General features: G+C 36.9%; 2 protein-coding genes and 1 pseudogene across 2 annotated transcripts; 2 read left to right on the top strand and 1 right to left on the bottom strand.

The window, feature by feature from the left end:
• The first annotated feature begins 232 nt into the window (after positions 1-232).
• On the top strand, positions 233-2,305 carry LOC110659546 (uncharacterized; annotated as a pseudogene).
• An 18,354-nt stretch (positions 2,306-20,659) lies between these two features.
• On the top strand, positions 20,660-26,255 carry LOC110639832 (mechanosensitive ion channel protein 6). Its single transcript, XM_021790930.2, has 5 exons — positions 20,660-22,771; positions 23,375-23,498; positions 24,562-24,855; positions 24,965-25,167; positions 25,681-26,255. Exons 1-5 carry the CDS (start codon positions 21,006-21,008, stop codon positions 25,958-25,960), a joined length of 2,667 nt encoding a protein of 888 aa, XP_021646622.2. The 5' UTR covers positions 20,660-21,005; the 3' UTR covers positions 25,961-26,255.
• Positions 26,256-27,007: 752 nt separating this feature from the next.
• Positions 27,008-31,268, bottom strand: LOC110639842 (B-box zinc finger protein 22-like). The gene is made up of 5 exons (XM_058145549.1): positions 31,252-31,268; positions 30,688-30,885; positions 28,358-28,783; positions 27,354-27,609; positions 27,008-27,266 (listed from the first exon to the last, which is right to left on the bottom strand). Exons 2-5 carry the CDS (start codon positions 30,868-30,870, stop codon positions 27,154-27,156), a joined length of 978 nt encoding a protein of 325 aa, XP_058001532.1. The 5' UTR covers positions 30,871-30,885; positions 31,252-31,268; the 3' UTR covers positions 27,008-27,153.
• Between the last annotated feature and the right edge of the window lie 40,821 nt (positions 31,269-72,089).

The raw sequence follows: 72,089 nt of genomic DNA on the forward strand, positions 1-72,089 counted from the left end.
TCAAACGCTGCAGAATCATCATCATCATCAATCAATCAACATGTTCAACCAAGAGCACCTAAGCAGGTGATTATTGAGGAAGTTGAGGTCGATATAGAAAACACTCCTTCTAATCCAGGACTGCAACCTAATATAATGAGCTATCCACCTAATATTAGGAAGTAGGTACATAGAGCTTACTTACTTAAAGGTCCATGTCAACCACGCTATTATAAATTTCCTCAAAAGGTAGATGGAACTTGAAAAACGGAGATTTATTGCATCTTGGTTTGATGAATTTGGTAGTTGGTTGGAATATAGTATTGAAAAAGATGCTGCATATTGTTTATATTGTTATCTTTTTGCAACTGGGCGTAGTGAAAGAGGTCATGATGCTTTTGTATCTGAAGATTTTACTAATTGGCGAAAGAAAAAAAGATTGAGAGAACATGTAACAGACCATAGTAGTGATCATAATAAATGTCAGTTAGCTTGTGAAGATTTGATGAACCAAACTCAATACATTGAGGTTTCTTTTTTAAAACAATCAAAACAGTAAAAAATTGAGTATCGTTGTAGGTTAAATACATCAATTATATGTCTTCGTTATCTCTTGATGTAAGGATTGGCTTTTCGAGGGAATGATGAGTCTGAAAATTCATTAAATCAAGGAAATTTTCTTGAACTGTTAAAAGTTTTGGATTCATGTAATGAAGAAATTAATAAGGTTGTGTTGAAGAATGCTCCTGACAATCTCAAACTCACATCTCCTGATATTCAAAGAGATATCATTAATGAAGCTGTAACTGAGACAACAAACGCTATCATTACAGATTTGGGAGATGATTTGTTCTCTATTTTAGTTGATGAATGTCAAGATGTATCAGTTAAAAAGCAAATGGGAGTTGTCATATGATATGTCAATGGATTTCGATGTGTCATTGAAAAACTTATTGGTCTTGTGCATGTCCAAATACAAGTACAATATCTCTTAAAAAAGGTGTTGAGTCTTTGCTCTCTACTTATGGCTTGAGTATATCTAGTTTGAGAGGTCAAGGCTATATGGAACTAGTAATATGCGAGGTGAATTTAATGGCTTTAAAAGTTTGATTTTGAAGGAGAATTCTAGTGCTTATTATATCCATTGTTTTGCTCATAAACTCCAACTCACACTTGTTGTTGTTGCTAAAAAGCATTCAAGTATAAGTTCTTTTTTCAATAATGTTACTTGTTTGGTCAATGTTATTGGAGGTTCTTATAAACGTAGGGATATATTTCAAGAAAAGCAAAAAGAGAAAGTGTTTGAAGGTATTGCAAAAGGTGAAACAAAATGAGACAAGGTCTAAATCAAGAAATGGCATTGAAGAGATCAGGAGATACTCGTTGGAGTTTTCATTATGGTACGCTTATTAACTTGATGCATTTATTTTCTTCTATCATTGATGTTCTTAAGTATATTGGAGAAAATGGTAGTGATGATCCACAAAGGGTTGAAGCAATTGATTTGCTAGATATTATGAATCGATTTGAATTTGTCTTTGTGTTGAATCTTATGAAAAAGATTTTAGGAATCACATATGAGTTATCACAAGTTTTACAGAGGAGGGATCAAGATATTGTAAATGCTATGATTTGGTTAAAGTCTCAAAATGTCGATGGTTGGGATTCTTTGTTACCTGAGTTATTGGAATTTTGTGGTAAATATGATATAGTTGTATTAGATATGGAGGATGTTTATGTGGCTAGAGGAAGATCAAGGCATAGAAGTGAAGAAATGATAAATCTTTATCACTATAATGTTGAGTTATTTTATTCTGTGATTGATATGCAGTTTCAAGAACTTAATAATCGATTTGATGAAGTGAATATAAATTTGCTTTTATATATGGCATGTCTTGATCCTAAGGACTCATTTTCTGCATTCGATGCAGGCAAATTTATTCAACTCGCAAAATTTTATCCATGTAAATTTTCTCCAGTTGCTCTAATTGAACTTAAATCTCAACTTGAGAACTTTGTCTTTAATATGTGTATTGATAAGAAATTTTCTAAAGTGAGTGGAATTGGAGATCTTGCTGAGAAAATGGTTGCTACAAGAAAGCATATTGTTTTTCCTTTGGTGTATTTGTTAGTCAAATTATTATTAATCTTGCCCGTTGCTACAGCCACAGTGGAAAGAGTTTTTTCTGCAATGAATATCATTAAAAGTTTACTTCGTAATAGAATGAGAGACGAGCTACTAAATGATTGTTTGGTGACTTACATTGAAAGAGATGTATTTGCAAGTATTGATCAGTTAATGAAAAATAGGCGGAGATTATTGTAATTTAATTATAACAATTTATTAATATTTTCTAAGTAATCTTCTTATCAATTTATATTTGTTTATGTACATTATTTTTACAAATTATATATTTTAATTTGGAGCCCCTTCAGTTGATTTCCTGGCTCCGTCACTGATTAGACAATTAGATCATAAGTCAATTAAATATGATCAATTACATTATAATCAATTAGATCAATTAATCAAGTAGCTATTAACTATTAGATCAATTAGTCAAGTAATTATTAATCAATTAGATTAATTAATCAAGTAACTGTTAATCAATTAGATCAATTAATCAAATAACATCATAATCAATTAGATCAATTAATCAAATAATTATTGATCAATTAAATTATAAATCAAGTAAATATGATTAATTAGATAATAAATTAAGTAACTATAATCAATTGGATCAAATAGTCAAGTAACTATTAATAATTAGATTAATTGATCAAGTAACTATTAATAATTAGATCAATTAATCAAGTAACTATTAATAAATTAGATTTTAAATCAAGTAATTATGATTAATTAGATCATAATCAAGTATTATCGGGTATTTTATCAATTAATCAGGTAGATCATAATTAATTAGATTATAAATCAAATAACAATGATCAATTAAATAATAATCAAATACTATTGAGTATTTTATCAATTAATCAATTAGATTATCAATCATGTAAATATGATCAATTACATCATAATCAAATATTATCAAGTATGTTATCAATTAATCAAGTAAATCATAAATCAAGTAATTATGATCAATTACCCCATAATCAAGTACTATCAGGTATTTTATCAACTAATCAAGTGCAACATAATCAATTAGATCATAAATTAAGTAATTATGATCAATTACATCATAATCAATTTTATCAATTAATAAATTAGATAGAGTAAGCATTATTTGGTTTAGACCAAAATAACTAACCAAAACGAATTAATTTAGAAATTCAGTTTGGTTTTTGTAGAATTTCAGTTTGGTTCAGTTTTGGTTTTTAAATTTTTTTGTTTATTTGGTTCATTTTGGAGACAATGTAATATTTTCTTCTTTTTTTTTTCCCTCTTGTGAAAATCAGATCGCCTACCATAGTTATAAAGTTTGAAGGGCGTATGAGATAAAAATATAAATTTGGATCGAAAAGAACAAAATGAAAAAAAATTAAGAAACTGGAAATGTGTAACACCCTCCCTGTAGCAACTCCGTACATTCTACTGTTCCGGTGACCAGTGTCGAACCGGACAGCTAGAATGTTCGGAAAAATATTTAAACTAAAATGAGGAACCATAATTAACTTAAATATTAATAAGAAAAATTTAGTAAAAATTTTAGAAATAAAATACAACCAAGTTAAATGAGCCGGTGCCCTAGCGATGGGTAACCTAGTGAGAAGTTGCGGTTCTCGCAACTAGGAGCCCTAGACCCGGAGGAAAAATTATAAAATAATTTATGGGACTCCAGAGAAGGGTCATTGAGGTTCCTAAGGCATTAGAATGCCAAGAAAATATTTAGAAAAATTTTTCAATCGGTACAGACAATTTTGACCCGTTAGGCCAAACGGAGGGCATTTTGGTCATTTCGCCTTCAGAGGCGATTTTTGGCCGACTTGTTCAGTTAAGTAAATAATTATTATGATCTAAAATATGAATAAATATTGCTAAAAAATTAAATTAAAAATGAATAGAAAAGAAAGAAAAAAAAATGACTTAAATCCCTAATTATGACATCACTATGATGTCATTTAAATGCCCTCTACTAATCACCATTCAACAACACAACTAAATTCTTTAAAAAGGGAAAAGTGACAAATTAAGAAAACAATTTCTGGTTCTTCTTCTTCATCTAGCCGTGACCCTCTCTTCCATCTCCCTCCATGAAAATTTTCTTTCATCACTTCCATTTCCCATGAATTCTCACTACTAAACCCTAGACACCTTTCATTAAAACTTGTCTATACCTCTTGGGAAAGTGTTTGGCAGCCTAGAAAAAGAAAGAAAGTGAAGTTCAAGCTTGGGAAAATTCTGCCCTATTAAGGTTAGTGCTTATTTATGCATATACCTCTCTTATTCCATGTTAGAGACTTAAAATGAGTATGAAATTGTAAATTAAATGAACAAAACTTATGTGTATGTATACCATGGAATTCAGTAGCCCTAAGAAAGGGATAAGATTGATTGTTTTGATGTACTTAGAGTGGACTAGAGATCATGTTTAAAGTATATATATATATGGATAATGAATTAGTGAGTTTAACTAAGGTATCTTGTGTGAATTAGAAATGGGAATTAGGGTTTTGGAGAGAAACTTGGACTTTGCTTATGTAATGGTGAATGAACATTATAATGGTCAATTAGTGACCATTTGAGGTAAGTTGACCATAATTTGGAGTGAATTAAAGTATTACAAACTGATTTGGTATGCTGCCTAGTGAGAGCAGCAGGTGAGGCTGTGAGTCCAGCCTGTTTGGACAGCCATAACTTTGGCTGTGTAGGTTCAATTGGTGTTTGGCCAATTGGATATGAAACTAGACACATAATGGCACAATTTTGGTGAAGAAACCATGCCCAAAAGACCAAAGCAAGTGGACCAAAAACTTGCCCCAATCTGGATGTCCTGCAACCAGATTCTGCATAATGACCAAATGAACAGTGATTGTTCATTTGGCCATAACTCATTGTAGAATGGCCCAATTGACCTGAAATTTTTACAGCAACAAGTTAAGATATAGACCAACAACTTTCATGAAGAAACCTACCCCAAATTATGACCAGAACCCATCCAACAAGGCAGTTGCAGTCACTGTTCACTGCACTGTAGATATGGTCAGTTTTGAAATTTTCCAATCTGGCCAGTTGTGGTTTTTGGACCATAACTTGAGCTACAAAACTCCAAATGGAGTGATTCAAAAAAAGAAATTCAACTAGACAAAATAAGAAACAACTTTCATGTTTATCATTTTCTCAAATTCCCACTGTAACAGTAACTAATGGAACAGTAAAGTTAGGGTATAAAAACTAAAAATTCTGCTCCATTAGTTTTAAGCTTAGAAATGGTATTGGTGATTAATGCCAACAAGTTTTGAATGCAAAATGTGATATGTTGGGAGTATTAAAATCAATGTACCTATTTTCTATGCAAAAGTCAATATTTTTATTGACTAATGAAGTGAATAGTAACACCAAAGCTTAAAATTCAAAAATTACAAAATTCAAAAGTATCAAATGCCCTAGTATACCTAACAAGATTGGTTTGGATAATTTGGCATGCCAATAGGGTTCAGTTAGCAGTACTGCACATGGCACTATGCCATTCTGTGATTTCATGGCTTTTAGCCATTCTGACATTGTGTTGATATTTGGCCTTGTGCCTATTGTTATTACAGCTTATTAGCTGTTCTGTTGCACACCGGGAGATGCATATGTGACCGATGGTGTGATGGCCCGAGGTACTAGATACCCAGTGCCAGTTTACCCGTTTATTCAGTCCAGTCGTCCAGTATAGGTTACTTGGGCAACCAAAAATGAAAGTGGATAAATTTAATGAAATAATGAATATAACAAGTACAAAACAAGTAAGACATCGATACATGCACTGCATATTTACTTCTTATTATTTCTTTTTATTTTATTATTGGCACCACTAAGCATTGTTGCTTAGCGCGTTGCTTTTTCCACGTGTAGGTTCTGGAGATACTGATCGAGAGCCCAGTAGACCACAGACTGGGTGAGACCTCCTGCAGCTCTGCATAGTGTCCGTGTCACCTCACCATCTTCAGTGCATTGGTAGGACACTAGGTTTCATTTTGGTATTTTGTAACTAATTTTTATTTTCCTTTGTGTAAATGAAACTTATGTAATGTATTTTGATGTTCATGTAAATAATAAAAATTGTGGTTATGAATGGAAAATTCGAGTATTTACTTATTGCTTATATATGAGTATCATGAGAAATGAATGATTGAGAAATGGAAATGTTGTTAAAAAACATATTGAGATTTTGATATTGGAGTTTGAGAATGATTGAATATGATTATTGGAAGTGTTTTTCACAGGTTCCGAAGAACTGTTTTCTCCATTTTTAGCCGGTACTCTGCCGGATTTTATATAAAATTTTCGGAACCTCAAATAAATTATAATTTTAATAAATGACTTAAATGAATTATATTTCACAAATGGTATTCAAAACTATGATAAAAATAAATTAAGGAAGAATAAAAATGATTGAGATAAAATACTGTGTTCCGGTACACTGTGTGACATATCTTACTCGGATATACTGTAGACGGGTAAGGGGTGTCACATTTAGTGGTATCAGAGCACGGTTTAGGCGTTTCTGGGCCTAGATTGAGTCCATACCATGCATTGCATTTGTAAGAGTCGAGGTGACACTAATGCAGATCTGTTTGTCTTTGTTATTTTGAATAGGATATGGACCCTACATCTCAGAGGGCAGTTGAGGAGGAAGTGGAGAGTCATGCTCCACCTACAGCAGCTGAGACTGGGGGTAGGGGAGAACCTGTTCTGCCAGCTCAAGCAGAGCCTGCTCAACCTCCACAGGCCATGTTTCAACAAATGGCCGAATTCTTCAAACAAATGGCTGGAGTAATGCCACCACCACCACCACCTCCACAACCGAAATCACATCTGGAAAAATTGAGAAAGTTTGGAGCAGTGGACTTCTTTGGCAAGAGAGAAGATGATTACATTGCGTAGAAAATTGGTTGAATGTACGAGCAGAGTTTTAAAACAACTCCACTGCACTCCAGAGCAAAATCTAGAAGCTGATGTATCTTTGTTGCAAGATGATGCATATGAATGGTGGGATACTGTGTCCAGTGAAGTGCAACCAGAAGTAATAACTTGGGACTTCTTCCTCTCAGAATTCAAGAAGAAATATGTGGGTAGTGTATACCTGGAAGAGAGAAGAAGAGAGTTCATTAATCTGAGGCAGAGACAGCTGTCAGTGGCCGAGTATGAAAAGGAATTCGTTAGATTGAGCCGCTATGGAAGGGAGATAGTCCCTAATGAAGCTGAAAGGTGTAAGAGATTTGAAGAGGGATTAAATGATAATATAAAGATCATGATCACTGCCTTGGGAATCACAGACTTCACTAAGTTAGTGGAAGCGGCAATAAAAGTTGAAAAAGTAAGAATAAGTGAACAGACTAGAAGGGAGAGACAGCAGAAGAGGGGCCCGGGTCAGTCTAGTTCATCTCCTGCACCTAGGAAGAAGTTCAAGGGTCCACCTGCACAGAGTTCAGGTCAGCCACAAGGTCAAGGTCAGTCTCAGGGGCCCAGGCCACAGTTTACCCCTAGGAGAGGTCAGTCCACACCATTAGTGGGCAGCTCTCCAGGGATGGGGTTCAGGGGACCAGCCCCAGCATCTTCTGCGTGTCCACATTGTTTGAAATGGCATAAGGGGGAGTGTTGGAGAGTGACTGGTGCCTGCTTAAGGTGTGGGTCGACAGAGCATCAGCTGAGGAACTGTCCATGCAGAACTACTACAGCTGCTCCAACACAAACAAACAGACCTGCTCCTGCACCACAAAGGGGTAGGAAATCTGGCAAATCTGAGGCAGTGGGACCATCTCAGAGGCCTGCATCTGAGCCAACAGAGAGGCCTAATAACAGACCACCTGCCAGAGCCTATGCCATGAGAGCCCAGGAGGAGCAAGATGCCCCGGACGTCATCAGGGGTACGTTCTCCCTATACAATACATCTGTGCATGCATTGGTGGATCCAGGATCCACTCATTCATACATCTGCATCAACTTACCCGTAGAAAGGGGGATACTAGTAGGGGAGAGTGACCAAGACATTCTGGTCACTAATCCATTGGGCCACAGTGTAGTGGTGAACAAAGTATACAAGGGTTGCCCGTTAAGGATTCAGGGGTATGAATTCTTGGCAGACCTGATTGAGTTGCCTTTCCATGAGTTTGACGTGATTTTGGGAATGGACTGTTTGTCACGTCATCAGGCAATAGTTGATTGCAAATTGAAGAGAATTTCTCTGAAAACTTCTGAGGGTAATGAGATCACTGTTGTGGGTGAAAGGACAGATTTCTTGTCCAATGTTATCTCAGCCACAGCTGCAAGAAAACTGATGAGAAAAGGCTGTGAAGCCTACCTAGCACATGTGTTGGATACTAGGCAGGCTAAGCCTGTGACATCCTCTCGGTAGCTACTCCGTACATTCTACTGTTCCGGTGACCAGTGTCGGTCCGGACAGCTAGAACGTCCGGAAAAATATTTAAACTAAAGCGAGGAACCATAATTAACCCAAATATTAATAAGAAAAATTTAGTAAAATTTTTAGAAATAAAATACAATCAAGTCAAATGAGCCGGTGCCCAAGCAATGGGTAACCCAGCGGGAAGTTGCGGTTCTCGCAACTAGGAACCCTAGACCCGGGGAAAAATTATAAAATAATTTTTGGGACTCCAGAGAAGGGTTATTGAGATTCCTATGGCAAGGGTTATTGAGATTCCTATGGCATTAGAATGCCAAGAAAATACCTAGAAAGATTTTTCAATCAGTACAGACAATTTTGACCCGTTAAGCCAAACGGAGGGCATTTTGGTCATTTCGTCCTCAAAGGTGATTTTTGGCCGACTTGTCCAGTTAAGTAAATAATTATTATGACTCAAAATATGAATAAATATTTCTAAAAATTAAATTGAAATGTGGTAGAAAAGAAAAGAAAAGAAAATGAATTAAAATTTCAATTTTGACCTCATGCTTAGGTCACTAAGCACTCCCACCCAATCACCACTTGACAAAATAAATAAAAGGGATAAAAATGAAGCAAAAATGAGATAAAAACAAAAGAAACCAGCAGTTTCCTTCTTCATACGGGCTGAATCAAGAGAGAAAGAGAGAGAAAAGGAAAAGAAAGAAAGAAAGGAAGAAGGAGAAGGAGATGAACAGTAGCAGAAACAGGGGTTCAGCAGGGCAGCATGTTTCTCTTCCGTCCAGGTGAGTTTGGCTCAACATCTATGGCTGATTTTTGGATATGTTTGAGGTATGTATGTGTGGAAGTTATGGTTAAAATTTGGTGATTGTTCAACGGTTGGATTTGGAGAAATATATTGTTGAACACAGGCTGTCTATAGGTTGAATTCTGAATTTTGGCTACTGAAATTTGAGAAAAATAAATAGTTAGGATGCTTATAAAATTATGAAATTTGGTACAAATGATATTTGGGATGTTGAGGCTGCTGGGTTAAAATTTGGTGAATTTTAGACTTGTGGTTTATGAGATATAAATTGTTTTGCATGAGCTGTCTGAGTAAGACTGATTTCTGCAAAAATTCAGATTTTGAAGGGTTGAATGAATGTTTTGATATCTCATGATATAGAGATTATTTGAAGCTAAAATTTTTACTGATATTGTATAGGGATGTCTTGAATATATGGTTAAAATTTGGGATTTATCTAACGGTTAGATCATTATATATAAATTTGAATGCACAAGCTGCCAGATTGGGTATTAATGGGTGGTTGTGGATTTAAGATTTATGATAGGAGTTTAGTCCAATTTAAGGGGAAATGCTGTTGAATTTTTATTGGATATTTAATTTAGGAAAGTGAAGTTATAATTGATTATGATTATTATGGTTCTAGGAGAAATCTTGAAAAATAACAAGCTCAAGGTTAGTTTCAAAAAGGTTAGTGCTAATTCATCCTTAAAACTTTGTATATATATATATCATGTGGAGTATGAAATGAGGGTGAAATTAAGAGAATTGAAACAAGTTTGTATGAATAAATTCCACCAATTTTGGTAGCCTTAGGATACATTACGGTTTCATTGATTAGATTGAGTTATAGTTGTACATGGCTGCCATTGAACATAAATTAGATACTTTGATTCATTGATTGCATGTATATGGAGAATTGAAATGGGAAATTAGGGTTTTGGGAGTGAAAATTTGACTTGGCTTATGAAATTGTTAAAGAACATTCTAATGGTCAATTAGTGACCATTTGAGGTAAGTTGACCATAAATTGGACTGAAATATAGCATGGCAAAGTGAATGAGTATGCTGCCCAATGAGTGCAGCAGGGTGACTGAGATTTCAGTCCACTTGGACTACCATATCTTTGGCTGTATTGGTCCAATTGGTGTTTGGCCAATTGGACATCAAACTAGGCTTATAATGGCACATTTTTGCTGAAGAAACCATGCCCAAAAGACCAAAGCAAGAGGACCAAAAGTTGGCCCCAATCCGGATACCCTGCAACAGCACCTGCAGAAATGACTAAATGAACAGTAACTGTTCATTTGGCCATAACTCACTGTAGATATGGTTAATTGACCTGAAATTTTTACAGCAACAAGTTAAGACATAAACAAACAACTTTCATGAAGGAACCTACCCCAAATTATGGCCAGAACCCATCCAACCAAGTGATTCCAGTTACTGTTCATGTTACTGTAGATATGGTAATTTCTGCATAATGGAAATCCGGCCAGCTGTGGTTTTTGGACCATATCTGGAGGTACAAAACTCCAAATGGAGTGATTCAAAAAAAGAAATTCAACTAGACAAAATAAGGAACAACTTTCATGTTTACCATTTCCTCAAATTCCCACTGCAACAGTGCTTAATGGAACAGTAAAGTTAGGCTTCAAAAACTGAAAATTCTGCCCTCTTGTTTTAAGCTTAGAAATGGTAATGGTAATCAATTTCAACAAGTTTTAAATGTAAAATGTGGTGCATTGGGAGTGTTAAAACCAATGTACCTATTTTCTATCCAAAAGTCAACATTTTTGTTGACTAATGAGGTGAATAGTGACACCAAAACTTGAAATTCAAAATTTGAAATTAGAAATGCATCTAGGGGACTTTAAATTGCAATTGGCAATTGATACTAGCAAATGTAAAACTTAAAATGTGAGATCTTGGTGTAATTAGAATTAACATATCCCTTAAGTATGAAAAAGTCAACATTTTGGTTGACTAGTAAGGTGAATAGTAATCAAAATGAGTAACAAACTAAGATGAAGACCTAGAACCAATTCTAAGCTTAAATGCTTAGAATTGTATGACAAATGTGGACTATGCATCTTAGTCAAAATTGTTAAAAGGAAATTAAGGCCATAAATTTGAAATCCATAAAATATTCATGGATTACTTGAAACATGATAAATAAGTCACCTAATTGATGTGAATAGATAGTTAGGGCTTATATGCCCATCACAAATGGAATTCATAAAATATTAGTAACTCAACTTGAAATATAAAATTTGTAATTACATAAGTAGATTCTTGAATGTATAAATGAGAAAGGAAAAATGTTTGAATACAATGGTACATGTGAACCATTGTTTAGAATTGTCATCAATATGAATAACATAATGAATGAATAAATGAACCATATTAATGTATGAATGAGACATTAGTTCTCATTATTGTAGAGAGGAGAAGTATTTTGAGTACTATGGTATAAAAGGATAATTGATGTGAATTGTGATCATAAAAATGATCAAATGAATGTATGAATTATAATGGAAATTTATCATGAATTAATGAATTCATAAAACACAATATATTAATATTTAATGATATTATGTGCCCTTGTACTGCCTAGACACGTGTGTCAGATTGGATAGATTGGCATGCCAATAGGGTATTGTTTTAGCAGTACTGCGAAAGGCTTTATGCCTGTATTCATGGCTTTATGCCAACATTCATGGCTTTTATGCCCGATTATGTGTTATCATGGCTTTTTAGCCATCGATCGCATACGTGGTTGACGTTCTGCGTCCCATGGTATGACGGCCCGAGGCACCGCGGTGTCCTGTGCCAACGACCTGTTATCCAGTTTAGTCAGCCTGTCATAGGTTACTTGGGCAGTGTAATTTATTGAAACAAAATAAGACTATTAGTAATTAAAAACGTTAGAAATCAAATAAATGAGTTAATAAGACTTCAAAAGAATTAGTTACAATTATGAAATGATCCGAACCACATAAAAATTGTCAAGTAAAATGATAAAAGAGTTGCAAAAATAGGTATAACTTAACTAAATATTTTAAATGTACCTTCTATTGCCATATAAATATAAACTGAGTATATTTTTATTAATTCTGTATGTTGTACATCATCACTGTGAATTTCGGAATTAAACGCTTCCAAAGCGAAACAAATGAGAACAAAAGATATTTAATATTAGACACATTGTATTAAATTAAATTGATTCTTAAATATTCAAATTATGCTTCGTTCTTTCTTTGTTTGTATATTTTATTTTCTTGTTCTATTATTGCACCACTAAGCAGCAATGCTTAGCGCGATGGATTGTTTCCTCGCGCAGGTACTTTGACTAAGATTTTTGGAGTCCAGATCTGCAGGAATGGCTGGAGTATTCAAGGTTGTCACCTCCTCAGCAATGCATGTAGATAGGGCCCATATAGATCCTATTTGGTATTTTGTATAAAATGCTAGATATTGTATTATGATGTAAATTATGAAATTTTGTAATTATTTTGTAAATTATGTAAATTAAAGAAATTTGAAAATTTTACTTATGTGATTTGAGCATGAATGAGATTGTATGGATGCGAAGACAGATTTGAAATATATAGATAATGCATGGAAATGAATATGAAATTGAGATATATGAATGAGATGTGAATTATGAGATGGTTATGAAAATAATTGATGAGATTTTATTTGTAAAATATTATTGAAACTTTCAAACAGGTAAATAGTAAAACACGTCAATTGGTAATAAAATAGGGGAAACTCAACTGGTTTCTCCGTCGAAAAATAATTAATATTAAAATATAACGAGATCAAAATATGAAAGGAATAAAGTAAGATAAGATAGGGTGCTCCGGCACCGATTGTAGCACGCCTTGCTCGGCTACACTGTAGTCGGGTGAGGGGTGTTACAAAGCCAGATCTGTGTGACATATCCACAGTAAAGGACTTCCCAGATGTGTTTCCTGAAGAATTGCCTGGTTTGCCACCAGAAAGGAAAGTTGAATTTGCTATTGAGACACTACCGGGTACAGCACCCATTTCCATTGCTCCTTATAGGATGGCACCCACTGAATTGAGGGAGTTAAAAACTCAGTTGCAAGAGTTGCTTGATAAGGGGTTCATACGCCCCAGTGTGTCACCATGGGGAGCTCCAGTGCTGTTTGTGAAAAAGAAGGATGGGACTTTGAGGTTATGCATCTATTACCGGCAGTTGAATAAAGTGACTGTGAAGAACAAATATCCGTTGCCTAGAATTGATGATTTGTTTGATCAGTTGAAGGGAGCAGGAGTATTTTCTAAGATTGATCTCAGATCAGGGTATCATCAATTGAGGGTGAAGGATGTAGATGTGCCAAAGACTGCATTCAGGACCCGATATGGGCATTATAATTTCCTAGTGATGCCCTTTGGTCTAACAAATGCACCAGCAGCATTCATGGACCTTATGAACCGTATCTTCCATCCATACCTAGATCGGTTTGTAGTGGTCTTTATTAATGATATTTTGGTGTATTCCAAGACCAGGGAAGAACATGATGAGCATTTGAGGATTGTTCTGCAAACCCTGAGAGAAAAGAAGCTGTATGCTAAGTTGTCCAAGTGTGACTTCTGGTTGAATGAGATTGCATTCCTTGGACACATAGTGTCAGCTGATGGGATTAGAGTGGACCCCAAGAAAATAGAAGCAGTGATGGAATGGAAGCCTCCCAGAAATACAACTGAGGTCAGAAGTTTCTTGGGGCTAGCTGGGTATTACAGGAGATTTGTGAAGGGATTTTCCTTAATAGCTACTCCAATGACCAAGTTGTTACACAAGAATGTCAGATTTGACTGGAATGATAAGTGTCAAACCAGTTTTGAGAAGTTGAAGGCCATGTTGACAGAGGCACCAGTGTTAACACAACCAGTGTCAGGAAAGGACTTTGTGGTCTACAGTGATGCCTCTCATAATGGGTTAGGGTGTGTATTGATGCAAGAGGGGAAGGTGGTCGCTTATGCTTCCAGGCAGCTAAGGCCACATGAACAAAATTACCCTACCCATGATCTAGAGCTTGCAGCAACTATCTTCGCACTGAAGATATGGAGGCATTACTTGTATGGTGAAAAGTGCTACATTTACACAGACCATAAGAGCCTGAAATACTTGCCAACTCAGAAGGAGCTCAACCTAGACAGAGGCGATGGATTGAGTTCCTGAAGGACTATGATTGTGTAATTGACTACCATCCTGGGAAGGCAAATGTGGTTGCTGATGCTTTGAGCAGAAAGTCCATCACAGCTTTGAGATCATTGAATGCCCGTCTAACTTTGGTTCGTGATGGAGCTATTTTGGCTGAGTTGCAAGTGAGGCCAAACCTGCTACAGTAGATTTTAGATGGGCAGAAGGTAGATGAGAAGCTAAAGGCTATTATGAGAAAAATCCTAGAAGGGAAAGAAACCGACTATGAAGTGAAAACAGATGGGTGTCTGTACTACAAAGGAAGACTGTGTGTACCAGATGATGGGGAATTGAAGGCCAATATTCTGAAAGAGGCACATGCCAGTGTTTATGCTATGCACCCAGGAAGCACAAAAATGTATCATGATCTGAAGCTTCAGTATTGGTGGCCTGGTATGAAGAAGGACATAGCTAACTATGTGACTAAATGCTTGACATGTCAGCAAGTCAAGGCAGAACATCAAGTTCCATCAGGTTTGCTATAGCCTATACGCATACCTGAATGGAAATGGGATCGGGTCACCATGGATTTTGTAAGTGGTCTACCTCTCACCCAGAAGAAACATGATGCAGTATGGATGATAGTGGATAGATTGACGAAGTCGGCACACTTTCTTATCTATTGGTTGGTCAGAATTCTTCAATTCTAACTCTATTTGCCTTCCTTTGTCTCCTTCTTGAACAAATTGTTATTCAAGAAATGTGGCATCTCTACTTACCACAATCTTTTGTGATGTAGGGAAATAAAAATAATATCCAAAACTCTCTTTTGGATATCCAACAAATTGACCCTTTTCTGATCTGGTTTCCAATTTATCAGTGTTCAGCTTTTTGATATAAGCTGGACAACCCCAAATTTTAACATGTTTAAGACTTGGTTTTCTTCCATGCCACATCTCATAAGGTGTGGAAGATACTGATTTTGATGGAATCCTATTCAGAATATGCAAAGCTGATTCTAATGCAAATCCCCAAAAGGAGATTGGCATATCAGTATAGCACATCATACTATGTACCATATCTAATAGGGTGCGATTTCTGCTTTCAGATACACCATTCAGCTGTGGTGTTCCTGAAGGAGTCAGCTGGGAAACAATGCTATGTTCTTTCAAGTATTCATCAAATTCAGTACTCAAGTATTCATCTTCACGATCTGATCGAAGAGCTTTAATACTTTTTCCTGTTTGATTTTCTACTTCAGATTTAAATTCTTTGAACTTTTCAAAGGATTCATGTTTATATTTAATCAAATACAAATACCCAAACCTTGATTTATCATCAGTAAAGGTAATAAAATAATGAAAACCGCCTCTAGCCATTTCTTTAAATGGACCACATACATCACTATGTATTAGCTCCAAAATATTTTTAGCTCTTAGCCCTTGTCCAACAAAGGGTGATCTGGTCATTTTGCCTTGAAGGTAGGATTCACAAGTTGGAGTAGGTTCAGAACTCAATAGGGATATAATCCCCATTTTCTCTAGTTTTGCAATCCTATCTTCTGCAAAATAACCTAATCTTAAGTGCCAAATATATTTTAAAGTTGAGTTGATTTTCATCATGGCATTGCATTCATTTAGATCACTTGCATTCAATTTGTGTTTGTCATTATTATCCAAATAATAAATACCATCATTCATATAACCCGAACCAACATATTTATTTCCAAAATAAATATTGCAAACATCATCTGTGAACTGAAATTCATAGCCATTTCTAGTCAAACTAGATATAGAAATGATATTCTTAAAAGCATTAGGTACATATAAAATATTATCCAAACACAAAACATGTCCAGACATGTAAAAAGATTTAGATCCTATGGCTAAAGCTTCAACAGTTGAGCCATAGCCAATCCGAAGTCTAACATCTCGAGAACGCAAGCTGCTACTTTTTACTAGTTCCTGCATATCATAAGAAGTGTGAGAACTGACACCAGTATCTAAAACCTAAGCTGTAGATGAACTATGAGTATCATCATAATCTAAATAACAAGATATGGACATACCTTCCGAAGGTTTATCCTTCTTGTCCTTCAGAGAAGCAAGATACTCTGGGCAGTTTCTTTTCTAGTGCCCATCCTGCTGGCAGTGGAAACACTTTCCTTTGCCTCCATCAGCTTTAGTCTTCTCTTTCTGTTTAGCTATTTTCTTGGAAGGACTAAGAATTTGAGGTTTCTTTTTTTTATTGGCCTTCTTCTTGTTGGACTTTTCAGCAGAAGAAGATGCAATCAAAGCTACCTCTTTTCCTTTGTTGCCTGGCATATTCTTTTGGGCAATAACCAGCATGTTGAGTAAACCAGCCAAGGTGCATTCCTGCTTAGTCATATGAAAATTTGTTACAAAATTCCCAAATGACTCAGGAAGGGACTGAAGGATCAAATCCATTTGCAGTTGGAAATCCATGTTAAAGTCAAGATGTTCCAGCTGCTCAATCAGCCGAATCATCTTGTGGACATGATCTCCAACATTCTATCCCTCAGACATCCTCATGCGGAATAGCTGTCTAGATATCTCATACTTAGCATTCCTGCTGTGCTCACTATACAACTCTTATAGGTGAAGGAGGATCTCACTCGCACTCTGCATGTTCTCATGCTGCTTCTGTAACTCATTACTCATAGAAGCAAGCATGTAACACTTGGCTCTCATATCATGCTCCTTCCACTTGTCCAAAGTTTCATGTTCCTCTTGAGTGGCCTCTGGAGGTAAAGGATCAGGAACATTTGAGTATAGAACATATCCTATATGTTCAGGTTTAGGATAAGTTTTAAATTTCTTAGCCAATCAGAGAGATTTTGTCCTGTCAACCTATTGCGATCAAGTATGCTTGGAAGGATATTGGATGGTGGTGGTTGTGGTGTGCTCATTATTATCAGAAAATTAACTACAGAAAATAACCAAATTAATTAGTAAATGTATCATGTATTTAACTAAAATTATTATGGTCTTTTAATCAAATTGATCCTCCTACTAACTTAGCGAATCCTACACTTCCAAAGTAGAAAACGGAAATCCTAGTTGGATGGATTTCTAGTGGGTGATTGAATTCTTATAATCCTATTGATCATCCTCAAGCACATCCATTATTGGAATTACAATAAACTATAAGTGAGCAACTCCTTGCCCATCTCATCTCATGTGAGGTTCAATCCTTTTACCTAGCCCCTAATGCTCAAAATCTCAAGCACATCCATTATTGACTTATCTTGCATTAGTTAAGTTGATCCCATTGAGCCAGTAAATATGCAAATAATTTTAATGTCCTCAGACACATCCATTACTGGCCACCAAACCATTTACATATTTACAATATCTCATGCTTAACAATTATTCTTAAGAAAAACTCTTAAATTAATTACATCATATGCAAGTATTTAAAATTTCTTAAAATAATTGCCTCAATGGAGGGCCCATATTATAATTACTTTAATTATACCATTTCCAACTTAATCATTTGTTTGGAAGATTTTGTAGTCAGCCTAATTACTATTATGGTCTCACTTTGCACATTATCCATTTAATATGCATATATCATATACTTATATACAATCCCATACATCTCATGCATTCATGGATAAACAATAAATATGGTATGATCATGGACTTTCTAAGGGATTCAATTCCGAGCCACCAAGAATTGAATCAGGGCATTCCTATGTGCATTTTATTCATTCATATTACAAGAGTTGCTGAAGGAGTACATAATCAACACTTGATCTTGAATTCCTCCCATTGGTCCCACCAATGCTCTTGACCTCCTTTGATCTTCTTGCAAGCTAATTACATAATAATCCTTGGCATACCAAAGCGAATTTACAAGAACCAAATAAATGAAATTACAACCCAAAAATATTACAACCTTTATAATACATGCCACCAAAATAAATTAAAATAAATTAATTAATTGACAACCCAAAGAAACATAAAAGAAATAAATCCAATCACATTAGTCTTTTATTGTCCATGATCATCCATCATGCATATCACTATTTAACAACTAAATAAAACATACATACTTAAATTAAATTGAATATCTCATATTCAACTTAAAAATCTAAATTTGAATATGATTCAAACAAATTTAAAAATTCAGATTTGAATCACATTTAAACAAATTTGAGATCTGAGTTGAAGTACGTGAAAGAAGGTAAGAAACATGAAGTTGATCTGGACAATACAAGGAGTAATAAGAGCACAAAATTTTTAATATTGGTATTACTTTTGTCATGGATTTTGTTTGCTTTATTTGATTTATTATATAGTTTGGGATTGAATGTGATTGTTATGGGTTGAGGTATGTGATGGAGTATGAATGTCAAGGAAATATTGACTGACTGGTATACAGTCTTTTTGACTTTTTTTTTTTACGTGAATTGTGGTAGTGTTGTGGAGTGATTTTGCTATAATGGAAATTATTATAATGAAAGTTTTTTTTTATTTTTTGCAACAATTGCATTTACCTTAGGCATCCAAACTCAAGGAATACAAAAGCTCTATAGGGGGAACAAAAAGCCAATTAAAACTAAGCTTTCCTTTTATAAAGAGCTTTGCCACATAGTCTGCTGCATTATTGGCTGACATTCGAACATGAGAGAATGAAATAAAGGGGCATAAATTGACCATAGCTAAAATGGCATTGACAATGGCTTTGATATTCCAACTGCTACCACTCCCTCTATTTTGGATGGCATCATATACTACAGCTGAGTCCATTTCTATCATAGCTTCCACAACTCCCATGCCCCTAAATAGCTTTAATGCTTCCAAAACACACTTAGCTTTAGCATCTAAAGCAGACATGGCCCCAACTCTTTTAGCCAAACCATTGATCAAAGCACCAGAATAATCTCTAACCACTACTGCTATATGAGCTATAGTTTCATCTTCCTTTCAGGCAATATCACAATTGAATTTTAAACTCCCTCTATGAGGTTAAGACCACTTGTTATAGCAATGTTACTAGGCATAACAATATTCTCACTACTGACCCTCCAAGCCTGAGATTTGAGAGATGTAACTATTAGATTTGGAATAAAATTTTCTAAAATAACTTCGTTCCTCACCTTCCATATAACCTAACAAGTAGTAGTAACGAGGCAAAGAAAATCTATATTAATATTAAAATCTTAGATAAGCTTGCACCACTAATCTGTAAAAGAAGAGAAACCAATAGGATTTGGTTTCTAGTTGCAAATAGTAGTAAACCAAGTAGCTGCTATATGAGAATACCGAAAAAGAGAATGCTCTATTGATTCAATTTGCACAACGTAGACAGGATAGAGAGGGTTTGAGAGAATGCCCCTTTTAGCTAAATTTTCTTTTATTGGCAATGCATTTTTCAAAGCTCTCCAAATGAAAATTTTAATCTTTGGCTGAAAGGTAAGATTTCAAGTATGGTTCCAAATGCTAGGAGGGATAAAATGAGAGTTAGAAGGCCCCTAATGTTGTTCCTAGCCAATTTTACCAACAGCAGCTTGTACCTTGATCTAACTTTATATTTCCTTAATTTCTCATAATGTCATATTTTCTCATCTTTATTGCCAAATAGGCCAATGGGTATAGCCTGGATTGCTTTGTTAGTTTGCTACAATATTTTTTACTTCTGAAATATGATAAATACATGAACTAAGCTTAAGTTTATGTTGACAGCAAATACACCAATATTCAACACAACAGAAAATGATCAATTTGGTAATTAAATAAAAAAAATGTAATTGCACTGAATGTTGATTATTTCCAAACAAGGTAAACAACTTTATGTCTATAGCAGAAATAGATCAATTAAACACCATCAGTTTTTATTAATTTTAATGTTATAAGAGCCATTTTAAATAATTTAGGAGTTGATCAAATAAAAAAAAATTAGGGCATAATTTAATTATGGAACAATAATTTAAGGGTAAAATGGGCCATTGGCCATGAAAAGACTATAGAGAGAAAGCTAGAGAGAACAAGAGACTGGTAAGCGGCTTTTAATTAAAAGATGACTCAGATTTGACTCCTCTTTGCGAGAAATATGGAAATAAGCCCACGACTAAAACTGGTGACATTTTTGTAAATAAGTAAAAAATTAGGGTTTAAGATTACAAAGCATATAATATTTATAGGAGGACTGAAAGCCCCACCTGAGAACGAGCTATCGTTCGCAGTTTCGCTCTAAAACCTGACAGCGCCACCTGTCGTCTCTCTTCTTGGAAATCAATTTTTTCTCCCGGTGTTCAAAGTTCAAAGAAACTATAAAACTACTTCCTTCTTAATCCCACTGCAGTACACGCAGGCCTTCTCCTTCTTCTTCATCATTGATTATCTACACCTTCAAACATGTGAAGTCCCACATTCACTGAGTTTTGAGTAAAAATGTTTACCATATGACTTGGCCAATCCTTCTCTGGTGTGGTGGATTTATGTCCCATTCATTTTCGCATTCGGCAAAAATCTCACACAAGGTGCCCTTTTAGTTTAAAAAAGAACACACCGCCATGGCCGCTAACTCCACTGACCGTAGAGAGGTTGTTCTCAAAATGGATGGGAAACGTGATCCCACTGCCAGAAGCTTCGAACCCACTAACACTGGGATGATTTGGAGGGAATCGAGCTATGATTTTTGGAATGGCAAAGAGGAAGATAAACAGATACCAGACAATGGGAGTGAACATTTTGGGTTTGATTTTTCTCAAAGTAACGCTACTGCTGCTAGAGATAGTGCGGCTTCATTTTCGTCCATGGAGGATCCACCCTCGAAGCTGATTGGTCAGTTTTTACACAAACAAAAAGCTTCCGGTGAGTTTTGCTTGGATATGGATTTAGAGATGGCCGAACTTCAAAACGATGCAGTCTTTGTTCACCGGAACTTGACGCCGGTTTCGGAGTCTCCAACGACAGTGAACCGCGTCTCTTTCGATCCGAATCCACCTGGGTCTAGCGAGTCGGTGAGGAGGAGACACCAGAATAAAGACTCACCGAGCAAGAAGAGTACTGATAGTGCAAATGCTGGTGGTGGTGATGTGGAGATCTTGAAGTGTAGTTCTACAAACGACGGGACGTTTTCCAATAGCTCGTCGTTTGAGAGGAAATCGCATTTGTTGAAGGAGAGCAAAAAGTCGAGATTGATGGACCCACCCCTACAGCCTCCGGAAAAATCGGGGAGAGTGGTGGGAAGATCAGGGCAATTGAAGTCCGGATTCATAGGGAAAGGTAGCGTGATTGATGATGAGGAGGATGACCCCTTGTTGGAGGAGGATTTGCCTGAAGAGTACAAGAAAGATAAATTCGATTTTTGGATTCTGCTTGAATGGGTGAGTTTGATTTTAATTATTGCTGCTCTAGTTTGTGGTCTTGCTATTCCATATTTGAGGAATAAAAAACTATGGAAGCTTATATTGTGGAAATGGGAAGTGTTTGTTCTAGTGTTAATATGTGGGAGATTAGTTTCTGGATGGGTTGTAAGGATCATTGTGTTCTTTGTTGAGAGGAATTTTATTTTGCGAAAACGAGTTTTGTATTTTGTCTATGGGATCAAGAAAGCTGTGCAGAATTGCTTATGGCTGGGTCTTGTTTTGATTGCTTGGCATTATTTGCTTGACAAAAAGGTTGAAAAGGAAACCAGGAGTAGAACTCTTACATATGTGACCAAGGTTTTGGTGTGTTTGGTGGTGGGTACATTGTTATGGCTTGCGAAGACTCTTGTGGTTAAGGTGCTAGCATCTTCTTTTCATGTAAGTACTTACTTTGATCGGATACGGGAGTCATTGTTTAATCAATATGTGATTGAAACGCTTTCTGGTCCTCCATTGATTGAAATAAAAAGGAATGAGGAAGAGGAAGAAAGAATTGCAGCTGAGATACACAAGTTACAGAATGCTGGTGCTACTGTGCCTGCTAGCCTTAAGGCAACTACCTGTCCATCACCTCAGGGTTCAAAAGTAATAGGAAGTGGCAGGATACAGAAAAGCCCTAGAATTGGTACACCCAAACTGTCTCGAGCTTTCTCTAAGAAAGCCAATGAGGAAGATGATGGGATAACAATTGATCACTTGCACAAATTGAATCCTAAGAATGTTTCTGCTTGGAATATGAAAAGGCTGATGAACATAATTCGATATGGTACTCTGTCAACATTGGATGAACAGATACCAGATACGAGTCATGATGATGATGATGAGTGTGCCACAAAGATTAGAAGTGAATGTGAAGCAAAAGCTGCAGCAAGGAAAATATTCCAGAATGTGGCCAAGACTGGGTCTAGGTGGGTTCTTATTTCGTATTCCATTTATTATTTTTTAGTTCTATTTTAATTGTATGCATGGTTACTATTCTTTACGTTTATAATTATAATGTTCATTTGATTCAATTACTTGTGGTATAGTTTATACTCTGCTTTGCTTTTGAGGTGATTGAGTTATTGTTCGTTAACATTGAACTCTTGTATGTGAGGTGTAACTATCTATACTTTGTTAGGCATTGCTTTTTATTACTGTTATTTTTTTCTTCAATATATTTTATTTAATAAATTTGGTGTGTAAGTAATTATTTCTGTTTGAACTTGCATGTTGCAGTAAATTTATTAGTTTATCCATTTCTACTAGAAAACATGTCTTAACTCATAACAAATCTTTTGCAGATTTTAGTACATCTTTTAGAATGAGGGCTGGCAAAGATATGTTCTCCTAGAGTGGAATTTTTATTGTGTTTAAGACGACAGTTGTATAATCATCTTGAATCAACCTTCTGTTCTTCTTCATAATATGTTTTTATTGTATGGCTTTATCACATTTTAATTGATGTAGTGTTTTGATCACTTCATCATAATTATCCTCTTGTAATGAATTTCTGTTCTTGTCCCATGAAGGTATATTTACCTGGAAGATATCCTGCGTTTCATGCAAGAAGATGAGGCTTTAAAGGCTATGAGTCTTTTTGAAGGAGCATATGAAAGCAAAAAAATTAGCAAGTCATGTTTAAAAAATTGGGTGGTAAGAGTGACATCCCTTTTCTCAGGTTTCACAATTATTTTTCCTTTTTTGTTTGCAAATGTCAAAATATGTTAGTTTTTATATTTACTATTATCTTTAGGCTTCTATGCATCCATTAGGGCTCCAATACAAGTAAAGTCATACTTAAATCTTGCCTGGTTTCAAGTTCTAATCGATGTGATTGGACTGAATTATTAATTTCGATCAGTTTAATATAAGCTACCACTATTTGTTTTAGATAGAAAATCAGTTTAATTTTGATGCAGAATAGCATTCGCATGTGGAGGAATAATCTGGATAATTGTTGTGATAAAGAAGTATGCAACTTAAGAATAGGCTTTTCGTGGTGGGATTTATTGATTCAGTTTGAAATCTCCATATATTTATATGGATGTTGGCCTTGTCTGACTCCATGTGAAAATATAATTCATATTCAAATTCGTATGAACTTTTGATATTGAAAGGATATTAATTATTTTTAATACCGGTTCAACAAGCATAAATACAAGGACAGGCCTTGGGGTAACAAAATGGCCTCAGTTTTGTACCTTCTTGAGCAAACTTGTAGTTACTTTTGCGCAGAGTATCAATGGCCTGCAGGGTATCTCCCTTTATAATCACTCTAACAATCAGCGCAAGCTCTCAATCCTTCATGCGCCTTTTTGGTGAGGCTACTGCTGTGTTGAAGTAGGTGGTTTATGCCTTTAAAGGGTATGGGTTGCCTTGGCTTCAATGGTGAAAACCATTATTTTGACTAGGCCTTTAACGTCAGCGCTAAAGCTGAGGCAGAGCATGGACCGATAAGCAGTAGCCGAGATGTGCACAAAAACATCTTTCCTTACCCCTACTTTCCCACCTTTTTTCCTTACCTGGCACAAAAACATATAAACAGGGAAACCTTTTTTTATGATTTTTTTTTTTTTTTATGTTTCAATTTTATCTCTTCAAACAACATTTGAGACTTTGTTTATTGTAACTTCTAAAAATTTTGACAGACATAAGGCCTATTTGTGCATATGTTCTAATTTATAGTAATTATGATATGGTAACTTGAGTATTTCAGGTTAATGCTTTTAGAGAAAGGAGAGCACTTGCGTTGACATTGAATGACACAAAAACAGCTGTAAACAAGCTGCATCACATGGTGAATATTTTGGTTGCGACCCTTATAGCTGTTATCTGGCTTCTTATTCTAGGAATTGCCACAAGCAAACTTCTTGTCTTTATAAGCTCCCAACTCCTCCTTGTGGCATTTATGTTTGGAAACACCTGCAAAACAGTCTTTGAAGCTATTATCTTCTTGTTTGTGATTCACCCTTTTGATGTGGGCGATCGCTGTGAAATTGATGGTGTTCAGGTACATTAACAATATATGAACTGTGCTTCCATAATTTTATGCCTTCACTATCATGGAATTTTTTGCTTGTTTATATATGATGTGCCTATTTGTTTGCAACAAATTTCAGATGGTAGTAGAAGAGATGAACATTTTAACTACTGTTTTCCTAAGATATGACAACCAGAAGATTATAATTGCCAACAGTGTTCTTTCCACCAAAGCCATCAGTAACTACCATCGCAGTCCTGACATGGGAGATGCTGTTGAGTTCCTTATTCACATAGCAACCCCAGCTGAAAAGATTGCAGTCGTTAAGCAACGGATAACTAGGCAAGTACTAGCCTCTCCCTTTGCCATTACTTTTATGCTACTTATTGGTCTAAGAGGGTAATATGGACCAAATTGACATTTTATACCTGTTGAAACTAAATTTTATGCTTTGAAACTAACTATGCTGAATTTACATGAATCAAATGACATACAAATTGGTTTCTGTTATACTATCTTAAATCTCTATACTGATGCCTTAAGAATGCCTCAGGCTTTTGGATGGCTAAGATGATGTTTTTTCAGAATTTAATTTGTTGGTGAGCTGACTCAAATTCTACCATTGGTCATTGATGATAAACAGGACATGCATATACATGCTCAGATAAAAGATCAAAAGCATAAGAAAAATCTTTGGTTTTTAATAACAATTGCCATACCCCCTTGGTTTAAGTTATTGTTGTTATCATTTATTAAGCAGTCTGATTAGGTCCCACTTAAATGCAATACTTTTATCACATTGCTTCTTTGAATTGATCTTGTATTCTGAAAGTTATCTTGCATTCTCCATTGCAGTTATGTCGATAACAAGAAGGAGCATTGGTATCCTTCACCCATGATCATATTCAAGGATATGGAAGACCTGAATAGGGTGCGAATCGCAGTATGGTTAACCCATAGAATGAACCACCAAGACATGGGAGAGAGGTTTTCAAGGAGAGCCCTCTTGCTGGAAGAGATTGTTAAAATCTTCAAGGAACTTGACATTCAGTATCGCCTGCTTCCTCTTGATATCAATGTTCGTACATTGCCTCCTGTGTCATCAGAACGTGTTCCTCCGAGTTGGATGATCTGAGTGAGTAAACAAAGAGTAGTGTCTTCTAGTGTCAAAAAGTTTCTTTTGGGACACCAAGTGAACAACTATAGTAGGTAGCCCTCTGGTGAATGAGAACTGTCCTAGTGTTCTACAATTTTGGCTTCTTTCTTGTCAAAATATGAACAATATGGCAGAACCTTTAGCCAAGTCCTAATCATTTTTCGGTGTAAGCTGCATAGATATCGTTTAGTTAGGGATAACAAACACTAGACGTCTTAAATTTTTATTTATTTTATGATCAAGTGCTAATATATTAAAAATCACTTCTTGTTCATTTTCTTCGTTAATATTATCTTTTATACGGTGTGATCATATTCATAAATGGTGTTCCTAAAATAACTATAAGATGTATAAATCATGGTTATATATTTAGATTTTTTTTTTTAATGGCATTAGTTTTGTACTCAATTTTGCAGCTTTAAGCCTTTTGTGATTTTTTCACAATATTTTCTAGGAATTACTTTTTCTTTAATACAGTTAAGGTTAGCTCTCATATCAAAGAAAGCAATATTCTCCAAAAATTCATTAGAAATAATGAAAGTAATTTTTATCAAACACTTTTGTTAAGTAACTTGTTTTATAGTATTAATTATTAGAATAATGTAAAAAAAATTGCACAACTAATTCACAATCTTAACAAATTACAAACTTGTGTTGCTCTATTGAAGAAATAAATAATAAAGATAATGCCACTAAAGGTGACGTTTTTCTCAAACCAATTTAAGTAGAGCAATTTTTTAGTAAAGAACCAAGAAAATGCCATTAAAGGTGACATTTTCTTAAGCTAACTCAAGTGGAGCAGCTTCTTCGCACTTCTAAGAGTGAAGTGAGACTAATGCAAGGAGCAACTTTTTGGCATCAGAGAAAACACCAACTCTAGCCATTACTACCGCACGGTAAGAAGATTTTCACATAAGAAAAATGCTAAACCTTTATCATTCTCCCTAAACCCAGAAACAAGATATACTTTGAGGCTATTGGATTTTCAATCTCAACCATAGACTCATATTTGTAAGAAAATCGGAGTAATGTTTGAAGGGAGAGAGAACTCTATTAAACAATCAGGTTACCCTTTTTTCAACAAATTTGCTTGTTCATGCAGAATTCTAATCTCTCGTGCAAATTATTGACTAAGAAACAAATATTTACAAGACCCAAGTAGCCATATCCTTTCATCTTACAAGACCCAAGTAGCCACAGCATAACAGCGAGGCCCTGCTCTGATGGTTAAGCAATACGGATAAATTTAGAAGCAGATTGCGTATACCACCTTTACTACAATAGCCTTTCAATCAGAACAAATTTGGTTAAACTTAGATAGCAGAGTTAAATATGAAGCTTAAAGCCCACAGACAGTCTCAGAGCCGCTTACGTTTTGTTGCAGTACCATGTTGGTCATGGCTTTGCACAGTTGAGCAACATATATCAGGCACAAAATCTCCACTATCAGATTGTTTCTGGACACGTTTTGGCCAAAATAGCCCTGAGGCTGTAGGTGGAGAAGGCATCTGCGGCACTGCCCAGGAGCTGTCTGGCACCTGACCTTGGCATTCATCATCATCTACCTCTTCCTCAGCTGATCTTAAGATTCCAGAGCTGTCAGAGTCACCACCCTTGCCACTATCAACCTGACAAACATTGTTAATAAAGCAAAAATTACATGCTGTGGCATCCATAAGCATTGGAAGAAGACATGTAATAACTAAATAACAAGTGCAATTAAAAGGCTTGGAAGCTACTTCCAACAGCAAAACAAATGCAGAATAACTATGCTATAAAACAACATTTTGTTAACCAAAAAAAAAAAAAAACTATGCTCGTTCACGAGAAAGATAACCACGCTACCACAACTTCTTGTTAATCAACCTCTGCATAAAAACCTTACGAAGCATGTAAATTCTAACTTGCAAACATAGTCTTAACAGAAGTACAGAATAAAATATACCAAATCGTTTCTCATACATGCTCCGCTTTTGTGCGTTGAATAGCAAGATTCACAGCTACAAGACAACCCACAATCATAAAATTAGACTAATCACTTACAAAATATTTAATGAAGCATCAATTACAAAAGCAACTTGCTTATCCAACAGCCTCACAAGGTCAAGTAGCTAGCCAAGTGGAAGGGGACATCCATGTAACTATTACAGATTTAAGTTCTGATAAGGTCCTTCAACCTATTATTATTATTATCTGTTAGTGCCAGCATGGCACATGATTATGAGAGATAAAGAGGCACACTTGTTTGCTACAATTCATCAGATAGATGTGGAGAGGGCAATTGATTTGTAATTGTATGAGATGGAAAAAAAAAAAAAAAAAAAAAAAGCAACAAGACCATAACATGGAGGCCACATTGCATATTTAAATGCATACCTTAGATGATCCATTGTCCTTGTAGCCATAATTTTGACTATTATCAGTTAATCCAAGAAATTCATCTATCTGCCACTCTGGGATGCCTCCAGCTGCAGAACCACTAGAAAATGATACTTTATAAGGTTCAAACTCCTGTCTGCCAACCTGTGCAGGCAAAACTCCATTGCATGGACTAGTCAATGGCAGTGGAGTTCCTCTTCTAGAAACAGAATGAGATTTCGCTTCAGAGGTTATTTCACCCGAAGGTGATTTCACTGAAGAAGAGGATGCACCAGGGTCAGTAGGTTCTAGACCAACTTTTACTCCAGTTAACAGAAATCTCTGATGAGCAGATACATAGGCATTTGCTGTGTGAATAGCAGCATCACATTTCCTGCAGAGCAAAGCTCGATCTTCTAGACAAAAGAAAAAGCCAGCTGTCTCCTGTATCAAAAGAGTGATTTGCATCATCACTTGTCAATCCACAAAGAGAAAGTTCAACAGATCATACACCAATAGACTCAAGATGGTTCAGCCAATAACAACATTTCTATGGGCATATACGCTGACAACTGCACTAGCAAGGCATAGCTAAATACTCTAGCCAGCTTCGTTGTAAGCTGATACTTTCTCCAACATCTGTTAAGTTACATCTTGTTGAAGCCAATGTTATTGAAGCAACTATAATTTACCACTACGTGCCCTGGAAAAGCAAATATAATTTCTCCCCGGGAATAGAAGTAAAGAAACATGACTTTGCTATTTTATTTATTTATTTTAATTTTGAGGGGGTGGGTGGTGTTGCTGAATTATGAAGATGTTAAATTAAATTTTCCTTCACTTTGATGATAAATTAAATTTTCTTTCACTTTGAACTAAATACAATTACTTATCTGCACTAACACTAGAAACAGAGGGACATACAAGTACACAAAGATGTACTGTACATTATAAATATACACAAAAATTACACACACACACACACACACTTAATCACTTAACAGAAAGTTCACCCACACACACACAGACACACACACTTAATCACTTAACAGAAAGTTCATGCCATCATAGTTTAATCACCAATAAAGTTGCCAATTGATACCATGCCATCACATGTAAAATAAAATCCCGCAAAAAATTTGGAAACAGCATAATAAGATATGCATATATTGACTCTGGCAAACCTCCCTTCAGGAAAAATATGGAAAAAAAAAAAAGAAAAAAAAAAACTCCATTACAACTGTCATGCCATGCCATGCCATGCTTTATTTTTCATTGATAAAGTGGACAGGTATTGGTAGTGTCAAAAGCTATTCAACTCCAAAGCTCAAGCTTTTTAGAAAGAATAAGTATAGGTCATATCTCTAGGATCCACTGGGCTTGAAGCATTGACAAATACAAATCAAATTTTTTATTAAGCTAAAATTAAGTAAATATGATGGAGGCATCCAGGATCTAAACTAACCTATTGTTCATAAAGATCCTAATGCCAAGTCAAATAAAACTCATCATAAGACCAAGCTTTTGATTAGGGTCCAAGAATAGGTTTTGCATGTCTATGAGGCTCTACACTGAGCAGATGAGAAACACCCAAACCAGTAACATGCAACAGGCAGACTATTCTAAAATGGTTAAACAGAGACAATAATAGCCCTTTATTTAATTGAATGTTAGAAAAACCAACCATATCCACCTCCTATGATGACTGTGATTCAAGTTAACAATCGACATTAATTAATCCCAAAGAAAATACTGGCAAGATATAAACAAAAAAGACAAGAAGAACTAAGAATTCCGCCAACAGGGCAATATCCAGCTACGTTTGTTAAAAACCTCTAAATTTTCTAGGTAAACAATGATATTACTGATCAGCAGAAGCAAGATTATATATTGGTACCAGGATTATATAGGAACCATTGAAACCAGAATCAGCCGAATCTAACTACTGGACTGGAATTGAAGCTAATATGCTGGGGAAAGAAGGTGAATTTTGGATATCTCTCTCTTCTTTTTTTTTTTTTTTTCCTTTACTAAGACAATATCTTTTGAAATTCTATCAACAGTCACAACAACAAAAACAACTAAGCCTTAATCCTAAACTAGTTGGGGTTGACCTTATGGATCCTTTCTCACCATTCATCTCAGGCACTATAGGTCCGTCTCAATATCCAAAACTTCTATCAACAATCATATTTAAAGAAAGAAATGGTTCTATGTATATAATCACAACCAAAACCATTTTAGTTATATATTGATGAAAAGGCTTGGCATCCATGAAGATTAAAGAGGATTGCAAAGAAGGACGAATGCATATAGAGATGTATATAACAGGTAATATATATAAATGCCTGACAAATGTCGCATTTAGGCATCTGAGGGGAAGAGCCAGAGAGAGGAACTCTCTGGTGCTTGCTTGCTAGCTTGTTTGCCGCATGAACTTTCTCATCGCAAGCCCAACACAACGCAGCCTCGTCGGCGCAGCAAAGCACGTTCGCCTCCGCCGCCTCACAAACGTTGCATTGAATCTTCATCTTCTTTGCCTCTTCCTACAATTTAAAAAAATTAAAAAAAAAAAAAGCAAAAACGACAAGAATGGAAAGAACAAGATCCTGTTTTTCTACACAAGGTTCCTAACTCTCTGCAAAGCCTCTCCAATACCCTTTCCTCTACATCAAATAAAAAAAAAATATAAAGAACCCCACTTCTTCTGTCTCTATAATCTTGTCTATATCCAGTTTTTCTCTCCGAAATCTGTAAAAAAATCTAGACTAAAACCCTCCCTATCTGTTCCTAAAACCTTGAGAAAATACAATATATAACATATAATTATGGATATTTTTAATTTGACGAAGTAACCCTTTTATAGAAGTCAAGATCCTTCGAAGAAAAATAAGAGGACCAGATGAAGCCACCTGAGCCTCAGCCCACAGAGGTCCGACGGAAAATAAAGGACAAGAAAAGAAAAGGGAGCGAAAGTGAATAGTGTTGAAAATGAGAATGGATATTTTTTGCGGCCGTGGATGATGTTTTACACGTGGCAGATCCTCACTGCTGTGAAGACATAGGAGACCAGCTTTGCTGTTTCCGGTTGTAATGTAAGAGAGATAAAATTGACTTGACCATATAAAATACCAAATATTGATATATTCATAATTTTGTTGATTAAAGATGTCTCTCTCTCCTCTTTGATTTGAAATAAAATATTTGTTCAAAGGAATTAAAATAATATTTACCGATGACTTTCAATTTAATAGTGATAAAGTTATTTTTAAAAGTTTTAAATATTAAATTTAAATATCAATTAAAATTAATTATATTAAAAATTTTAAATATTTTAAAAAATAAAACCCATTCCTCATGGAATGAGAAAATGTGGACAAAAAGCATCTCTAATATCTATGAATAAAAGATATGAAAATTGTCCCCTAATTTCCTAACTAGTTTTGCAAAATTGAGGATGATTGATCTACCCATACCCCATATATAGCTTGTAAAAAAAAGAACCATGTCACCCCCTTATGCTGTTTTCCCTTAGCTGAGATGAATGATAGGACCACAATAAATTAATTGTCCCCTATTTGTTGTTTATAAGCTTAATTTCTTTCTTTTTTTTTTATGTAATAAATTTAATCTACTTTTATACTTTTTGTTCATCACTATCTCATTTTTTAAAAAATTATTTTATTTAAAATTATTTATTATTTTAAAAAAATTACTAAGGATCATTTTTTTTTCTAAATTTAATTTTATCCCTACTAAACATAATAATCATTTATGTAATTTTATAAAACTTATGTTATCAATATCCTTTTAATTAGTTAAGATATTAAGAACTATTTTATTATAACTTAGATGATTTAATTATTTTTTTAATTACAATATAAAAAATCTTAAATAATAGATAAAATAGTTGAATCTAATATTTTATAATATACATGAAAGCAAGTGATACATTATGATTTTTTCACTTCTATTAAAATTTTATTGTGAACTTTCAATTGTGAGGTTGAACTACATAGCATGGAGAAGAGAATTCAAAGGCCATGGGGAGAGTAAAACCTGCTTTTTAAAAAAATATATATTAATAGAAAATTTTATTGTTTAGTTGCTAAAACTTTTTAAATAATAAATTAATTTTTTTTTTTAGTTTTGTATTTTTACATTACATTTCAAAAAACACCTTAAAGTAGTTCTTTGTAGTTGGGAGGAGCGTAATTAAACCCAGCTTGGAGGTTGCTTAGTGAAGAGACTAGGTGAATAGCATCAGTGATTCAACTAGCAAGTTATTAAAAAATTAATTAAAAATATCACCTATTAATATAAGTAATAAATACAATTAATTAAATTTAATTATTCAAAAATAAAACTTTAGTATTTATTAAGTTATATTTACATAAATTTTTAAATTATATATAAAAATATTTAAGTAATATAAGACATAAAAAATTTCTATAAATATATAATTTTTTTTAATATTTATAAAATATTAAGTATATATTAAAAAATAAATATATTAAAATAAAATAATATATATCAAGCCACCTTAATTGATTTTTATTTTAAAGACTTTTTATAAAATTTTAAATTTAATTCTCGTTACTAATAGTAAAAAAAAAAATTTATTGAATAATTAAATTGATTAGATCAATTGAGTCATATCGATTTATCAATTCAACCACCAAATTAATCTGATCATACTAATCACTTTTTTATCTAATTTAATTAAAAATTTTAACGGATTTAAATGTTGATTCACCGATTCAAATAGTTTGGTGGATAGATTTGATCGGGATTTAATAGAGATGGTTGGGAAGCAAAATTAAGCTCTAAGTAAAGAACATGGAAATTTCCTTCTTGTGGTGCTGACAATGATTGGTCTCATAATTCCACAACAAACATGAGTTCAAATCCCAATAATTCCAATGTTTTTATGCAATTTTTTAATTATTGAAATTTATATAATATTGCATCAATAATTTTTTCAAATAAAAATCTAAGGTCAAGATTATTTTTTATAATGATTGTCATGATATTTTTAAATTTAAAATATATTTATAAATTATAAAATTCAATTAGATCATAAAATATTATTATAACTTCATTTAACAATTTATTCAAATAATTAACATTTAACATGATTTAAAAAAAAAAGTATTTAGCTTGTAAATTTTTATTTAAAAAAAGATTTAGTCAAGAAAAATAGAAAGTAGAGTCTTGAAAAAGGATAAAAATGAATAAGTTTTTCAAAATTTCAATTTTCCAACTGAAAAGTGAAAACTTGAAAAAACAAGGAAATGAGAAGGAAAATTGGAACAAAAAAGATGGAAAATGTTTTATAAGCCACACTTTAATTGAGCGTTATTGTTTACACCTTTGCTCCTCAGCTTCAGGGGTGGAATCAGGAAATTAAGTCAGTGAGTTAAAGGTTTATTTATTTAATTTAATTTTTAAATAAAAAATTATATATAAAAAATAAATTATTTATTAAAAAAATAATAATCATGCAAATTTTATGTTCTTATTGAGTATCATTCGCTCCATCGATGAAAACTCAAATGGGTAGTTATCAAATATGAAAAAGAGTTTTTGGGATTTAAACATGTTATAAAAAAAATATAATTTAGTATTCATCTCAGTAAAACGTTTTATTAAGCCATTGAAATTATAAATTTACGACAAAATAAAATAATTCTGCTTCGTAATAATGTAAATTGGTAGCTTGTTGAATTTTTTTATCATGATTTCTTTTCTATTTGCAATAAATTATCTATATTTAAAATAATTATATTTTATTTTTTAAAAAGTGAAAAAGAAAAAAAGATAAAGTTAATCAATAGAAAATAAAAAAAATAATAATAAAAAAAAGAAATGAAAGGAGAAAATTTTGAGATTTTTATGAACATGAAAAGATAAAAGAAATGACAAGTGGCATCGAAGAGCATGGTTAACGCCTCCTTTGAAATATAATCTCAAGAAGATTTTTTTAAATTTCATACAAATATATGGAGAAAATCATTTTAATTTGTCTTTTTTATTTAATGGTACTCTAACTTTTATATAATTATTTTTGAAAAAAGAAAAAAAAATTAAATGAATTATTATTTTTATTATTAATTTTTAAGTGGATCCATAATTTATTTTTAGATGAATTTTTTCCCCAATTTATATATATATTAGAGTTTTCCACCAAGTCAAAGGGTCAATTGAGCCCACTGACCTACATGTAAAGGAAGGAGAGGAAACTTATGCCACACGGTTACAGAGAAAAAAATACACAATTGTGGGGAAAAGTAACCACATAATTAGCATAAAAAAAACAACCATTGAACAATATTCAGAGGAGGAATTTTCATCCAATGGTTGTCCATAGAGAGATAGGATAAAGTTTTTTTTTTTAAATAGAGAGATTAAAAGAGTAGAGATTCAAATATGAGACTGTCAAGTGAGTGATATGCTTTTAACCACTAAACTAAGTTAAGTTATGTAAAGATTACATAAAATTTTGACGAGTAATTTGTACACATATAACCTCTCAATAAATATGTATAACATATTGAATTTAAGTCTAAATAAAATTAGGAATTGAAATTTCATTTAATTAAGAAGCTTAATAAAAGGGGGAGGGGGGGGGGGGGGGGGGGTGGTGTGGGTTGTCTGCATAGGATTAAATTTTGATCAACATCAAAATTCATTAAGAAGTTGAGTCTAAATTGGACTCTTGTCCAATAGCTTATTATAAAAGGGTGGCCATAATTTGAGAGTTGTAAATGAGCAGAGCGTTTAAATCATTGAAATTGTGAGAGTTGTTGAGCGTGGGTAGTGAAGGCTACGGGTGCGCCGTGTGAAGAGTGTCACGGGTTGCGTTTTTTAGTGAAAAAATAATTAATCAGTGTTTGTAATTATTTATTCTTTGACAGTGAATTTGTTTGTGAAACACTATTCGACTTCAATTTGACTGACATTAGTTTCTGATATAAAATATAATTTTTTGAAGGAGATTTATCAATAGTCTTATGGAAGAAATTGAAGAGTTTAAACATATCAAAATCACTCACAAACCGTTTATATTTTAAAAATAAGTTGTACCAACTAAGAACGGTGGTGAAAGATATTTTTGTGAGCGATCACTTTAATACTTTCAGTAATTTAATTATTCAATTGGCTAACGTTAGTGTAAAAATTGATGACTCCCATAATCTTATCAAAGTTTAGTGATACCCTAACAGTTGGTAAGAGTTTAGTAGTAATTTTGGATGAAAAGAAATTCAAGAAGCCAAATAGTAGTAATGAAGGTAGAACTTTTGTTAATAGTTTTAGCTATGGATAAATTATAACAATTGTCCCTGAACTTATATAGTTGTAATACTACAGTCTTTTAACTTAAAATGTAACATAAAACCCCCAAACTTTCAAATTTTACACAGTAATATCTCTCTGACTTTCAATTATTGATTTTTTAGTTAGAAACTGATGTGAATAGCTCCTGCATGGTACTTAGTCAATATTTCTCTCTCCTCTCTTATGCAAAGTGTAAAATTATTCTCTTTACGTATGAAAAATTATTATGTCTATAAAGAAAAAAAATGATTCAATTTATACATGACTTGAGAGAGAAAAGAGAAATACTTACTAAACTCAATGCTGAAACTGTCCAGGTCAGCGTCTAACTGAAAAACTGGTAATTGGATGTTAAAAAGATTTTACTGTGTAAAATTTAAAATTTGATAGGATTTTATGTTACATTTTTAAGTTGAGAGACTGTAATATTACAACTAAATAAATTCAGGTATAATTGTCAAAATTTATCCTTTTCGCTATAGCAGAAGTAATTCACGTGAAAATAATTCTATAAGAAATAGTAAATTAGTCTCAAGACTACAAGTAGACTGACTAAGGAATACTACTACTGTCATAAAATGGGTCATATTCAAATTACATATAAAAAGATAAAAAAAAAATTCAGATTTCGAACAATTAAAAAAATAATGAAAAAAAAGGGATTGCGGAAATTGAGTTTTGCAAAAATTATGAAGGAGATTCGTTGAATCCAAAGTTTAATTAAAAAAAAAAAAAAAGAGGAAGGTGGCAAAGGATTGAATTTCGATGAAATTCATTGGGAAGTTGAGTCCAACTCAGACTCTTGTCCGATAGTTTATTATAAAAGGTAGCCAACTGCTAGTGAGCATATTATTGAGGCCACCAAAATTATGAGAGTTGTTAAGCGTTTGCAGTGAATGTCATGGGTAAGCCATACGGATATTGTTAGGTGACGTGTATGTGAGAGAAAAAATAATTAATGTTTGTAATTATTTTTTTGCTTTGATAATGAATTTATACATAGAATATGCTTTTATCAAGCCATTATCAAATCATTTTAAATTTTATATTATTTGAGATGTTATTTCCTCAACAATACATGTACAATCTAGTTTTGTCGCAATAAAATCTTTATGTTGATCACAAGTTTTTTTGTTTTTGATAAATAGAATATACGTACGCACGAGTTAGTAATAGGAATGGATAATTTTAATAGAGTCATTATTCCTATATAACTCATACATATGCACACTCCAAATTCGATGTGAAATTCTGAAATACTAGCCTCTGGGGGGGTCTGACTAACTCCCAGACCCCAATTAGAGCTATACCGGGATACTCAACTCTTTCTTGTTTTCACTCGGGTGCTTTTTTTTTTTTTATTGATAGATAGAATATATACATACACAAGTCCATGATAGGAATAGACTGCTATTAAAACCATAATTATTTTAACGAAGTCTTTATTCTTATATTACCCACACACACGCATACTCCACATCTAATGTGGGATCCCGAAAGACCAATCACAAGTTGTCAATTAGTTGTAATACCCCTAATTTTTAAATTTATTATTTTTGGGGAAATATTGATATTTTATTTTATTTGAATTTTAGGAAATTATTTGAAATTGTTCGGATTTTAGAAATCGGGTTCGATTTTTCGAAAATAAAAATTTTGATGATTTTTAAAAAATTAATTTAAAGACCACGTGGCAAACCAAAAATATATTTGGAGTCTACGAATTTTTCTGAGTTTTTTAGAATTTTTTCGAAATTTTTGGACCTCGTTTTCGGTCCCAAGGCAGAGTAAAAATTCAAAATTTTGTATCTTGAATCGGACCAGTCGAATCGAACCTGACCGGTCGAATCGGACCGGCTTCTTCTTCCTTTTTCTTTCTCCCCGCGTGCGTCCCGACCTCTCCTTCTCTCTCTCCCGTTTTCTCTCTCCTCCCTCCTCCCCTTGCAGGCCAGCCGCCACCCAGCCCTCTCCACCTCGCCGGCGCGCCACCCCAGCCTCCCCCCATCTCCGGCCGCTGCCTGGAACACCGGAAAACCACACGCGAAGTCGTGCGACGAGCAGCAAGCCGCTTCGTCTTCCCGGCCGAAATTGGGCCGATCTGGCCACCGATTGGGCCGAGTCTTGTGTAAACAACATCTACACCTCGAGAGCTTTCCATAGACACCAAGAACACCAAAATTCATCTAGCGGTTTGTCCAATTTTTATCCGGGAAGTTTTAGCCCATTTTGATTTTTGGACTATATTTCTCGCAAACTGTGAACCCCACGAGGAAACCGAGAGTACCAGAGCGCTCCAATAGTCGAGAGCTTCGCGGCAATATAAATTTCAAAATTTTCCTACATCGTTTTTTGGTGAGTCCCACGAAACTTCATAATGTTTTTCCGAGCATTAAATGAGATTAGAAAATTCTGTAAAATTTATGTACTAACCCTCGTATTGTGGGCTTCGTGTAGGTATCTTCAATTCGCGAAAATTCAACAGTTGTTCGGATCTGTGAATTTTCGGCCAGACAGACCGACTACCGAAAAGGTCTCCAAATTGGATCGAGATTTTGGCTACCCCACCATTGTCAAACGTCTCGAGCGCGTCCCCGGAGTCGGAATCGGCATAGGTAAACCCGAACCTTGCTTTTTCGTAATTTTCTAGTGCTTAAATGGGATTAAAAATCCATAAAATATTCGTGGTAGCTCAAAAAATTATGATTCTTTTTGCAATAGCCTAATAATATTGCTAAGGACCGCGGGGCAAAGTTTTAGAATTTTTAGAGTTTATTTGGGTAGTTTTTGCAAAAAGGGTCAACTATAAGGACTAAACTGTAATTTTACATCGTGTGATTGATGACTGTTTGGATGGGCTCAGGAGTGGCTGTGTGATATGATTGAGTTGTGAGTGTATGGCATGCGAATATAGAAGTGTATTTTTAGCCTTTTTACAGGTTGGGTAGGTCCTAGGTATAGGGGAGACTCTGCCAAATTTTCGGCACGACTTAGGACGTATTTGGTCTTTTCTTGGTTTGTATTGAGTCAATTGTATTAAATAATCGTAATAAAATTGTCAGGTGAGCCGGGATAGCCTTCTTCCTCTGCCCAGCCGCCACAGTGACTGCTGTCAAGTCTGTGAGTAAAATATAAATTTTAATTGTAATTTCGATATTATTATATGTTCAAGCATGCCCATGCATCACTTATATGCATATATCTATGTAGTTAAACTCTATGCATGTTTTATATTGCATTCATAACTGTTAAAGTGCCATGGATGCTGTTGTGATAATTTGGAGCAGTGTCCGTGCGTTGGTGTGCGTGTGATGTGGTGTTGACTATGGATAGGACGGGTAGACACGGCTTGAGATCTTCGCTGGGACCCGTTCCTTCGGGATAGACATGGCTTGAGTTCTTTGTTGGGACCCTGATTTGGTTTATTAAGCGAAAGTCTGGCTTAAGTTCTTCGCTGGTACAGGTTGGATTCAAGATAGCTGTATAGGGGATCAGCTCCCATATATTTATGGTTTGACATTACTGGGTGTGTGAGTGCTCCAAATTACCTTTTTGCTGTTATGATGTGAAAATATTGCTGATGTTGCATTTCACTCTACAGGGTGCATTAGCTTTAGATAGTTATAGAGATTATGGTTAAAATTGATATTTTACTCTCTGAGTCGAACGCTCACTCCTGTTCAATATTTTTCCAGGCCACAGGAGGATATTTTTGAGGTTAACCTGCTTTTCTCCCTCGCAGGTCGTTTATTAATGTTTGTATAATTCTGTTAACTTCTAGAATTTCCGCATGTGTCAGAAATATTCATTTGATTTGGGTTTGTCCACACCATATTTTGGCCAATCTCCGAAATCAATAACCGATTCCCAGCACCAAGTCTCTCTTTACCAGTCAATCACATTTCCGGTCTCTCTTTGCCAGACCACCACATTTCCAAGTCTCTCTTTGCCAAACAACCACATTTCCGATCTCTCTTCAAAAGGAATCGAACCAGTACTAAGTCCCCGTGTCATTTAAATCCTATCCGATCTCTCGAATCAATTACCAAGTTTTTGGCTAATCAATCGCATTTCCGATCTCTCTTGTCAAATGAAATTGAACCAACATTAGGTCTTCATGCTATCCGATCCCCCATTCATAAATATTGTAGATAGCTGTTCAATAAAGTTAAAGTTTTAATCCGGCTTAATGGTACTTCCGATCTTAAGTTTTCAAATCAGGTTTCCAATTTTAATAATCTTAAGTTCCGTTCAGTGTTTGTTCTCGGTTTAAGCCGATCTCATGTTTACAAAGTTTTACCGATCTCTCATACATAGGTTAATAATTGCTTTCAAGTTGTTCTAATATGTTCAGACAAATTAGGCGCTCATGCAACTTAGATACTTTTCGATCTCATCCAGTCATTTAACAAAAAAGAACTTCATTTCATTTCAAATTAAAAATTTATACAAGTCATTCGGCTGGAGGATCACCCCCAGCCTGTTCTACATTTTGTTCACCTCCTCTCTCGCCTTCAGCCTCCTCCTCGCTATCCTCTTCGTCTTGCGGAGCCAAGTCTACCATTGAGGAAAAGTCCTCTTCGGGATAACGCTTCTTGAGCTCGGCCAAAAGGTCCCCATGGGCATTCACATAAGCGCCGGCCTCCCTTGTCACTGCCTCTTCTTCTTTTGCTTTGAGTTCGTCAGTGAGGCGAGCGACATCAGTAGCTCGGAGCGCCCGAACCTCTTCAAGAACATGAGCTTGCTTGGCCAGTTTATTCTTCATAGAACTTCATCCGCCCCTCAATTTCAGCTATATAGTTTTGGGCGGATGAAAGTTGGGATCGAAGGGAAGCTGCTTATTGACCCACCTTATTGAGCTCCTGCCTCATGCGGTGAGCCTTCTCCCGGACAATGTGTTGGCTCATCAGGCTCTCCACGCTCAGGCTCATAGTCCGGGTCAGGATATCATCGAGACTGTTTGGGGACAGCCTATCCTAATCCTCCTGAAGGCAGATCGAGGCCCCTAAGACCTTAGCCAAGCCCGGATTCTCCCGAACCGTGTGGTTCTTCTCCAACGAATGGATCAGGACTTGAGCGCCGCGGGAAAGGGTCCTCGCCGGAGGTTGGGAAGGACCCCCTTCCGCACTAGAAGCAACCGGCGGAGGTGGAGGTGGCTCTTCACGTCGAGGAGGAGACCGAACCACTTCTATGTCAGGGATCGGCGGTCCTGAGGGTCGTGATGAGCCTTCCTGCATCTCCCCCGAATCGTGCCTTGGCGTCTGAAGGGCCTCGGCGCGCTTCATCTCTCGCACCTTTCTGGAGACCTCTCTCTTCCGCTTTCGGCTCTCCTTGGAACCCTTGCGGCCCGCCATACCTGTGCAAAGGAAAAGTCAGTGAGTTCACTAAGGGTTCAGAGATCAGAGATATAGAAAGTACCGAAGCCGAGGTCAGAGAGCTGAAGCCCGCGTTCTTCGCCGGTAATTAGCTCCATTGTCCAATGATGCAGTTCGGCCGTCACTGTATCTAAACAGGAGAACTTCTGAGTGGCCGCCTGATCTTTCAGCTCCATCACCATTATTCCCTCTTCCCTATTCAGAGTGATGCGCTTCGGAAGTGAGGGGCCCACATGCAGCTAGCTACGCGGGAAACCCTCAAAACCGCCCGGAACCTTGCTCCTCAGAATAAAAAATCGATTTTTTCAATTCTTCAGGGAGGAAGGCAGGTCGGTAAAGAGCTCGCAATGCGGCTTCGCCTGAAAGAACCAATACTCATCGTCCTTTCGGTGAGTTAGCCTGTGTAGCTCGGCAAATACCTTCGCCGTTGGTCTGAGCCCCTTAGCTCGGCAGAGGCCTTTGAAGGCTACTAGGATCTGCCATGAGTTCGGGTGAATTTGGGCTATGCAGACTTGGTGGAATTTCAGAACTTCCTTGAAGAAGTCATCAAGAGGGAACCGCAGCCCGGCTTTCAATTGCTTTTCGTATACCATAATCATATCGTTTTCTTCAAAGAAATGATCGGCTCGGAGATTGCCGTGACACCTGATAAGCTCATACGAATCTGCCCGAAGGTTATATTCTTGGGCAAACGACTGCAGATCGGTTTCTTGAAGGATGGACTGCAGCTCGTCCACGGGAAGGTTTTCTCTCCCTGAAGAATGCGTTCCTCTTGAGGGTCCCGCTTGACCACGGGCTGGAATGGAGGATGTAGGAGGTTCAGATCGCCCACTCGGTCCGACCACTTCAACTTCATCTGACGACCATGAGACGTGAACGAAAGGGGGGCTCGCCGCTCTCTAACCCTCGGCGCCGCTCATTTTCAAAGAAAAGGGAAAATTTAAACTAAAAGAAAGATCAAAGTCCTTACCGGAGTGTGATCGGTGCCGGAAGAACTTGAAAAAATGAGAGGATTTTGGAATCACTCGCGAAAGGCTGAAAATGACATAAGGGGACAACTGGCGGACCCATCCCCTATTTATACTCGTCTGAGCATTTAATGCTCACGGTGTCCCAAGCGGGGCATCGGTTAGAGGGATTCGACAGCTTTTTCTGACACGTCTCAAGAATATTCCAGAAATTCCATAATTGAATAAGGAGAGATCGGTTGGTTAAAGAACGGTGAATTAAGGCGGATGTTTGGAATTGTGGATCGGTTAAAGGCTATTCAGTTAGGAACCGGATCGGATAAACACATCAGAGATCGGAAAATAATCAATGCAATAATAACAAAATGATAATTGTCAAAATAAAATTTTATTTCCAAAAGGCCAGAGTACATCATTTGGGCGATCTCAAGAGATCGGATTACATTAAAGGTCAGATTACATCATTTGGGCGATCTCTAGAGATCGGATTACATTAAAGATCGGATTACATTAAAGGTCAGATTACATCATTTAGGCGATCTCTAGAGATCGGCAGTACATCCTATCTAGTAAAGGCCTATGTCAAAGCCTAGTCTCGTGGCTGAATCAAAAGATGTGTTTGATCAGGAGACTGGCCGTCGACATCGGATAGATGTACAGCTCAGATGGGGGGACTATGACTCTCATGAGAATGAGAGAAATCGTCATCAATGTTATCGCTCGGAACCGAGCCGCTATCGGGACACCCAACATGGTGAAAAGCCAAATGAACTTCGAAGGGCAGTCACCAAAGATCGGAGGGAAATTAGCAGTCCTCTCGCCCGAAATCAGTTCGCCGATTACTTCGGTCGATCGATTTGAGGTCAACACAATCGATATTCTCGATTTGGGTCGGTAAATTAGTCCAGTTCTCTCATTGTCATCTGAGGTGGCCATAGTGATTTTCTGATCACCGGGGTCATAAATTTTCAATTGATAAACAAGGTGAACAGCCGAAAAAAGATTAAAAGCGGCTATCATGGCCGGGATTGTTCCCGGAGCGGTTAGAATAGAAAAGTGAGAAGGAAAGAGGAGAAAATCAAATGCGGGGGGTTTCTTGTTGGAGGTATATATATGGAGAAGGTCTGAGCATTTATTGCTAGCAGAAAACGAAGCGGACGCCTCAGAATCGAAGGAATAAATGCTTTGACTGAACCGGACCAGATAAAGGAGAAGACCGGAGTAGGAGAGATCGGAAGAGGGGGGCCGACATGAAAGATCGGAATAGGATCGTGTTAGAAAGATCGAAAGGGAGGGGAGGTCGGAAAGCAAGGAGAATAAGACAACTTCCAATAACTGTCGTCATAATCAGAGCCGAGATAGTTAAAGCATTGCAGACGAGATCTCCACCGCACGCCTCATTTATAGAATCGCCCACATTACTGACAGGTGCCAGAGCATGTCATGACAGTCCTGTACATCCCAATCTCCACTGTTGATCTTACTTGTAAGGATAAGTCCGGAGCCCTTGGATCAAAGAAGAAGACGACAAGACTGGCACTTTTTATTCCCGGCCCTTGGATCGGCCTGGACAAGAAAATTTTGAGCCGTCAGATTAGAAGATAGAAAGGACAAATATTCTGAAAAGAATCTCTACCGTTCATTTTGATTCTCTTTGATTCCCAAGCATCAGATCATGTCCTTTAAAATCCAAACCTTCAATTTCCCTCAAAAGAAATCCTGACCCTTCATTGGGAGCACTTGTTCCCTATAAATGCCTGTATGGAAATTGTTGAAGGGGACGAGAAAAAAGAAGAAGGGTGGTGATTATAGTGGAAAGGCTCTGAAAATTGATTCAGTTTTGCTACTCTACTATTTTTAAGCTAGAAAAAAACTTTAGAAACCAGTTTTCTAAAGTATTTTCTTTGAAGAAGTGTTGGACACTGGAACTATTGATTTCTAGTTTGTTCATTGCTCTACGATACCCTTTCTTAGTTTTAGTTCTGTTTTCATCACCTTTATATCCACTTTTATTTTCTGAGCTCAATCTCATTCATTGTCATTCCGGCTCGATTACATGCTAACTAGGCATTCATCATTTCAAGGCAAGCATTAGCCCCCAGACTATTAGCACGCAACTCTGCAACATTCGCGACTCCATAGTTAGTTCAATAGGTTCGACTTCCTACAGGTGAGTGTCTGAACCATTGCCCTATCTAGTGTTCGTCTTTATTTTCTTTTACGCTCATAATTTTCGTTAAAGTTTGTCTTACGTTAGAAGGTCCTACGTGGGTGGTTATTCTCTTGAGTTTATCTTTGATATATCAGTTCACGTTTTTTATTTGTTCTTGGTCTTTTATTATCTCCTAATGTAGGTGTTCTGGTTACGGGTAACGTATAGGTAGTTTGATAAAGTGTTGGTAGCAGTATCTTAACATAAGAGTTTTTTTAATAAACGTTCGGATAATAAATCAGAGAATTATGAAGTCGAACCATTAGATTAGCTCAAGAAGATGACAGGGTAAGGTGAAGAGTAGGAGTAAAATTAAATTTCAGATTAGCAAATAAAATAGAGCAAATGTTACTTGCCGAGAAGTACTGATAAGCCGATCACAAAGGAGATCGGTAAAAATTCAATCCGGTATCCCCTATCTAGTCACAAGGTACCAATGAGTTAAAAGAAGCCTAATCCAGATCCCCAGTGTCTTCGAATGCCAGAACTCTTAGCCTAAGGTCCTTGCGCGATACGATCGTAATTAAATTTCAAGAGGTCGGAGGAGAGTTTTTACCTGATCCTCATCCAAACAAAGGGAGATCAGAGGAGAGTTCTTATCCGAGATCCTTCATTAAAATTCTCAAATTGCATTTTTAAAAGAGATCGGGGGAGAGTTCTTATCCGATTCTCAATCAAAAATTTTAATAAATATTTAAAAGAGATCGGAGGAGAGTTCTTATCCGATTCTCAATCTGAAATTTTAATAAATATTTAAAAAAGATCGGAGGAGAGTTCTTATCCGATTCTCAATCAAAAATTTTAATAAGTATTTAAAAGAGATCGGAGGAGAGTTCTTATCCGATTCTCAATAAAAAATTTTAATAAATATTTAACAGAGATCGGAGGAGAGTTCTTATCCGATTCTGAACATCAAATTTTAATAAACACGCAAAGTAATCCTATGAACAAAAACCGCAACACAACATCAATTCACTGAGGTCGTCTCATTTACTTATGTATCTGGGTAATCCGAAATCTAGTGAAAAATTAAATATTCCCTTTTGTCAAAGGGATTAACATCTTCATTTTAGCCCAACCCTCCTAGCTATCGATTTTAATCTACGAAGAGCATAATGTTAAATCTGCTTGCCCTCATAGAGGGACGAGGCGGGGTGCCTAACACCTTCCCTGCCCGTATACGGACCCTGAACCTAGAATCTCTGTTTTCGAAGTGGTTTTATGTTAGTTTGTTTTCATAAATGGTTTCCTTTAATTTCCCTCAAAATTAAAGTGGCGACTCATCACTCTTTCCCACTTCGGTGAGTGTTCGTCCAGGCGACCGCAAAATACCTTGCGACAGCTTGGCTACTCCACTGGGGACTTAGTACCTTCACCTTAACCCCAGTTCAGAGGTCCAAAAGTAGATTTAATTTTATGCTCAAACCATAGTTAAGTGGGCTTAATTTACAAAATTCCATATGTCAATTATTGTTATTTTTGCTAACCATTTTGCTTGTCTTGATTGTCTTATTATAGCACTCTTCGTCTAAAAAAAAAGGAAAAACTGCCCCATATTGGGAAGAGGTAAAGGTGTCCCTTCACACACTAAACACTCATACAATGTCCTCACACACTTCAGCCCTATACCCGGGCTTTCTTATCCCTTTTAGGAAATAGGAGGGAGTCATGTAGCGGTACCCGTGGGTTTTACCCCATTAGTATCCGTGAAGGCTTCTGCTCAGATTGAAACTTGTTCTATTTACTGTGATACCCGTGGAACTCTCCCGTTAGTATCATGGTGATAGAATGGGGCTCTACTGTTCGCAGTAGGGGCAATCTGGGAACCTGTGGCTTTTAGAAAAATTAGACCTTGAGCTAAACTGTCACAATAGCTGGAAGCTGTAGCAAACTACCTCGTAAGATAGAACTATCTAATTAGGTAGCACCAACCCGGTACCAGGACTCTCCTTATTTTAGGACAAAAGGGACATACTTGCTCTCACCCTATCCTGTTTATTTTTTTTATGTTCTTATTTTTAAGGGTAATCTTGGATCGTACTGTTAGGAGGACCTACACGCTTTCCTACTTTGATAAATGTGTAGGTGTTACCCTGCCAACAGTATAATTCAAAATTACCTAAATTCGTCCTGCTAACAAGTTTCCCTGCAGGCATCACCGAATTGAGGTCTGTAAAAGAATAAGCATCATCTTTTTACATGGCATCCTCGAGTCAGTCGGCAAAAGAGATTCCTAGACCAGAACAGCATGCTAAACCGTGGTCCGAATCATCTCAGGGTTCAGTACCTGCACGAAGTGATGTCACCAAGGGAGGTGCCAACTTGTTACCTTCGTTGGACCTGAGCAAAGTTGAAGTCAAAAGCACCTGCCTTGAAGGTTTGTTTAGTAGTTAGAGGTTGCTTCCCGATCACATTAAAGCACAATTTGAGGAAAAATATGGAAGAATTGCGACCTTGATACGAGTTAAAGTTCAAGTCACGGTATTAAAAGCCATGCTGTCGGTTTGGAATCCCAAGTATGGGGTGTTCTCATTCAACGATATCGATACTACTCCCACTATGGAAGAATATCAGGCATTGCTAGAAATTCCTTATGCGGTGCAGAATCGAATCTACTTACACTTTGAGCATAGGCAGACCTGGAAATGGTTCGCCCATATATTGGGGATTCCTCCGGAAGAAGCGAAGGCGAGAGAAACTGTCAATGGAAACACACATGGATGGTATTGGACTTACCTCAAGAAGTGGTTGGATCGATACATCTAGGATGAACAGTGGGAACAAGCTTCATTGGCACTTGCTTTGGGGGTCTATGGCCTGATTTTGTTCCCTGGACCTCCGGGAATCATAACCTGCAGCGTTGCGGAGATATTCTGGGCAGTAGAGAAACAGAAAGTCAACCCGATACCGGTAATTCTTGCAGAAACTTTATTGACTCTTACTTACTATCGACAACAAGGCAAGGGGTCCATCAAGTGTTGTTCTCAATTGTTGTACCTCTGGATCATCAGTCACATATGTCCTGTGGAGACAAAGGGGTTAACTTGGTATCTTGATCAACCTCTTATCGAAAAGATGACCAGATTAGTAATCAGCCCAAAGGATGAGCTGCAATGGCAAGAACGGATTTTGAGCTTCAACAGCCATGACTACTGTTGGAGGAAATTGTGAACGTCGAGTCAACCCATTTTGGTCAGCACGGGATGTAATCAATCAGTATCCCTAATCGGAGTGACCGGATACACAAGTTATACTCCAGCATTAGTAATGAGACAGTTCGGTTCAACCCAGTCCACAATCAGTATTGAAGAATACCACCAAGGTCATTTTTACCATGAGCTTGATAATGAAGAAGAATTGAAAGTGGCTCGCAAATCTTGGGAAAACATCATTATGATGGAAAGATCTCCTAAAGGTCTGAGCGTCACGGGCGATTATCTTAAATGGAGGGCTGGCAGGGATCAAGGACACTTAACTGCAGATCCAACCAAATTCGAAGGCAGTAATCCCCGTCAAAACATCCTTTCAGAAGAAGCTAGTGCTCGTTTGGCTGACTCTCTACAAAAGGCAAATACCGAAAACTCGCAATTACAAGAGCGAATAAAACAGTTAGAGGACCAACAGCAGATCCTCAAAAAAAAGTAAGAAGGCTCAGGGAAGAGGCAAGGACCGAAAAGATGGGGTTTGAAGAGCCAGAGACATAATGGGAGAGGGAAAAGATCTCTCTCCAAGCTGCAATAAAAGAAGCAGAAATACAGAATGGCAAGCTTCAAGAAAAAATGAAATACCAAGAGATACTCGTGGAGGAGTATAAACAAGAAAGCAAAAAGAAGAAGCTTGAACTGAAGGAGCAAGCACAGCTTATCAATGATATCCTGAGAGAATGTGCTAAAGAAAGGAAGGAAAAAGAAAGACAAGCCACTCTCTATCAAGAGCTAAAAGAAAATGTTGACCAGCTAGAGAGAATGATAGCACAGGGGAAACAAGAACTCCTACCTGAATCCGAGTATGCCCTGAAGATGTTCAACCCCGCCAGACAAGAAGAAAGGCTATATGAGTATCTCAGGAAATGTCATTACATCATAAAGAACCTCCCTGAGCCTAGGCCGATGTAGAATGCTATGTATAAATCATTTGATTAATGGAACAACTTTGGGCCACTGTTTAGCAAATTATTAATGAATAGTATGACTCCCGTAGGTTCCCCTCGTTAGGGTTATGCGAAGAATTGGATGGGTCATATGGACAAGTATCATAGATGCTCATTCAATCCAGTCATTCACTGTTGGACTATTGAACGATGCCATGATAAAATTGATGCAATTATTCTTCTGCAGATTTCATTTTTTGCTCTCAGATGCCACTGTATCCTTTGTCCAAACCAGGACCTTTAATTTTTTTTTTCGAAATTCATTAAAAACTTCTAACTTCCTACAGGAAACCAACATTGCTTCAAACAAAGCAAGCCTGACCAGACACGCAGTTCAACCCAGACGAGTGTACTTGACAAGATCACAAACAAGAAGGCTAATGGAAGACCAGGAACAAGTCCAGAACTTACAAGGACAAGTGTCTGAGTTGAAAGACCAGGTCTCGGAGCTCATGAGACTAATGAGGGAGATGTCCCAAAATAAGCTTGCCTCAGAGCCTAACTTACCACTACCTCCCCTACCTCCTACAACGGTTGATTCTCATCACGCTTCAACCTCTTTCACTTTTCAACCACCTATCCTGGATCCAACAATTACCGTCAATCTGGCTCCCCTGAATAATGACCCACCTTTCTCCTATTACCCGACTGTCCCAAATGCCGAGCCACACCCTTCAATCCTGATCCCTTTAGTTCATTCTGCCCCTCATTTCCCAACTGGGGGAATATCTCATACAGTAGGAGGAGAAAATAAGACGAGAGAAAATGAGAAGCTGTCCGCTCTAGAAGAGAGATTAAGAGCAATAGAGGGACTGAACATGTATGGTTCAGTCGATGTGGCGTCACTGAGATTGGTGCCAGATGTGGTCGTGCCACCCAAGTTCAAAATCCCGGACTTCGACAAATACACTTGGAACTCAGACCCCCGCATTCACCTGGCCATCTACATTGCCAAAATGTCCGCCCTGACAGAGGACGATCGACTCCTAGTCCACTTCTTCCATGAAAGTCTCTCCGGGGCAGCCCTGAGATGGTGCATTCAGTTGGATAGGAGCAAATTGCGCTCCTGAAAAGATTTGGCTGATGCTTTCCTAAAACAATACAAGTTCAACTGCGACATGGCCCCCACAAGGAGAGACCTCCAAAACCTGGTGCAGAGAGATAGGGAAAGCTTCAAAGAATATGCCCAGAGATGGAGAGAGAACGCCGCAGAAATGTATCCTCCAGTGACTGATAATGAACTATGCTCCTTGTTCATTGAGACGTTGAAGGCTCCTTATTTCAATTTGATGATTGGAAATACCTCCAACAGCTTCTAAGACATCATCCCAACTGGTGAGAGGATAGAAGCTAACCTAAGGATGGGACGACTGTAGGAGTTGGTCGAGAATCCTGCCAAGAAAACTGCTAGTTTTGGCAAGAAAAAAGAGGGTGATGTGCACTCCATCACCCGACACAACACCCAATTTTCATTACCTCCAAATATCTACCTGCCATATCCTCCCCCTCATGGCCCAACCTTTGCAAATATTCCACCCCCTCTCCCAAATTATCCTCACCCACGCCCACAATATTCGCCACCGTCAACTTACCAGCCCAGACCTCCTCCACAACCCACTCAACCCATACCGCCCCAAAACAACCCAAGGCCCTAAAGAAACCCTGATCCACCTCTTCCCCTCCCACTCAGCGACATATACCGATACCTCATCGGTATAAATCAAATAGTGCCAATTCCTCTTGACCCAATTCAGCCGCCATATCCCAAGTGGTATGATGTCGGTGCCCGGTGCGAGTATCATGGAGGGGCACAGGGGCACTCTACTGATAATTGTGGAGCACTCAGGGGAAGGGTGCACGCTCTAATTAGAAACGGGTGGCTGAAAATAGAAGGGAATGGCTCCCTCCCCAATGTCACCTCAAACCCATTGCCCAATCATGGTACGAGCAGTGGCGTAAATATGATAGAGTCGGAAGGAGTAGGGTCAACTTTGGAGGTAGATCAACTGATTCCTCACTTTGAGGAAATTTTTACAACAGCAGTAAGGGAAGGATACCTCTACCCTCAAACGCCAGAACCTGAAGACAATACGGGATGCCCCTACCATGGAGGAGCAGCTAACCATGAGCTGCAAAATTGTGAGGAATTCAAACAAGAGGTCCAGAACTTGCTGTCCCTTAAAGTTCTGAGATGCCAGGCAAAGTCAAAGATGGAGGGCGGAGTAAATACAGCCCGGCTCAGCCAAAATACCTCCACCTCTAATCACAAAATCACTTTCTCACCCCCAGCATCTTCACCACCAGTAACAATTATCCGAACCCCGCCCCAGCTCCCAGTCACAAACACCCATGCTGTACCTTGGAACTATAACTTCCAAGTCTTCACCCAAGGAGCAGTGAGCAGTACACCAGCTCCTAGCCTTGCCTCACCTTCAATACCACCTAAACCGTGTTTCGCTCCTCACGAACACTTCAAGATGACATACGCTAAACCTTCCGGTCATGCTACTCCCCAATCAAACCCCCAGCCTGTCACTACCATGAAATCATCCCCATTTGAGCAAGAAGTTGAGTTTATAACCCGAAGTGGGAGATGCTACGGGGGTGAAGAGAAAGAAAAGAAGAAAGGGAAAGTAAAAATGGGAGAAGCCCAAGAGGATATAGAAGAGGAGGCTGAGAAAGTAGAGAGGGGAGAACCTGCCAAACCAAAAGAAAAAGAGGAACTGTTGCTTCAAATAATGAAGCAAAGTGAGTACGACGTGGTGGAACAGTTAAGGAAGACGCCTGCTCGAATTTCATTGTTGTCACTGATTCTAAGCTCAGAGGTGCATCGCCAAGCCTTGCAAAAGATCCTAGATAAGGCCTTTGTTAACCCCGACATCACACCGGGGCAATTCGAGAAGATAGTAGGACAAATTTAGGCATCCAGTTTTGTCACCTTCTCAGAAGAAGAGATAAACCCTGCAGGCTTAACGCACACTAAGGCTCTGCATGTGACAGTGAAATGTAAAGGTTGCATAGTTGCCAAGGTCCTTATTGATAATGGATCTACGCTCAACGTACTGCCTAATGCCACCTTGGCTAGGCTACCGGTTGACCAGTCAAACATACATTAAAGTGCTATGGTGGTAAGAGCTTTTGACGGTACAAGGAGGGAAGTGCTGGGAGACATTGACTTGCCACTCCAAATTGGCGCATGCACTTTCAACGTCACATTCCAAGTAATGAACATTGAACCTGCATACACTATGTTGCTAGGGAGGCCTTGGATCCATTCAGCAAATGCCGTTCCTTCGACTTTGCACCAGAAGATCAAATACATTATGGACGGCAAAATCATCACTGTGAAAGGGGAGGAAGCCATGCTGGTCACTAAGCCGCAATCACTTCCTTATGTGGAAGCAACAGAGGAATCCTTGGAAAGCTCTTTCCAAGCTCTTGAATTACAAGGAACCACCTCCAGAAATGAAGGGGCTACGGCTATGGTAGCCAAGGTGATGCTGAAGAATGGGTATGAGATGGGCAAAGGGTTAGGCGCTACATTACAGGGGATTGTCGAACCTATACCGGCTATCCAGAAGGTTGGCCGTTGCGGTTTGGGTTATGGGGAAGACGCCCTCATGGATGGACGATTCTGGATGAGAAATATGCTTCGGGACCAGAGATTTGATCAGAAAAATGGGAAAATAAAGGTAGTCCCGAGAATCACGGAGGTCTTCACCAAGCCGGTTATTGAGAATCCAGCAGAAACCGAAGAATCCCCCTATGAACCATCCATTAATGTTATCCATCTCGATTCCTTGTATGAAGCTCTAGTCTCACCAATAACTGAAGGGCAAGAACTGGACAACTGGACGGCAGAGGATATCCCTGTACTCAATTTCGAGTAAAGTACTTTTGGTTATCGACACTTGATCATTTTTGTCCATGGTGACAAGTGTAATACTGTAAATGGACCCTTTTCTTATGTTATAAACATTAACGGATTAATAGTGCATTATTACATCCAATTCTCTTTTCCTTGTTTTGCCATTTTCGTAATATATTCCATTTTCATTTCTTCAGGACCATTCATCAATTAACGCCTAATAACTCAATAGACTCAGAAATTCCTCCGGTTAATTTTGAAATCCCCATAACTGCCATTACTTCAAGCGATTCTGAAGGAGAACTCGTAAGAGAAAGAGATGAGAGAGATGAACCTTCCTTAGTGCCTTGCGAGGACGAAACACACACCGTGAATTTAGGCACAGAAGAAATAAAAAGGGAACTTAAAATCATGAAGAGTGGAGAATTTGAAGACATGGTCAGTTTGCTCAAAGAATTCCTGGATGTATTTTCATGGAGCTATGACAATATGACTGGCTTAGACCCTCATATAGTGATGCACAAAATTCCCTTAATTCCTGGGACAATCCCGGTAAAGCAGAAACTAAGAAGAATGAACCCTGACATGCTGCTCAAAGTCAGGGATGAAGTCAAAAAGCAGTATGATGCTGGGTTTCTGGAGGTAGTCAAATATCCCCAATGGATAGCTAACGTTATCCCGGTGATGAAGAAGGACGGGAGAGTCAGGGTGTGCGTTGATTACAGGGATCTTAATAAAGCAAGCTTGAAAGATGATTTCCCTCTCCCACACATAGACGTGCTAGTTGACAATGCTGCGGGATTGGGCAGATGTTCGTGTATCGATGGGGCATCGGGATACAATCAAATCCCAATGGATGAGGAAGACAAGGAGAAAACTGCTTTTATCACTCAATGGGGGGTATTTTGTTATCGGGTCATGCCTTTTGAGTTAAAGAATGCTGGCGCTACCTACCAACGTGCTATGGTCACATTATTCCACAATATGATGCACAAAGAAGTGGAGGTGTACGTGGATGATATGATCATCAAATCCAGGGGAGGAAAAAGCCATGTACAGGTGCTGAGGAAAGTATTTGAGAGACTCAGGAAATATCAGTTGAAACTGAACTCTACGAAATGCGTGTTCGGAGCTAGATCTGGGAAGTTGTTGGGATTCATAGTGAGTGAGAAGGGAATAGAAGTAGATCCAGACAAAGTTCGAGCTATTCAAGAAATGCCATCCCCAAAAACAGAAAGAGATGTGCGCAGTTTCCTGGGGAAGTTGAACTACATCTTGAGATTTATTTCCAATCTCACTGCTAAAGCTGAGCCTATCTTTAGACTACTCCGAAAGAATAACACCACTCAATGAGATTTCGTTTGTCAAGAGGCTTTCAAGAAAATTAAGCAGTACCTGTCAAACCCACCAGTATTAGTTCCTCCGATGGCGGGAAGGCCGCTGATTCTATACATGGCAGTCCAACAAAGCTCAATGGGATGTGTTCTGGGGCAGCATGATGATACCGGCTGAAAGGAGAGGGCTATTCATTACCTGAGCAAGAAATTCAATGATTGTGAGTCAAGGTACTCTTTCCTAAAGAAAATTTGTTGCGCGTTAGCCTGGACAGCAAATCGGCTTAAACACTACATGTTGAATCATAAGACCTGGCTCATCTCCAGGATGGATCCTATTAAGTATGTATTCAAAAGCCCATTCGTACCAGGGAGGATAGACAAATGGCAGGTCATACTCTCCCAATACGATATTGTCTATATGAACCGAAAGGCAGTGAAAGGTAGCGTAATCGCTGATCTTTTAGCAGAGAACCCTATCCAAGATTACGAAGCCTTGGATTTTGAATTCCCTGATGAGCATGTTAATCAAGTAGAAAACGAGGAGAAAGAATCTACTGATGCATGGAAAATGTATTTTGATGGAGCTGTCAATTTGTCCGGTAATGGAATCGGGGCTGTGTTGGTATCCCCGAATGGGAAACACTTCCCGATAGCTATCAAATTGAGGTTTGACTACACCAACAATGTCGCAGAATACGAAGCCTGTGTGATGGGTTTATAGGCTGCCATCGAAATGAAAGTCAGGAAGTTGGAGGTATATGGAGATTCAGCCCTGATCATTTATCAAGTCAAGGGAGAATGGCAAACCAAGGATCTTAAGTTAATCCCATATCAGAAGTACCTACTAGAATTGATCAAGAAATTTGAAGAAATTTCTTTCACTCACCTCAGGCGGGACAAAAATCAATTCGCGGATGCCTTAGCCACCCTGGCTATCATGGCTCAAATAGAAGAAGGGCAGATGACCCAGGAACTGCAGATCAAAGCAAGGAGTGAGCTAGCATACTGCTTCATGATCGAGGAAGAAACTGATGGTAAACCTTGGTATCATGACATCCTGGTCTACATCAAAACTAGAGAATTCCCTCCAGGGGCAAGCAGAAAAGAAAGGAGAATGATACGGAGATTAGCTTTAGGATATTTCCCCAGTGGAGAAATCTTATACAAAAGGAGCTCAAACGGTGAATTGTTGAGATGCGTGGGTGCAAAAGAAGCAAAGAGAATCCTTTTCAAAACTCATGAGGGGAACTGTGCAACCCATGCCAATGGGCATATGATGGCTAAGCAAATCTTGTGACGAGGATACTTTTGGACTACTATGGAGAAGGATTGCATTGAATACTTTCGAAAGTGCCATAAATGTCAGATCTACGCGGATCCGATAAATGTTCTGCCTCACCAATTATTCAACCTCGTCTCACCATGGCCGTTCGCAATGTGGGGCATCGATGTGATTGGTCCCATCAACCCTAAGGCATCCAAAGGGCATAGATTTATCCTGGTAGCTATCGATTATTTTTCTAAATGGGTCGAAGCGACATCATATGCCCACATCACGCAGAGCACGTTTCTCAAGTTCCTCAGAAATAATGTCATTTGCCGACATGGCCTCCCCAGCGAAATCATCACTGACAATGCCAAGAATTTAAATGGTCCAAAGATCCAGAGGTTATGTGATCAATACAGGATTCGACACCTCAATTCCTCCCTGTACCATCCCCAGATGAATGGAGCAGTGGAAGCTGCAAACAAAAATCTCAAGAGAATAATTCAAAAAATGACGGTCACTTATAGGGATTGGCATGATATGCTTCCCTACGCCCTTCACGCATACCGGACTTCTGTAAGGACATCAACTGGGGCAACCCCATACTCACTGGTTTACGGGATGGAAGTAGTACTGCCTATTGAAGTTGAAATTCCTTCCCTAAGGATTCTGAAGGAATCAAGTATCGACGAGTCGGAGTGGATCCAGTCGAGGTTGGACCAATTAAATTTACTAGACGAGAAAAGGCTAGCGGCAGCATGTCATGGGCAGTTATATCAGAGAAGAATGGCCAGGGCATTTGACAAAGGTGTCCGCCACGTGAATTTCAACCTGGGGACCTAGTCCTGAAGAAAGTACTCCAGAATCAAAATGATCCCCGGGTAAATGGTCTCCAACCTATGAGGGACCCTATGTGGTTAAAAAGGCGTTTTCTGGTGGAGCCCTGATTCTGACCCACATGGACGGTGAAGAACTTCTAAGACCCATGAATGCTGACACCGTCAAAAGGTACTATGCCTAAAAAAAAAAAAAAAAGTGGGGGTGGAAACCCGAAAGGGCGCTCCTAGCAAAATATGTGAAAGAAGGTGAAAACCCGCAAGGGCGCTTTCTGTAAAATGAGTGAAGGGTGAAAACCCTAAAGGGCGCCCTGAAAAGCGACCAAAAAATAAATAAAAATAAAAATCTAAAGGTGAAAACCCGAAAGGGCGCCTTTAGAACCAGAAAATGGAGAAATAAGAAAGAAAATATGGGACCAGGGAAGGAAAATAAACCATCACGACATGATTCTTTGTCAGTAGAATACCTGAAATAATGGCGGTTAAGGGATTTCAAAGCTAACCACAAGGAATCTGTGAGATCTATCCTTGTACCCCTTTTCCTTTGAAACTATACATTTATTTTCCAAACCATAATAAAGTCATGTTGATATGTTTTCTTCGTATTTGTCTTTTTGCTTTTATCTTTCCCGTATACTCACTCTTTAATATTGTCCTCTTTCAACCCCCTTATCTAATGCGCTATTAATCTGTTAAAATTTTGTCATAAGATTAGGATTTGAATGTTGATAACCTCATGTACTTTGCTATGAGATTTGCAGGGAATGGCCCCCCCCCCAAAAAAAAAAAAAAAACTAGAGGTGAAAACTTGGAAGGGCGCTTCTAGTCAGATGGGTAAAAGGGAAAGTGAAAACCCGCAAGGGCGCTTTTCGCAAAATAAGAGGGAAGTCGAGAACAGAAAAGGGGCATCCGAAGAAGCGAGTAAGGAAAAGGGAGTTGAAGGTCAAGTCTTGTAACTCGTCCTCCATTAATCGTTGACCCTCGGAATCCTGTTAAGTACACTCCGTCGCGGAAGAACTTCTCGTGTCAGGTTAGACTTGCTTTCTAAGTTGATTCTAATTCCAGCGTTTAAATTTCCTGTTATCAACCTCTGGTTCCTTGATCCAAGTTGATTTTAATTTTTCAGCATTTAAATTTCCTGTTATCAACCTCTGGTTCCTTGATCCAAGTTAATTTTAATTTTTCAGCATTTAAATTTCCTGTTATCAACCTCTGGTTCCTTGATCCAAGTTGATTTTAATTTTCAGCATTTGAATTTCTGTTATCAACCTCTAGGTCCTTGATCTAAGTTGATCTTAATTTTTCCTGCATTTAATTTTCTGTCATCAACCTCTGGTTCCTTGATCTAAGTTAATTTCAATTTTCAGCATTTAAATTTCCTGTTATCGACCTCTGGTTCTGTGACACCCCTTACCCGGCTACAGTATATCCAAGTAAGCTATGTCACACGGTGTACCGGAACACTCTATTTTGTCTTAATTAATTTCCATCATAATTTTGAATATAATTTATGAAATATAATTTATTTAAGCCATTTATCGAAATTTTAATTTATTTGAGGTTCCGAAAATTTTATAGAAAATCCGTGATCTGCAGGCTAAAAATGGAGAAAACAGTTCTTCGGAACCTGTGAAAAACACTTCCAAAATTCATGTCTCATCATCTCAAACTCCAATATCAAAATCTCAACAATTTTCAATTTCAGTTCTCAATCATCCATTTCTCAGGGTACTCATATGTATAAGCAATAAATAAATACTCAAATTACTTCCATACATAACCATAAATCTTCATTATTTACATGAACCTCAAAATACATTACATAAATCCAAATACATATGAGAAAATAAAAATTTAGTTACAAAATGACAAAATGACACCTAGTGCCCTACCAATGCACTGCAAGTGGTGAGGTGACACGGACACTGTGCAGAACTGCAGGATGGACTCACCCAGTCTGCGGTCTACTGGGCTCACGATCAGTATCTCTAGTACCTGCGCGTGGCAAAAGCAACGCGTTAAGCAATAATGCTTAGTGGTGCAATAATAAAATAGAAGAAATAGCAAGAAAATAAATATGTAGTGAATGTATATATTTCATTTGTTTTGAATCTGTATATCATTAACTTTGTCCACTTTCATTCATTTGGTTGCCCAAGTAACCTACACTAGACGACTGGACTGGATAAACGGGTAAACTGGCACTAGGTATCTAGTACCTCAGGCCGTCACACCATTGGTCACATATGCATCTCCCGGTGTGCAACAGAACAGCTAATAAGCTGTAAATAATATCAGGCACAAGCCAAGTCTCAACACAATGTCAAAATGGCTAAAAGCCATAAAATCACAGAATGGCATATTTCCATGTGCAGTACTGCTAACTGAACCCTATTGGCATGCCAAACTATCCAAACCAATCTTGTTAGGTATACTAGGGCATTTGAAACTTTTAAATTCTTCAATTTGTGAATTTCAAGTTTTGGTGTCACTATTCACCTCTTTGGTCAACAAAAATGTTGACTTTTAGGTAGAAATTATGTACATTGGTTTTGGCATTCCCAACATACCACATTTTGCATTTAAAACTTGTTAGAATTGGTCACCATTACCATTTCTAACTTAAAACCAAGAGGGCAGAAATTTCAGTTTTTGAAGCCTAAGTTTACTGTTCCATTAAGCACTGTTGCAGTGGGAATTTGAAGAAATGGCAAACATGAAAGTTGTTCCTTATTTTGTCTAGTTGAATTTCATTTTTTGAATCACTCTATTTGGAGTTTTGTAGCTTTAGATATAGTCCAAAAACCACAGCTGGCCGGATTGCCAAACTGCAGAATTTACCATATCTACAATAACATGAACAGTGACTGTGAGTGCATGTTTGAATAGGTTCTGGCCATAATTTGGGGTAGGTTTCTTCATGAAAGTTGTTTGTCTATGTCTTAACTTGTTGTTGTAAAAGTTTCAGGTCAATTGACCATATCCACAGTGAGTTATGGCCAAATGAACAGTTACTGTTCATTTGGTCATTTCTGCAGGTGTTGTTGCAGGGTATCCGGATTGGGGCCAACTTTTGGTCCTCTTGCTTTGGTCTTTTGGGCATGGTTTCTTCAGCAAAAATGTGCCATTATAAGCCTAGTTTCATGTCCAATTGGCCAAACACCAATTGGACCTACACAGCCAAAGTTATGGCTGTCCAAGTGGGCTGGAATCTCAGCCACTCTGCTGCTGTCCCTAGGCAGCCTACACATTCACTTTGCCATGCTATATTTCAGTCCAAATTGTGGTCAACTTACCTAAAATGGTCACTAATTGACCATTAAAATGTTCTCTAACAATTTCCTAAGCCAAGTCAAATTTTCACTTCTCAAAACCCTAATTTCCATATGAGTTTTCACAACATGCTTTAATTAACTATCTCATTCACTATCCACATGCATACATGGTTTAAGCATAATCTCTAATCCACTTTAAGTCCATCAAAACACTCCATTATTGTTCCTTCAATAGGGCTGCCGAAATCCATGGTATGAATACACATAATTTTTGTTCATTTAAGTTACAAATCTTCACTCAATTCAAGTCACTATCATGGAATATAAGAGTTTTAAGTAAATAGGTGCACTAACATCTTGTAGGCAGATTTTTCCCAACTCAAAACTTCACTTTCTTTCCTCTTCTTGGCTGCCAAAAGCTTCCCCAAGAGATATGGTCAAGTTTTAATGAAAGGAGTTAGGGTTTAGTGGTGTAACAAAGGGAGAAATTAAGCTTTGATTGAAGAAAATCCATGGAGGTTGTCTAGGGCATGTTTCGGCTGGAATCGGAGGAGAAGATGGCTGCAGCTTGTAACACCTCTCACCCGACTACAGTGTAGCCGAGCGAAGTGTGTCACACTCGGTGCCGAAGCACCCTATCATGTCTTACTTTATTATTTTAATAATTTGATCTTGTTATATTTTTAATATCAATTATTTTTCGATGGAGAAACCAACGGAGTTTCCCCTATTTTATTATCGTTTGGCGTATTTCAATATTCACCTGTTTGAAATTCAATAATATTTTCAAAATAAAGTCTTATCCTTGCTAATCATAATGATCTCATTAATCATTCTCATAATTTTCTCATATTTCAAATCTCATCCATACATTTCAATTTCATAATCATTTCCATACATTTCCATTCACACTCAATTCATATGTAAACATTCTCAAATTACATAAGCAAAATTTTCAAATTTCCTTAATTTACATAATTTACAAAATAATTACAAAATTTCATAATTTACATGATATATAAATTAATTACATATGAAAAAGCTAATTAATTAATTACATCACATTGCTATTAATTACTTATTCATAATATACATTACAATACAATTTCTAAGCATTTTATACAAAATATAAAATATGATCTATATGGGCCCTATCTACATGCATTGCTGAGGAGGTGACAAACTTTGAATGCTTCAGGCACTTCTGCAGATCTGGACTCCAAAAATCTTAGTCAAAGTACCTGCGCGAGGAAACAAATCCATCGCGCTAAGCATTGCTGCTTAGTGGTGCAATAATAGAACAAGAAAATAAAATATACAATTAAAGAAAGAACGAAGCATAATTTGAATATTTATGAATCAATTTAATTTAATACAATGTGTCTAATATTAATTATCTTTTGTTCTCATTTGTTTCGCTTTGGAAGCGTTTAATTCCGAAATTCACGGTGATAATGTACAATATACAGAATTTATAAAAATACTCAATTTATATTCATATGGCAATAGAAGGTACATTTAAAATATTTAGTTAAGTTATACCTATTTTTGCAACTCTTTTATCATTTTACTTAACAATTTTTTTTATGTGGTTTGGATCATTTCATAATTGTAACTAATTCTTTTGAAGTCTTATTACCTCATTTATTTAATTTTTAATATTTTTTTAATTTACTAATAGTCTTAATTTATTTCAATAAATTACACTGCCCAAGTAACCTACGACAGGCTGACTAAACTGGATAACGGGTCGTTGGCATTGGACACCGCGGTGCCTCGGGCCGTCATACCATGAGACGCAGAACGTCAACCACGTATGCAGTCAGTATGGCTAAAAAGCCATGATAACACATAATGGGGCATAAAAGCCATGAATGTTGGCATAAAGCCATGGATGCAGGCATGAAGCCATGAATACAGGCATAAAGCCATGAATACAGGCATAAAGCCTTTCGCAGTACTGCTAAAACAATACCCTATTGGCATGCCAATCTATCCAATCTGACACACGTGTCTAGGCAATACAAGGGCACATAATATCATTAAATATTAATATATGGTGTTTTATGACTTCATTATTTAATGATAAATTTCAATTATAATTCATATATTCATTTGATCATTTATATGATCACAATTCACATCAATTATCCTTTTTTACCATTGTACTCAAAATACTTCTCCTCTCTACAATAATGAGAACTAATGTCTCATTCATACATTAATATGGTTTATTTATTCATTCATTATGTTATTCATATTGATCACACTTCTAAACAATGGTTCACATGTACCATTGTATTCAAAACATTTTTCCTTTCTCATTTATACATTTAAGAATCTACTTATGTAGTCACAAATTTTATATTTCAAGTTGAGTTATTAATATTTTATGAATTCCATTTGTGATGGGCATATAAGCCCTAACTATCTATTCACATCAATTAGGTGACTTATTTTTCATGTTTCAAGTAATCCATGAATATTTCATGGATTTCAAATTTATGGTCTTAATTTCCTTTTAACAATTTTGACTAAGATACACAGTCCACATTTGTCATACAATTCTAAGCATTTAAGCTTAGAATTGGTTCTAGGTCTTCATCTTAGTTTGTTACTCATTTTGATTATTATTCACCTTACTAGTCAACCAAAATGTTGACTTTTTCATACTTAAGGGATATGTTAATTCTAATTACACCAATATCCCACATTTTGAGTTTTACATTTGCTAGTATTAATTGCCAATTGCAATTTAAAGTCCCCTAGATGCATTTCTAATTTCAAATTTTGAATTTCAAGTTTTGGTGTCACTATTCACCTCATTGGTCAACAAAAATGTTGACTTTTTGATAGAAAATAGGTATATTGGTTTTGACACTCCCAACATACCACATTTTGCATTTAAAATTTGTTGGAATTAACTCCTAAATCCATTTCCAAACCTAAAACCTAGAGAGCAGAATTTTCAGTTTTTGTGACCCAAATTTACTGTTCCATTGGACCCTGTTGCAGTGGGAATTTGAGGAAATGGTAAACATGAAAGTTGTTCCTTATTTTGTCTAGTTGAATTTCCTTTTTTGAATCACTCCATTTGGAGTTTTGTAGCTCTAGATATGGTCCAAAAACCACAGCTGGCCGGATTTCAATTCTGCAGAATTTACCAAATCTACAGTACCATGAACAGTGACTGCCACTGCCATTTGGGTTAAGTTCTGGTCATAATTTGGGGTAGGTTTCTTCATGAAAGTTGTTTGTCTAGGTCTTAACTTGTTGCTGTAAAAATTTCAGGTCAATTGACCATTTCTACAGTGAGTTATGGCCAAATGAACAGTTACTGTTCATTTGGTCATTCTGCAGAATTGGCTTGCAGGGTACCCGGATTGGGGCCAACTTTTGGTCCTCTTGCTTTGGTCTTTTGGGCATGGTTTCTTCAGCAAAAATGTGCCATTATAAGTCTAGTTTCATGTCCAATTGGCCAAACACCAATTGGACCAACACAGCCAAAGATATGGCAGTCCAAGTGGGCTGGATTCACAGCCTCCCTGCTGCTGTCACTAGGCAGCCTACCAATTTGGTTTGTAACACTCTAATGCACTTCAAATTATGGTCAACTTACCCTAAATGGTCACTAATTGACCTTTAGAATGTTCTTTAACAATTTCATAAGCAAAATCAAATTTTCACTCCTAAACCCTAGCTCAAATTCATGGTTCACTCATATTACCTTAGTTTAACTCACTAATTCATTATCACATGTATATATTCTTTAATCATGATCTTTAATCCACTTTAAGTCCATCAAAACAATCACTCTTATCCCTTCCTTAGGGCTGCCGAAATTCAGGGCATGCATAGACATAAATTTCATTCATTTGGCTTTCAAATTCTTACTCCTTTTTATGTCTTTAACATGAAAATAAAGAGTTCTAAGTATATATGTGCACTAACCTCACTTGTGACCTAACTTGGACTTGCCCAACTTCAAAATTTCCTCAAATTTCTACTGCCTTATGCTTCCTCAAGGTTTAGGGATAATTTTTTGTGAAGGAAGTTTAGGGTTTTGGGGTGGAGAGCTTAGGGAAAATCAAGCTTTGAACAAGAGCTTTCATGGAGTTTTTTTCTTCTCTCTCTCTCTCAACGTTTCTGCAGCCCAAAGATGAAGATGGCTGTCCACTTTTTCCAATTTTTATCTCCTTTTATTCATGTTTAAGTAGTTTATAATGATGTGTCAAAATTTGGTTAGGTGAAAATATTTTAATTGCATCATGCTCATGTCATAAATATGACTTTTATTTCATTTTCTTTTCTTTTCTTTTCTACTCATTTTCAATTTAATTTTTAACAATATTTATTCATATTTTAGATCATAATAATTATTTACTCAACTGGACAAGTCAGCCAAAAATTGCCTCTGAAGGCGAAATGACCAAAATGCCCTCCGTTTGGCTTAACGGGTCAAAATTGTCTGTACCGATTGAAAAATTTTTCTAAATATTTTCTTGGCATTCTAACGCCATAGGAACCTCAATGACCCTTCTCTGGAGTCCCAAAAATTATTTTATGAATTTTTCCCCAAGTCTGGGGCTCCTAGTTGCGAGAACCGCAACTTCCCTCTAGGTTACCCATCGCTTGGGCACCGGCTCATTTGACTTAATTGTATTTTATTTCTAAAATTTTTACTAAATTTTTCTTATTAATATTTGAGTTAATTATGGTTTCTGACTTTAATTTAAATATTTTTCCGGACGTTCTAGCTGTCCGGACCGACACCGGTCACCGGAACAGTAGAATGTACGGAGTTGCTACCGGGAGGATGTTACAACTCTTCCCCTCTTATTTAAATTTCGTCCTCGAAATTTACTGGGTGTTTTAGGTTCTGAGATAATTCTTTTATCTTTCTATTACTCCCTCTGTCTACTTCTTTTGTATATATGGTACTATTTATTCTTTTCGAATATATCATTATACACTTAGGCATATCATAAAGGAAGTACTTTACCTCAAATTCACATTTGGGGCTTCTTGTTCCTCTCCGGCTTGGGTGACATTTGGAAGTGGTTTTACTGTTGTACTTGGTCCTTCCATGACCTCTGTTTGGGTCCGTGGTAAATTCCTCTTAGGACAATCTTTCAGACGATGGTTTATGGCCTCACATCTATAACAGGCTCCAGTCAATCCCCTACATTCACCTTTATGCCACTTGTTACAATGGCCACATTTTCTTGCTAATCCTGGCGCACTCACTATTAGTGTCTCTAGTTGATCTCTTCTGGGTATAGGCCTGGGTCTAGATCTCTTACTTTGATCAGATGTCTGACTTGACTGTTCTCTCGGCCTCTTATTACTAGACTGTCCAAATTTCCTCTTTTGCTGATCATCACTCGTCTTCCGTTCCTCTTCATAAACACAGCTAATATATTTCTTTCTGAACTCTATCAGAAAGAATTCCCAAGTTACGTCGGCTGGTGGCACTACCTTGGTTACAACATCCCACCACCGATATGCAGCTTCTTGTAACAATAAAACTGCACACTCTAAACTCTGTTCTGGTGTGCAATGGAGCTGCTGCAGGACTCTTTTAGTCCTTTCTAACCAATACTCAGCCGCTGAAGAATCATCTTCCTTTCTACCATTGAAATCTACAGCTCCATACTTCCTAATTTTTCCTAGAGGTGATTTCTGCTGAGACAGTGGTGGAATAACCCCAGTCATCTGTCGAAAGAATACAGTCATCTGCTCAAACAAGGCCTGTTGGGGTTGTACAGGCACCTCTTGCACTAGTGGAGCAGGATCTCCTCGATTTCCAATATCACTCCCAGTCGGGTTATGACTTACTACTTCTTCTTCTACTGCCCTCTGCGATTCTGAGTCCATACCTTAACCTAAAATAACCAAGAAAATAGATCTGCATTAGTGTCACCTCAACTCATATGAATGCAATGCATGATATGCAATCTATCTAGGTCCAGAAACGCCTAAACCGCGCTCTGATACCAATAAATGTAACACCTCTCACCTGACTACAGTGTAGCCGAGCGAAGTGTGTCACACTCGGTGCCGAAGCACCCTATCATGTCTTACTTTATTATTTTAATAATTTGATCTTGTTATATTTTTAATATCAATTATTTTTCGATGGAGAAACCAACGGAGTTTCCCCTATTTTATTATCGTTTGGCGTATTTCAATATTCACCTGTTTGAAATTCAATAATATTTTCAAAATAAAGTCTTATCCTTGCTAATCATAATGATCTCATTAATCATTCTCATAATTTTCTCATATTTCAAATCTCATCCATACATTTCAATTTCATAATCATTTCCATACATTTCCATTCACACTCAATTCATATTTAAACATTCTCAAATTACATAAGCAAAATTTTCAAATTTCCTTAATTTACATAATTTACAAAATAATTACAAAATTTCATAATTTACATGATATATAAATTAATTACATATGAAAAAGCTAATTAATTAATTACATCACATTGCTATTAATTACTTATTCATAATATACATTACAATACAATTTCTAAGCATTTTATACAAAATATAAAATATGATCTATATGGGCCCTATCTACATGCATTGCTGAGGAGGTGACAAACTTTGAATGCTTCAGGCACTTCTGCAGATCTGGACTCCAAAAATCTTAGTCAAAGTACTGCGAGAAACAAATCCATCGCGCTAAGCATTGCTGCTTAGTGGTGCAATAATAGAACAAGAAAATAAAATATACAATTAAAGAAAGAACGAAGCATAATTTGAATATTTATGAATCAATTTAATTTAATACAATGTGTCTAATATTAATTATCTTTTGTTCTCATTTGTTTCGCTTTGGAAGCGTTTAATTCCGAAATTCACGGTGATAATGTACAATATACAGAATTTATAAAAATACTCAATTTATATTCATATGGCAATAGAAGGTACATTTAAAATATTTAGTTAAGTTATACCTATTTTTGCAACTCTTTTATCATTTTACTTAACAATTTTTTTATGTGGTTTGGATCATTTCATAATTGTAACTAATTCTTTTGAAGTCTTATTACCTCATTTATTTAATTTTTAATATTTTTTTAATTTACTAATAGTCTTAATTTATTTCAATAAATTACACTGCCCAAGTAACCTACGACAGGCTGACTAAACTGGATAACGGGTCATTGGCACTGGACACCGCGGTGCCTCAGGCCGTCATACCATGGGACGCAGAACGTCAACCACGTATGCAGTCAGTATGGCTAAAAAGCCATGATAACACATAATGGGGCATAAAAGCCATGAATATTGGCATAAAGCCATGGATGCGGGCATGAAGCCATGAATACAGGCATAAAGCCATGAATACAGGCATAAAGCCTTTCGCAGTACTGCTAAAACAATACCCTATTGGCATGCCAATCTATCCAATCTGACACACGTGTCTAGGCAATACAAGGGCACATAATATCATTAAATATTAATATATGGTGTTTTATGACTTCATTATTTAATGATAAATTTCAATTATAATTCATATATTCATTTGATCATTTATATGATCACAATTCACATCAATTATCCTTTTTTACCATTGTACTCAAAATACTTCTCCTCTCTACAATAATGAGAACTAATGTCTCATTCATACATTAATATGGTTTATTTATTCATTCATTATGTTATTCATATTGATCACACTTCTAAACAATGGTTCACATGTACCATTGTATTCAAAACATTTTTCCTTTCTCATTTATACATTTAAGAATCTACTTATGTAGTCACAAATTTTATATTTCAAGTTGAGTTATTAATATTTTATGAATTCCATTTGTGATGGGCATATAAGCCCTAACTATCTATTCACATCAATTAGGTGACTTATTTTTCATGTTTCAAGTAATCCATGAATATTTCATGGATTTCAAATTTATGGTCTTAATTTCCTTTTAACAATTTTGACTAAGATACACAGTCCACATTTGTCATACAATTCTAAGCATTTAAGCTTAGAATTGGTTCTAGGTCTTCATCTTAGTTTGTTACTCATTTTGATTATTATTCACCTTACTAGTCAACCAAAATGTTGACTTTTTCATACTTAAGGGATATGTTAATTCTAATTACACCAAGATCCCACATTTTGAGTTTTACATTTGCTAGTATTAATTGCCAATTGCAATTTAAAGTCCCCTAGATGCATTTCTAATTTCAAATTTTGAATTTCAAGTTTTGGTGTCACTATTCACCTCATTGGTCAACAAAAATGTTGACTTTTTGATAGAAAATAGGTATATTGGTTTTGACACTCCCAACATACCACATTTTGCATTTAAAATTTGTTGGAATTAACTCCTAAATCCATTTCCAAACCTAAAACCTAGAGAGCAGAATTTTCAGTTTTTGTGACCCAAATTTACTGTTCCATTGGACCCTGTTGCAGTGGGAATTTGAGGAAATGGTAAACATGAAAGTTGTTCCTTATTTTGTCTAGTTGAATTTCCTTTTTTGAATCACTCCATTTGGAGTTTTGTAGCTCCAGATATGGTCCAAAAACCACAGCTGGCCGGATTTCAATTCTGCAGAATTTACCAAATCTACAGTACCATGAACAGTGACTGCCACTGCCATTTGGGTTAAGTTCTGGTCATAATTTGGGGTAGGTTTCTTCATGAAAGTTGTTTTTCTAGGTCTTAACTTGTTGCTGTAAAAATTTCAGGTCAATTGACCATTTCTACAGTGAGTTATGGCCAAATGAACAGTTACTGTTCATTTGGTCATTCTGCAGAATTGGCTTGCAGGGTACCCGGATTGGGGCCAACTTTTGGTCCTCTTGCTTTGGTCTTTTGGGCATGGTTTCTTCAGCAAAAATGTGCCATTATAAGTCTAGTTTCATGTCCAATTGGCCAAACACCAATTGGACCAACACAGCCAAAGATATGACAGTCCAAGTGGGCTAGATTCACAGCCTCCCTGCTGCTGTCACTAGGCAGCCTACCAATTTGGTTTGTAACACTCTAATGCAATTCAAATTATGGTCAACTTACCCTAAATGGTCACTAATTGACCTTTAGAATGTTCTTTAACAATTTCATAAGCAAAATCAAATTTTCACTCCTAAACCCTAGCTCAAATTCATGGTTCACTCATATTACCTTAGTTTAACTCACTAATTCATTATCACATGTATATATTCTTTAATCATGATCTTTAATCCACTTTAAGTCCATCAAAACAATCACTCTTATCCCTTCCTTAGGGCTGCCGAAATTCAGGGCATGCATAGACATAAATTTCATTCATTTGGCTTTCAAATTCTTACTCCTTTTTATGTCTTTAACATGAAAATAAAGAGTTCTAAGTATATATGTGCACTAACCTCACTTGTGACCTAACTTGGACTTGCCCAACTTCAAAATTTCCTCAAATTTCTACTGCCTTATGCTTCCTCAAGGTTTAGGGATAATTTTTTGTGAAGGAAGTTTAGGGTTTTGGGGTGGAGAGCTTAGGGAAAATCAAGCTTTGAACAAGAGCTTTCATGGAGTTTTTTTCTTCTCTCTCTCTCTCTCAACGTTTCTGCAGCCCAAAGATGAAGATGGCTGTCCACTTTTTCCAATTTTTATCTCCTTTTATTCATGTTTAAGTAGTTTATAATGATGTGTCAAAATTTGGTTGGGTGAAAATATTTTAATTGCATCATGCTCATGTCATAAATATGACTTTTATTTCATTTTCTTTTCTTTTCTTTTCTACTCATTTTCAATTTAATTTTTAACAATATTTATTCATATTTTAGATCATAATAATTATTTACTCAACTGGACAAGTCGGCCAAAAATTGCCTCTGAAGGCGAAATGACCAAAATGCCCTCCGTTTGGCTTAACGGGTCAAAATTGTCTGTACTGATTGAAAAATTTTTCTAAATATTTTCTTGGCATTCTAACGCCATAGGAACCTCAATGACCCTTCTCTGGAGTCCCAAAAATTATTTTATGAATTTTTCCCCGGGTCTGGGGCTCCTAGTTGCGAGAACCGCAACTTCCCTCTAGGTTACCCATCGCTTGGGCACCGGCTCATTTGACTTAATTGTATTTTATTTCTAAAATTTTTACTAAATTTTTCTTATTAATATTTGAGTTAATTATGGTTTCTGACTTTAATTTAAATATTTTTAGGATGTTCTAGGTATGGGATGACAGATCACCGGAACAGTAGAATGTACGGAGTTGCTACCGGGAGGATGTTACACAGCTTTTTTTTTATTCTTTGGTCTTCATTTTGTCTCTTTTATTAGTTAGTCACTTGGTTGTTTAAAGGTAATTGGTTAAAGCTCTTAATGACATCACCATGATGTCATAAATAGGCCTTTTCCTCATTTTCTTTTCTTTTCTTCACTACTCACCTTCAATTTAATTTCTAGTAATGTTTATTCATATTTTATGTCATATTAATTAATTACTCAACTGGACAAGTCGGCCAAAAATCATCTCTGAAGGCGAAATGACCAAAATGCCCTCCGTTTGGCTTAACGGGTCAAAATTGTCTGTACCGATTGAAAAATTTTTCTAAATATTTTCTTGGCATTCTAATGATATGGGAACCTCAATGACCCTTCTCTGGAGTCCCAAAAATTATTTTATAATTTTTCCCTCGGGTCTAGGGCTCCTAGTTGCGAGAACCGCAACTTCCCTTTGAATTACCCATCGCTAGGGCACCGGCTCGTTTAACTTGGTTGTATTTTATTTCTAAAATTTTTATTAAATTTTTCTTATTAATATTTGAGTTGATTTTGGTCCCTCACTTAAGTTTAAATATTTTTCCGGACGTTCTAGTTGTCCGGACCGACACCGGTCACCGGAACAGTAGAATGTACGGAGTTGTTACCGGGAGGGTGTTACAACTCTTCCCCTCTAATTTAAATTTCGTCCTCGAAATTTACCTGATGCAAACAGTTGAGGGAACTGTTGCCTCATCGTCTCTTCACTTTCCCAAGTTGCCTCCTCGGTGTTGTGGTGCCTCCAAAGCACTTTCACCAGTGGAATCTGCTTGTTCCTCAACTCTTTTACTTCCCGAGCCAGGATCCATAGAGGTTCTTCTTCATATGTCAAATCTGGTTGTATTTCAATTTCTTCCCTGGAGATGACATGTGAAGGATCTGAGCGGTATCTTCTGAGCATGGACACATGGAACACATTGTGGATCTTGTCCAGCGCTGGTGGTAAAGCTAGCCTGTAGGCTACTGGTCCCACACGTTCAATGACTTCATATGGGCCAATAAACCTAGGGCTCAACTTACCTTTTCTTCCAAACCTCAATACCTTCTTCCACGGTGACACCTTGAGGAACACTTTGTCGCCAACCACATATTCTATTTCTTTTCTCTTCAGGTCAGCATAAGATTTACATGCATGCGAGGCAACCTTCAGATTGGCTTTGATTAGTTTCACTTTCTCCTCGATCTGTTTCACAGTGCAGCCCCACCAGTTTGTCTTCGCCCAATTCAGTCCAGCACACTGGAGTTCTACATTTTCTCCCATACAGTGCTTCATACGGGGCCATTTGGATGCTAGCTTGGTAGCTATTATTGTATGCAAATTCTGCCAGTGGGAGGTATCTATCCCAACTTCCCCCAAACTCAATGATACAACTCCTCAGCATATCCTCAAGGACCTGACAAGTATTTCACGTTATTGTTATCATTTTAATTCAATATTTGTATCAATTTCATTGGTTTCAATTGTTTACCTGGATTACTCTTTCTGATTGCCCATCCGTCTGAGGATGGAAAGCTGTGCTGAAATGGAGTTGTGTACCCAAGGATTCATGCAACTTCTTCCAAAATCTCGATGTAAACCTTGGGTCTCGATCAGATATGATGGAAAGTGGAACCCCATGTAGTCTAACTATCTCACTGATATACAATTCTGCTAACTTCTCCAGTGAGTAGTCAGTCCTAACTGGCAGAAAGTGTGCTGACTTCGTCAATCTATCCACTATCACCCATGCTGCATCATGTTTCTTCTGGGTGAGAGGTAGACCACTTACAAAATCCATGGTGACCCGATGCCATTTCCATTCAGGTATGCGTATAGGCTGTAGCAAACCTGATGGAACTTGATGTTCTGCCTTGACTTACTGACATGTCAAGCATGTAGTCACATAGTCAGCTATGTCCTTTTTCATACCAGGCCACCAATACTGAAGCTTCAGATCCTGATACATCTTTGTACTTCCTGGGTGCATAGCATGTACACTGGTGTGTGCCTCTTTCAGAATATTGGCTTTCAATTCCCCATCATCTGGTACACACAGTCTTCCTTTGTAATACAGACACCCATCTGTCTTCACCTCATAGTCAGTTGCTTTTCCTTCTGAGATCTTGCTCATAAGAGCCATTAACTTTTCATCTGCCTTTTGCCCATCTAAAATCTGCTGTAGCAGGTTTGGCCTCACTTGCAACTCAGCCAAAATAGCTCCATCTCAAACCAAAGATAGACGGGCATTCAATGATCTCAAAGCTGTCATGGATTTTCTGCTCAAAGCATCAGCAATAACATTTGCCTTCCCAGGATGGTAGTCAATTACACAGTCATAATCCTTCAGGAACTCAATCCATCGTCTCTGTCTAAGGTTGAGCTCCTTCTGGGTTGGCAAGTATTTCAGGCTTTTGTGGTCCGTGTAAATGTAACACTTTTCACCATACAAGTAATGCCTCCATATCTTCAGTGCGAAGATAATTGCTGCAAGCTCTAGATCATGGATAGGGTAATTCTGTTCATGTGGCCTCAACTGCCTGGAATCATAGGCGACCACCTTCCCCTCTTGCATCAATACACACCCTGACCCATTATGAAAGGCATCACTGTAGACCACAAAGTCCTTTCCTGACACTGGCTGTGTTAACACTGGTGCCTTTGTCAACATAGCCTTCAACTTCTCAAAACTGGTCTGACATTTATCATTCCAGTCAAATCTAACATTCTTGTGTAACAACTTGGTCATTGGAGCAGCTATTAGGGAAAATCCCTTCACAAATCTCCTGTAATACCCAGCTAGCCCCAAGAAGCTTCTGACCTCAGTTGTATTCCTGGGAGGCTTCCATTCCATCACTGCTTCTATTTTCT

The sequence above is a fragment of the Hevea brasiliensis genome, chromosome 4 (genome assembly GCF_030052815.1).
Source record: "Hevea brasiliensis isolate MT/VB/25A 57/8 chromosome 4, ASM3005281v1, whole genome shotgun sequence".
NCBI lineage: Eukaryota > Viridiplantae > Streptophyta > Magnoliopsida > Malpighiales > Euphorbiaceae > Hevea > Hevea brasiliensis.

Excerpts from the sequence above, each read along its gene's own strand:
- LOC110639832 (XM_021790930.2), top strand. The coding sequence starts at position 21,006 with ATGGCCGCTAACTCCACTGACCGTAGAGAGGTTGTTCTCAAAATGGAT. Across the intron at positions 22,772-23,374 it reads GTGGCCAAGACTGGGTCTAG|GTATATTTACCTGGAAGATA; the intron begins GTGGGTTCTTAT and ends TGTCCCATGAAG. Across the intron at positions 23,499-24,561 it reads CATGTTTAAAAAATTGGGTG|GTTAATGCTTTTAGAGAAAG; the intron begins GTAAGAGTGACA and ends TGAGTATTTCAG.
- LOC110639842 (XM_058145549.1), bottom strand. The coding sequence starts at position 30,870 with ATGAAGATTCAATGCAACGTTTGTGAGGCGGCGGAGGCGAACGTGCTT. Across the intron at positions 28,784-30,687 it reads CTAAATGCGACATTTGTCAG|GAGACAGCTGGCTTTTTCTT; the intron begins GCATTTATATAT and ends CTTTTGATACAG. Across the intron at positions 27,610-28,357 it reads AGGACAATGGATCATCTAAG|GTTGATAGTGGCAAGGGTGG; the intron begins GTATGCATTTAA and ends AATGTTTGTCAG.